Source organism: Mercenaria mercenaria, chromosome 12, assembly GCF_021730395.1.
Source record: "Mercenaria mercenaria strain notata chromosome 12, MADL_Memer_1, whole genome shotgun sequence".
Lineage (NCBI taxonomy): Eukaryota > Metazoa > Mollusca > Bivalvia > Venerida > Veneridae > Mercenaria > Mercenaria mercenaria.
This window is the reverse complement of record NC_069372.1, coordinates 60,991,547-61,052,494: the sequence shown is the minus strand read 5'-3', so window position 1 is coordinate 61,052,494 and position 60,948 is coordinate 60,991,547. Positions and strand designations below refer to the sequence as shown.

At 34.5% G+C, this 60,948-nt stretch overlaps 1 long non-coding RNA gene and 1 pseudogene across 1 annotated transcript; both read left to right on the top strand.

Moving 5' to 3' along the window:
* Positions 1 to 1,518: 1,518 nt before the first annotated feature.
* Positions 1,519 to 11,710, top strand: LOC123535225 (uncharacterized). Its single transcript, XR_006683168.2, has 4 exons — positions 1,519 to 1,732; positions 4,963 to 5,109; positions 6,966 to 11,023; positions 11,595 to 11,710. It is a non-coding gene; the product is annotated as an uncharacterized LOC123535225 (long non-coding RNA).
* Positions 11,711 to 26,559: 14,849 nt separating this feature from the next.
* LOC123548639 (uncharacterized) lies at positions 26,560 to 29,417 on the top strand (annotated as a pseudogene).
* Positions 29,418 to 60,948: the final 31,531 nt, after the last annotated feature.

The following is a 60,948-nucleotide window of genomic DNA, read 5'->3' as shown; positions in this document are numbered from 1 at the left end:
TAATTCCAAATTCCTGACAGAATTCAAACTGTAATTTCTGTGAAATCATTATCCAAAGAATATAATCCCTCTCTTTCAAAATATCGTTTTGAATCTACAATGTTAATGTTTATCCATCAAATGCGAATTGTCTAAACTGGTAATATTTTGCTATAAAAAATACAGGAAAGATTTTTTTAAAAGATCTTACTTAGAGTCTGCCCTGTCCTCAGACAGCTTCATATTTAAAACATCATGGGAGGTTCCACTTTCATTTATCACCGAGAATAAAACAAGATTCTAGAAAAAGCTAGAATAACAGACTTTGAAATAATGAAAACACCCTGTTGATCGAACCTTCTTGAAAACCATATACTACAAATAACTTATTAACATACATGTTGTCTCAAAACTAGGAAACAATTAGTCATTAATATGCAAAGATAAAAGTTAATATAATGGGGAATGATATATACATAACAATAGTTAAAAGGCGAAACATGTAATTTGATTTGAAATCACGAATACTTTCTTTCAGGACAGATTATTTGACAAGCAAAAGTATCGTGCTATTGCAATACAGACATAATGTATGTCTGTCTATTTATAATTTCTGTTAAATGTAAAGGACGCCAAAACACGTTCGTTGACCAACTAAATAATATAAGACCTTTGTTCACGTTTGATTTATTGTGAGCAACTACGGTCATTTACATGCCCATGCAACGGTAATATGTCACTTGACAAATACAGTAAAATTTGCAGTTTTCAAATATCATTTGGCCCTTAATAAGCGAAAGTAGCCTATCAAAAGTAAACGTTCCTATCATTTAAAGGCTCATAACGCCTTTGTTTATGTGGCTGCCAATTTTTTTGTTATAAACATAAAATGTATTGATTTCTTGTTAGATCCTGATTTCGATATTTGTTTTCCTTATTTTTGTTAAAAGTTTGAATATTTATTAACTCAATAGGAAGTTTTATTGAAATCATTGTTTTATTACCTCCCTTTATGGTTCTAATGGGATACGTTCATGTGCAGTTATAAAAGTAGGGTTATTCTAACCGTGTAATTATGCATAACATCTATTTGGACAGCTGTTTCATCTGATCCTAAAATAATTTAAGCATTGAGGAACTTTGAGGATCAGTTTAGAATGGTATGTAATGTATATGATCTTGTCTCATATGTAACCAGTGTTATTACACGGTTCCATATAAAAATCGCCATTTAATAGTTTGTGCTATCTATAGTTTAACACATTAGTTTAAAGTCAAAAATGAAACAAAAACATCGCCGGATGATATATTTCTAATATCATGTAATAAAACACTTATTGAAAGGCTTAACGGTCAATAAGCGTATGATATTTTAGCATGACAGAAATTCAACGGATGATACATTTCCGACTTGTGTTGATAACTCATCAATTAATTATTCTAACTTAACAATTGAATTTTAGACACGAAATCACTTGAAAAATATAATAGATGCAGACATATTGTTTCAAAGTTCAATTTAACTACAATAAAGTGACCTCTGACTTCTACATGAGAATAATTTTCAAAGTAAATATTACGTTTTGCTATATGTTTTAGGAACAAAATTAACAACATCATATTAATAATATACGTCGTTGAAAGTCGGAATATCTATAAAGAAGTTAATAAGGACTAATTATAATGTTTTTTATTGCTACGCTTCTTATATCGGACGTTTGCTTGAACAACGTTGCAGCAGACATAAAAAGATGTAAGTACCTTAAAATTAACATTTTTTAAAGTGTTTTAAATATTTTAGCTCACTTAATAGAAGGCTAAAGATGTTACTCCTTACATTATCATAAACACCGTGTCACAGTGCCATCTGTAATAGCGTCACTGTTTTTTGTCCTAATTGTATCACCGTACAAATATCATTACAGAAATAATAAAGGGTTCGTGCACAATCTTCACATTACTGTTTTGCCACTGAACGTTTCAAGTCGGTGACACATCATGTCCCGTTATCTTTTCATTTTGGTTAGCTTTGCGTATATTTTAATGTATTTATTGTTAAAGTTCACATTTGTAAATGCATTGCTAGAAAGATAGACTTCTGAAGGAAACTGAGTCTTTGAAGTTGGCTTTTCGATATTTTTCTTGATTTGTTTCCAGAAAGCTAGCATTTACATGACACACACTTAATGTTGGAATCTATATTTAATTTACTAGTATCGCTTCATTAATACACTTTATAAAAAGAATCTATGAAAGCAGCAAAAAATAGCACATTTGATTGACAGAGTCTGCTTGTAAGAGGTAATAAAATTTACAACACGCCTCTTACCTTCTAGCACCGGCCAAAGTCAAACTTTATCATACATAAACATTAAATTGACTTCATAATTTAAACTGACTAGAACATATAAAGACACTGTCAGAGTGTGGACTTCTATGTACTTAACGACTTGTTGCTGATGTGATAATACATGGTTACGAATATCCTCTTGGTTGGTTGTATACTCGGTTTGACAAAGTGTCTGTTTAACACTCTTAAGATCAAAAGTCGGAGATATCTTTATAAATAATACAAAAAAATAACCAAAACAATTTCAAATTAATGCTTTATTTCTGTCTTGAAACATACAGCGCATGGCATGAGAACACATGAGGTATGACAATATGATACTTAACAATAGAAGGGACTGAACTTAAATAACAAATATAAACTTAAGAAAACAAAAGAGAACCTGTCAACAAAGAAGGGAAACGGATGATAAATACAGTACGTAAATAAAGAAAGTAAACTGAAGTTGACAAATAAAGTTGGGTCTCCCTGGTTAAATGTCAAATCACTTGCCCAGCCCTCACCTCCTCCTCCTCCTTAATCAATGTGAATTCGAAACCTTCCTTGGGTTATAGAATTATTCATGTGAGGAAGCCATTCTGCTAGCTAAGGGAAAGTCCGTTGTCAGTGCCTGAGTTACCGCACAAAGGGGCACCTGGCGTCTTCTGTTGATGCTAAAATGTCGCCACATGACCTATATTTATTGACTTGACTCTAAACCCGACAATTTATGTCAACCATGTCATAAATCAAATATTGGCTCCATTAAATATGTGGACACAATTCAAAAGATGTATTAAGTCATAAGAAGTGCTCTCACACTGATAAATGACAAGAATGAAACGACTACATAATTAAACTTGCGGAAACTGTTATCAATAACTGTCTCTGTTCGTCTTGGAGATCTATTGCGTTCTGCTGTTGAAAGGATAGCAAGTATGGACCCAACTTGGATTAAGATTCTTTGAGAAAGTCTGACAGTTATTGGTATACTACAACTAAGACTGGTCACTTGTAACAACCATACGACAAAATTCGAGATATCAAAATGTGCATACATGAATTCAAAGAAATAGTTTGTAACGTTAAAACTGTGTGGACACCAGAAAATGCCTATATACATGTACCTGGAAATGGAAATGCAGACCATTTGGAAAAGACAGTAGCAATAAAAGCAGAGAAAATGGAAGCGAAAGCACATTTATAAGACATTAATCGAAAAGTATAAGTGATGCCATTGAAGGAGGAATATATCTGTATCAGCTAAGACGACTGGTTCATAAAATAGATGAGAATACCCAAGTCAACATACCACGGCATGTCCTTTATTCTCAAAGGTAATTCTTCACCTTTGAATGTATCATTGCATACTACAAAAATAAGGTTTTGGTTAAGTGACTCTCGACTACTGCAAGGCTTTTCACGAGCATACCTATTTCGAAGATAGAGCATACAGACGCAATCAAGGAAATCTCTTGGAATGAACAGAGAAAATATGGTTCAGATAAAAACTAATCATAGTTGATATCCTCAACACGTTTGAATTTCATCCAAGAGGTTAAAATCCCATTTTGAGCAAATTTCCTTAGTGATTCGTTAATTTTATCAGTAATCTTGAAGAACTGATAATGAATCGTTGGCAATTTGGTCTCCCAGTCTTTTTTAAAAGAAGAATGTTCAAGAACTATTATCTATCAAAAACCTACTATTCAAGTATGTAAAACTGAACGAAAGGCCTCCCAGAATGTTCGGATTTTTAACACAAGTGTCCTAGATTATAAGAGTTAGTTTGCAAATATATAATATATTACAGTACATGGTTTGCAATCGTACGTCGTATCCAGGTTGCTTTCCTTTAATTGTCTTACAGCAAGGGAGTTCTCGTTTTAATTAGGCCTACCACATTTGTATGATATGAACAAGTTCTTACTGTTTCTGTTGATTTCAAAATCTACATTGTCTTTTACAAGAAAGAAGTTATGCACTTGATACGCTATAATCGATTGCTTTCTAACACAGACAACCGTTTGATGACAAAAAATTGTATCAATGTGAAGCACACTAACAACAGGAACATATGCAACATTTAAAGACAGTTTTTCGAAGTTAATACTAGTATATGAATTTATATACTCAGTCTAGTAAAATACCAGTGAAATGATAATTAAATAATATTTAAAGGGACCTATATCTATTTATGCAATAATAAAAACATACAGAACAAACACATGTAGAAACCTTTATGAAATGTACTAATTCTGTCTTCTATCTGCTTTTGAATTAAAAGCTGAAATTTCCTAAGGAATGTTTTAATGCATTTTTATATTACTTTACTGGCAAAATGCCTCATTTCAAAGTTAGACAGTTTGTGTATTAATCCGTTATTCGACTTATAGACATATTGATGATACAGTACAAGGTAAGACTGCACAAACAGATAACAAATATTGGACAATAAATATTGTTTCTACACAAGAGAAAGTATCAAAATGATTCTACGCTTAGATACATATGATTCACATAGACTTTTGAAATTATGTTGTTTCATTTCAATTTTACAGCAAACAAGAATCTTTGATAGTAAAAGTGTTTTAAAACGAAAAAGAACGTGTTTACACTTGCAAGACTGATCTAAAATTTGTTTGCATTTACAGATTACTTGGCTTCAGCTTGTGATGATAGTATAAACCTAATAAACAATGATAGCATCCTTCTGACGTTGATTCACCCAGGTAGACATGAATTGTTGTCAGACAATTACGTCATCTAAAGCCGGAGACCAAATCATGCTTTACTTTAAGGTGATTGGTTATGTCACTTGTGTCTGGTTTGCGAAATATCTTGAAGAGGACAGAGTGCCTTACATACCACAGTCAAGTAAACAAAGCAAAGAATGATTTTGTTTAATGAGGCCCGGTCGACGGTTGAACTCACAAACTTTGGTTGTCACCTTAAAGATGACACACCTCATGTTTATACCGAACAAATTATAAAGTCACTGTAATAAATGCGTGTGTATGCAAACATTATATAATTGATGTTTTAGATAATTGGATTTCTTGTTTTCTAAATCACCATTACGTGTAGGTTAGATGGAAGGTACTATAGATTAAAGAGGTAGGTTACCTTCATATTTGTAAGTGCGCATGTCCAACCGGAAGCTAACGTGACGATTTACGACGACGTTTACGACAAACTAAATGTGTTTATATGTCCATTCTTCTGAAAACAAATCATGAACCTGTCTCCGATCTGATGCTTTATGGTTTAATAATGCAGAAATAATGAATAAATTGCCGCAGAAACGCTTCAAAACAATGTTGTATTAAAATGACGTCATTGACGTCATGACGTTACGTGTCAGTTACCGCGCAAAATTAATAGCTTTTATTTTGAAAGTACGTAATTCTGTGCATTTTCTTTATTTGAACTTTTTTCAAACAGCTATTATTTGCTGAAATATTATTTATGAGTCTTTTCCTCTGAATAACAATCAATATTTTGCTTCTTCTATGTAGTTATATTGAAATTTTATGCGGAATGTAAGAAAATGGATGATGGTAACCGATGTTATTTGGAATATAATAGGGTGAAAGTTTACTTGTTACGGCCATTTTCAAATAAAAAACTTGCAGTTTGATTTGCAATACCTATTTTTCAGTTTTCGTTGATAATTTGTTAGTTATATACTAAAACGAAGCTCTAAAATTGTTCAAATTTCAGTAGAAAATTGTGATTTCTTGAATTGAATTGATGTTACCTTGGAAACGAAGCCCGTGACCTATATATCTAAATGTAAAATTCAAAAGCGTTGACACTGGTCTATTTAAAGAACACAGCTTCGGCTTTTTATTTTCATTTCAACAACATCCATGAGAATAATAGCACATGCTGAACGATTTTTCCATGAAAAATGCAAGACGAAGGGTACTGCTGTAAGTATTTTAAGCTGTGAAATTTGTTTGAATAAATACAAATAACATGAAAATATAACTTACGTTTGAAATAATATGTTTTGAAGCTACATTAGCAAGAAAGATAATTTTATTCAATATTTTTTATAAGAAATTGCGACAAAAAGCAAGATATAAGCTATTTTAAACATCTCTGTTGCCATGGTTACTTTAAACTTTAAGTAAAATAGGGTACCATGTAAAGTGCTTGGTATTTTGCTAATAATATTACCGAAATATTCCATGTTGGTTATTAACAGAATGGCACTGAAGCCGTCGAAAACCCCGTTTTTATACATAGTTGTTTAAAAATGAGCGAAAATGCGTTACCAAGGAAACACGAGCCCCGCGACATATACTTTTTAAGCTTATATTAGAAAGCTAACGCGCATACTAGTAAAATTATCAATTATGCAGACTTCTACGGATATCAGTGAAACTAAAATACACTGAAAAGTGTTAAATATCCGTATTTTCCTTCTTCTTTCAATATAAAATACCTTTGGAGGGTCATGTTCTTTAAACCTGGATAAAAATTGAACTTGAAGGGCCAGAGAAAAACGAAATTGAGATTGTAGCTGTTAAAACATCATATTACACAAAATACAAAAAATTGCTGCGGTTCAACTAATTTGAATTTAACCTGGTAACAAGGTAACCTACCTCCTTAAGGTGCATAAATGCATTTGTATTTTTTTTTACAGTTTATCGATATTGCATGGAGCCACGAGTGTGCAAATGATTGGATAGAATTACATGACGGATTGGGTCTTAATTCACCTTATGTGTCAGGTATGAAACCGCAGTACAAGCAGAATATTATTTACTTTTGATAAGATGTCGATCGTTTGGAAATATTTAGAGGGTGCTTTATTTATAATACGCTTTCATTTTTAGTCATAAAAGCTCATTGACATCCTCAAACAGTCCGGGGAATTTTATCTATTCTATGTAAAATGTCCGTTTTTAATAAATAAGACTTTGAAGTAATTCTGTCCACTTCGAAGAAAGGGGACTATATTGGTTTTCACCTGTCGGTCGCGTAAGTCGGTATGTTGGTTGGTCTATCTGATCGTCTCTCGGTAGAGCGAACGATTTCTGGCCAATTACTTACAAACCACTCAACCCAGAATATTCAAACTTGGTATCATGGTTGGGTTTATAGAGTAACTGCTCCCTAAAATCTTTTGGGTCGGTAGGTCAAATGTCAAGGTTACAGGGACCCAATAACTTCAGAATCTTTTGACCTAGAACCTTCAAACTTAGTAGCATGATAGCGCTTATAAAGTGATGAATCCTTTTGTTTTGGGGGTCAGAAGGTCAATGGTCAAGGTCACAAGGGCCTGGAATTTTGAAACAGTTTCCGTTCTTAACAACCATTTGATTCATAACCTTAAATTTGGGTGTCAGAAGGACAATGGTCAAAGTCACATGCGCCTGAACTCCGCTCAGTAACTTGAGAACCACTCGACCCAGAACTTTCAAACTTGACAGCATTATTGGGCTTATAAGTAGATGACTCCTATAGTTTTTGGTTTCAGTAAGTGAAACATCAAGGTCACAGGAACCTGAAAACTGAAAACGATTTCCTGTCAATAACATGAGAACTACTCGACCCAGAACTATCGAACTTAATAGCATGATTGGGCTTATAAAGTTGATGACCCTGATTATGTTGGAAAGTCAAGAACGCAGAGATCAAATGTCAATGTCACAGGTGCCTGGATCTTAAAACTGAGTGAAACAGTTTCCACTCAATCACTTGGGAACCACTTGGCCCAGTATCTTCAATCTTGATTGGACTTATGCAGTTGATGATCCCTATTGTTTTGGATGTTAGTTGGTCAAAGGTCAAGGTATTAGTGATCACGGGGCTAAACAATAGGACAACTCCTCAAAGGGGGTATGCGTGTAACAAACAGCTCTTGTTCTGTATTTAAGAGACGTCTACCTTTGCGTTTCCAAAATGGCCGATCAAATCTTAAATATGTTTTGTATGCAATACAACAGTTGATGTAAGTTGTAATATTGACGTTATTATACAGTCATATATCTTCAGATATTTCGAAAAATACATTTGCAGTATCATTCATGCATACATGCTTTTTAACGATGCCACTGTAAAATATAATACAGGTTTAATGGGAAATCTCTGTGGCAACCAAACAACACCGTATATTCTACAAGTGCCAACAACCTTTTCGTTCGTTTCAAGAGTGGATGGTCAGTCGCATATCAAGGGTTTGACCTAGTACTAACACGATACCACACAGGTATATGTAATATATGATAAATGCCATGATAAACAGAGTGGCCAACCCACCTGACCTTTGGATACCGTACACACGGAGAAAACGTCCCGATGCAGATAACACTTCACCTACCTTTTCGAAGACAACAAAATGAGTGCCCTCCGCTGCACAAAGCGTCTACCATCGATTCTCATAACTTTCCAAAAATTCCGCCTGACTGCTTTTTAACATAACGTACATCCGTTTGCTGCCGGGTGAACGGTTTCAAAAATACTAAGAACTGATGGAAGACGCTGTTGTGCTGTGGAAAAGTCTCATTTTACTGTCTTCGATACACTGTATCTTATGACATCCGTCAAGTAATAAAGAAATAAGTTATACGCAAAATGTTACCTGAATCTGGCCCCCTTGAAAAAGGGGCCTCTGAGGAGACCACTAGAATTAGTATTTACAATATAACAGATACAACAGTACAACAGATATAACATTATGAGTGTTTACTATATCTCACAAATGACAGGTCTATTTCGAGATAATTTTATATAACTTGTACATTACTTAGTAAAATGGATACTTTTGTTTTCTTTTTTTAATTATCAAAATGGATATTTTTGTTTTCTTTTTTTTTAATTGTCAAAGCAGTGTAAGATAAAATAGTTCAGCGGCGTAGAATGTAGTTAATATCAGTTTAATTTTTATACTAAGTTATACTGTCAGTCACGTACGATGTGGGTTCGATTCTGCTAGTTAGCTATAGTATTCGAAAACTATGAGCAGATGTACGTACTTTTGTTATGCTATCCAAGTAGTATTGTAACAACTTTGTCTAAGTAAGATTCAAAAGCAAAATATTCTTTTACAGATTTATACAATAACAGTACAATACTTCAATCTATACTGCCGCGCAAATCTTGCATAAATTTATCAACCAGTCTTTGTTTGAACATTGACAGAAAGTTTATAATGTCTGTTAGGTATAAATTAAACAATACAATACAATCTAAAACCATATCTGGCTAAAATATTTTTATGTTGCTAAACCAATTTACTTTGTTCATTTCAACATCTGAGATAGAAGAATCGACAATACTTGTTACAATCATATCATCACTACTACATGATTTAAATCATATTTTTGTTATGCGTACGTATTTGTTTATGTAAAGAGAGTATCGACCTAACTGTCCATATACATCTACATTTGAAGTAGATTGTCTTACACCAAGAATGGTTTTACAAAACTTCAGGTGTAAATTTTCAAGCTGTTTCGATTTTGTAAAACCACACATCTCACAACCACGTGTTATGATAGATGATTCACATGCATTGAATGTTTTAATATGAAATAAGTAAATTATTGCCTTTAAGCCGTTTCCGTATAAAGTTTGTGTATTTAGGTTGAAATTTTCTGTATGATTTAATGTTACGTCCAAGTAGTTAAATCATTAACGACCTCTATATCTTCATTAACACGAACAACAACAAGTTTTGTCTTAACTACATTGACTTCTGGGCACACTTGTTACAATATTCATATAACCTGTCTAAAGACAAGTGTTCAAATTCTGGTGTAAAACCAAATGCAACCATGTCTTTAGCAAAAAGAAGAAATATTAGACAAATATCTTGGAGACTTCAACCTCAATCGTTTCCTTTTTGTAAAACCATTTCTAGATCTACAATGAAGAAAACAAACATAACTGGCGAGATTATCCCCGTCTTAATCCAATCGATATATCAAAACAATCAGAATAAGTGTCCATACAGCAAAGGATCTGTTGTAAATAATCTTACCTTTGAGTTATAATGTTAGTAAGGTAAAAATATTTGATTTTAATTACAAGTTACAAAAAATGAAGATCCTATGTCTTACTGAAGCAGATTTACAGACTTGTTTATAATATCTCGTTATTGAGGGTTACTTGGACAGAGTCGCAGTGGTCGTAAACGGACAGGCATATTTGAAAGCATAATTAACCCATTTTACCTGTTTAATTTCTAAAATGGACAGTTCCATCATTCAGTTTAGGCAGCACAACTTATTATTCAAAGAGGTGTTCACTGAAAATTTACTGACTGGATAGCGAACAGTGCAAATTGTGATCAGCCTGCATGGACCTGCAGACTGATATTAGTCTGCACTGGCCGCAACGGCAAAATCACTTGCCGCAAGCAGGCTAAAGGTTAAAATAAATTACAAGCACCATTCTTTCCTTTCGCTTAACTTTTAGCAGATTTATTCATTCATACATCCGTGCATCAAAGGTGAATATACTTGCCAAAATGGCCGCTGTATCTCAGAGAGTTTGGTCTGTAATGGATATAATCCTTGCGGGGATGTTTCCGACTGTAGACCTACAACGCCAGTTCCTGTACCTGATTACCCTGGTCATGTACATCGTGTTCGATCGACTGGAGATATTGTTGCCATCGTCTTTGGATCGTTTGCTTTCGTTTCTGTAATAGTGTGCAGTATAGTGTATTGCAGGAGTCGACGCCGACGCATGAATGTTAGTAACTTTATAATCTTCATAGTATATCATTACTTCTGTATATGGCATTTTTATAGAGCAAATACCACTCAGTAATGACATTTTACCTTCCAAGTAAAAGTCTGTTTTAGGAAATTATCCTTTTCTCGGGCACCAAACATATTTCCGTCCTTTCGGTGGTTTTGCTTCACTGAAGTTACATTTTATGTTCAAACCGTGTTTAAGGTGGAATAGCACTTTGTATTTTTTTTATAACCCGCATATGATTTTGATATCATATTAAAGTTGAAGTTATCCCCGGCATGAAAGTGTAACTATTTTCTTGGTTATTAGTGAAACTTGTTAGCTAAGACGTCGCAAACATTACCATGCACGTCTATTTTGGCGCCACGTTCAAAAACTATAAAAAAAAAATCGGTTTATTTTCTCTCATTTGTTTATTTTTCAATTTACGGCAATGAAATTTACATCTTTATGTGTGTTATACAAAGGTCTACAGCACATGGACTTGTCAGCTCTTGGTAATGACATGTTCAATTAACTTTACTTCTGTAGTAATAGTTATTACTAATTTTATTTCATATTTCAGGGAATGAATTATCAGGCGGCTGTAGGTTGAGTGATAGAGCATGTCGATATATTCGGCTACTACAGATTTGTACAGCAACAACAAACGTTTTAAGCCATTCCATAACATAATTATATGAGCCGTGCCATGAGAAAACCAACATAATGGGTTTGCGACAAGCATGGATCCAGACCAGCCTGCACATCCGCGCAGTCTGGTCAGGCTCCATGCTGTTCGCTTTTAAAGCCTATTGGAATTGGAGAAACTATTAGCGAACAGCATGGAGCCTGACCAGACTGCGCGGATGCGCAGGCTGGTCTGGATCCATGCTGGTCGCAAACCCACTATGTTGGTTTTCTCATGGCATGGCTCATATTTATATTATAGTTTGTGAATATTTACAACTAATGTTTCTTCTTTCATATTGTCATTATCTGAAAATGTTGATGAATATGCCATGATTTCCATAAACTTTGATTACATAGATTGCCGATAGCATAAATTTATGATTGATGTCAAAAATTGAGATACAGCAATTTGGAACAGTCAAACAACATGGACATAAAGTGATCGTAAATGCCATTGTAACTTAATGAATTTTATACATTATAATTTATACATTGGCAAATGACTTCCTTCGAATTAGTCATAAAATACAAAAATAAAGTTTCAGTAGAAGATCCGAATGTTAAGTCTTTTTTTTTAAATATTTGGAAAATGCACTCGTATTCCAGTATTTTTCTTCAAAATCCGATTGTATTGTTAAAAGCTGAACAAAGAAGGATCACTTCGGTTGCTTTCCTAACAGTTTACGGCAATGAAAATGCATCATAGCATTGTAAAAAATATATTGAACACATATTAAAAGGTAATTTGTTTATAATATTCTATTCTGATACATTTGAAACATTTTTTCTGGCAATTTATTATTAATCTGTTTTAGCTGAAACATGTTCCTTCTGAATGTTTATAGAAATAATTTTTGTAATTGAAAATTAGCTTGAGGTGATTTACATAAATTCCATACACGATAATAATTATCATATAATCTGTCATTGGATGTAGATGCGGATATTCCCATCTGCATCTGTAGAAGATTGTTTTTCTTGCATACCGTTTTTATAAATTATTGTATAACTGTATAAACAAATCAAAAAGAAATACTTTCTGTATAATAGCACTCTTTCCTATAGTAGTGTATTTAGATAAATTGCGAGAAATTAACGGAATATAACATTTTTAAATCAAGAAATATGCTTCAAGGAACGAAAAGTAACTATCAAGGTAATGAATTTTTATCGAATATTGTATAAACAATATATCAATACATAAATGTATAGTTAGGTGTTATTAACGGCAGCCCGCCCGCTTAGGTTGAGCGTTGGTCTACGGATCGCGGGGTCGTGAGTTCGATGCTCAGGCGGGGCGTATGTTCTCCGTGACTATTTGATAAACGACATTCTGTCTGAAATCATTAGTTCTCCACCTCTGATTCATGTAGGGAAGTTGGCAGTTACTTGCGGAGAACAGGTTTGTACTGGTATAGAATCCAGGAACACCGGTTAAGTTAACTGCCCGCCGTTACATGACTGAAATACTGTTGAAAAACGGCGTTAAACCCAAGACAAACAAACAAACAAAGTTATAAACGGCAGGAGAGTCATCTTGCACGGGGGATGGCAGTTGGGATTTGCCGGTATGGGTTAAATCACCGAAAACGCCAAGAATAATTTTACGTCCAATTTGTTTTCTTCTTGATACTTTTTTCATAAAAAACGGCGGCCTTTTCGAACATATCTTAGAACTTATTTTGCCACGGGAAATTAATTTTTGTTATGTGTTGGGTTCTGTCACACCAGCACAATGGTAGATCATATGGTGACTTTCACGCTTTTGATGGTGGAGGAAGACCTTGGGTGCCCTTCCCCGCATCATTCTATCACGAGCGGGCACTTGGATAGAATCACCGACCTTCCACAAGCCAGCTGAATGTCATTCACGGAAAAATTATGTTTAAAAATTAAAATGTGTATGATTAAATATTGAGCTAAAACGATAGCTGTCATTTGTGTTCGTATCAAAATACCAAATATATAGCCAAAACCAGGTAGAATGGCTTAACTTTGCTTTATTTAGCTGCTATTTTCTGCAAAATAAACACAACATTCATGATGGGTGACCTGTGGTTTTCTTTTATTATTTTAAATGATCTTCATTTAATTTTCGAATCCGATTTACACTATCTTCGACTTTTCCATGCACTCATAACCATCTAAATACTACCCCATATCAATAGCATTAATTCTTAATACTCAGTTTGACTAAATGTTAAATTGACGATACTAGTCAGTAAGAACATTCAAGTTTTTGTACGGAAATATGAGTTGAAAAAAAGGACACATATTCCATAATGGGTTTACAATTCACTTGATGGCGTTGTTTGTATGAAGTGCAAGGTTAATTTTGAACAGCATTATATTTTTAATGTATCGCTTTTTATTTCTAGAACCTTCCCTTAAAATGGTTGTATCCTTTAAAAATATATTGGAAAGTTCTACCCTTTTTAGATTGCAGATTCATAATGCGGTAAGTAAGATTTCTACATTGAGCACTATTTTTAATCTAAAACAAACAATACTGTGTATACACACATGTTCAGTTCAAGTTTAAATAGAAACTTTACACACGAAATTTGGACTAAATGTGTTTTAATATAAGGCACAACTTTTCAGTGCCTCGATACTGGTTATATGTGGCCGCAATACACCTGTGTTTTGGACAAGAAATTTTGTACAGTATCTTCTTTGCTTGGCACTCATTATTAAAAGCATTTTCCCATACTTTCGAGATCAAGAATGAGAAATGAGATATCGAGGTTGAATAAGTTGTATAATACTTCAAGCGACTTATAACAGATTGATATAAACTAAACCAGTGTGTCATTCAACCGAAGTTGATGTAAAGATGCACAGCTTAGGTATATACAGACGAGATAAAATTTTGAAGAAACTAATTAAAGGAAATCTTTATTTTATTTGACACCACGAAAGTGTTATTATTTGAAACAATATGAGTCAAGGACAAAGCAAATAACTATTTGAACTTGTTGTTATCTTTATTTCATTAACCGTAACTACATATTGAAATATGAACAGAACAGAACAGAACATACGTTTTATTATGACTTGTACGTAGTACATCATCATGTTCAAAATACAACTCTATATATACATAAATATTAACAAAGTCACACAGTCAGTTGAAAAGTAAATTGTGCGATATAACCTTCTCATTTCTCAATATTTTATGTTCAAAGTGAGGATGGCTAATCCACCTCGGTATGAGTAGATCAAGAAGTAATATTTATAATGTTGTTTCTAATTAACATAGCGCCTTTATAGTATAGAGCTAATTTATAAAGTACATTTCTATTTTGTGATTGTAACAGTTCTGTAAACTTCACCATACTAGGTCTAACGAAATAATATTTTTTTGATAAATCTTTTTCTTAAATCAATATAACATATTGAAATATGTATAAGTCTTGTAGACGTCGATGTAAATAAATAGATATTAAATAAATAAATAAATAAAAACAATTGAATCATACATCAAGTGAGATTCAAGTTTATCAAATTTTCCTCAGGATTTGTGATAATAGTACGGAGTAGACCACTGATTTGGCAACTACATCCTGATGGTTGTACACGGGCTTATGAGCTGCATGTCCGGCATGAACAGGGTATGATCCGAATCTGGATACTCCAACTGGCAACAGCGCTGGATACAACATTTTTGGAGCATGTAAAACATACGACGGAGCAGGTACAGGTGCGTGAAGTATTGGTTGCTGCATTGGTTTGTTAACAAAGCTAGGAACTGGAATGGTTCTCGGATATACATACGAGTTGAAAGACTGCTGTTTAGTTAGGGGCGATGACAAAAGAGTAGGAAAGAATCCAAGACCTGAAAATATCAAATATACTTGTAATACAATGCATTACAAAATGCTTACTAAGAGCTTAGACTTATCTATGTGTTAAAGAAATTTAAATCTAGATGTACATCGCAGTATCAAGTTATCATAAATACGGAAATGATACAAAGTACCGAGAATGTCCATGCATTTTACGTTATTATTGCGTGACTGAAGAAGTGGAGGGGCGACAATACTAAAAAATTTCAAAATCTCATACAATAAGAAACATCAGACTGTCTGTTGAGAAAATGTGACTGTAGCACGATAGAAAATAAATTATCAAATGTTCAATATTCAAACTTCCCTAGAGTTCAGATGAGATATGCGCGACTGAAACTGGCTAGCATATTTTTTCGTTCATGACCAGGGTTTTCATACCTAGGGATAGGATAAATTATGTACATTTTCTTCCCGGTCTGGTACCAGTGATAAAAGAATTACTTTGTGTTGAAGACGCTTGTGTCATGCTAATTGCTAAATTGAATATCAAACAGTTCATGCGAAGCACCAAAGCACGAATTAGTTAAACGCCAAGTGATGATCGTCAGTTAGTTTATGATAAATGTTAAATGCTATATTGCTAGTCATATTAGAAAGCAAATTTTCAAATGTTTTCTCTTTTTTTTTGGCTGTGCTGTTTTTAATGGTATTTCAGTTACGTTACGGGGGACAGTAAACCTGAACGGTACGTGTTCCTGGATTCTGTACCAGTACAAACCTCTTCTCGGCAAGTAACTTCCAACCTCCCCACATGAATCAGAGGTGGAGGACAAATAATTTCAGGCACAATGTCTTCTACGGGTGTGAAGTTGAGAGAAAGCTATATATAAAGTGTCAATTTCCGCAGCACTTTGATAATTTAGCTCCATTCCACCTAAATTAGCACTAGGCAATTAACATTTGACATCCATTATCAAGCATTTTGTATTTAAAAATTAGCATTTATCATTTGACAACTGGCTTTTTGGCACCGACCTGCCATAGCATTTATTTATAAATACATATGAAATTTGATTTTTAAAGCAAAATTTACTATTTATACTTAAAATACACACTGCTGTTTCAAATTCTATCCATTTGTTTTAGACATAAAAACAACTACTGGAGAAATCAGTAAACAAGATGAAAAACGGGCCGTTCTCTGTTGTAGAGATATTGGCTCAATCTCAGGCCGTTAAATGTAGTTTTATCATGTTTATAAAATACGGGAGGAGTATTTAAATTTTTTGACTATCATTTTAACTATATTTTATTCACTATTTTTAAATAATATATAAAAATCATCATACCAGCTTATAAGTTCACTTAACTGACAGTTTATCTTAAATCACTAGTAGATACATAAGAGTTCAAATTATATTGTAACACAAACAATTAAATTCTGTTATATTTGAAACCTAAATAAAACTTTACCTTTGAATATGTATGAAGCGAAAACCATAACTAAATCACATACCGTTATTTTTGCTGTTATAGCCATGTACTGTAGAAATATACACCGCCAACAAAATAGCAACGTAAGCAAATTTTGAAAAATCCATGATACGGTGATAAGCTTAGATTTTGCAATATGATACGATGAAAAACAAAAAGCTTTTGATGGTATTGCCGCCATTTTGATGGTTTTTATAGTCAAAATTTTAAGGACTGGCCATTTCAGTGACAGACTTTTCTTCCTTCCGAAAATATGAGACACTGACTCATAGTTACATTTTCCTTTACCTGGTAAGTTTCCGACCAATTAAAATTGAGCCTTGACTGGTCACAGTATAAGTTTTGAGTGGTCATACCAAAATTGAGATATCAAAATCGTTGCAATTTGACGTTTTATGACATGTGGAGGCGATTTCAATGTGATTTTACTGGTCATCATCTCAGGTCATCGGCCTCGGGGTTCGTTAGCGTTATTCACCGGAAGTGATTTTATCAGAAGTTTTATCTTCAAACATGTAATGATTGTGCAAAATGAAAATGTAACTACTATGCCCCAACGATAACTTGATATTTACAAACATGACTATAAATAGATTATAATGGAACATAGGGAATTCAACATTTTCCTAACATGTTACGATCTAAATATTTCCAGGTTTGTACCAGTTACGAATTAGCTCAGTGGTAAAGCATACAGTCCATGTTCACCAGATCTTTTGCCGTGTTGGTTCGAAACTCAGCATCGACATTTAATTTTTTTAAAAATTTTTATTTCACTTTTGCATAAAAATCAAGATTCCTTCATGAGCTCTGTGACAACACGACAGAGAGGTATCTAAAGGCGATATGGCAGATCAGAATAGTTTATTACATAACAAAGATGATATTGATTAAATGCATGCACTTAGCCATGCAAATAATGAACATATATACAAATACAAGTATGCCCACGGGCAGAATGTCGAGCCCGACAGCACCTTTGACCTCGAAGTGTGACCTTGACCTTGGACCTAGGGACCTGCTTCTTACGCATGACACTCCCTCTTATAATGGTGAACATTCATGCCAAGTTACATCAAAATCCTACCATGCATGAAGGAGAAATGCTCCGGACAAACTTCAGTTTGACCTTTGAGATAGGAACATGAGGTTTCCGCATGACACGCCTTCTCATTGAGTTAAACATTAATGCGAAATATAAACAAGATTGGTCCATGCATGTCAAAGTTATGGTCTGGATAAAATCGGACTGACGCACGCACGCACATACACCGAAAGTGGCGACTATATCGAGCTCACCGCAAGCGTTCTCGACAAGAAACCATCAAAGAAAGAAACAAAAATACGGAAGCAAAAAAACAAAAAAACTCTAAAAAAGAACAACCCTCGTGAGGATTCGAACCCACAAAACGATCTGCTTACACCCAATTATTGTCTGCATTTTACCCAACTGAGCTATGTTGCCATATACTTAGTGGATATTTGAAATGAAAGAAATACTAATATTTGCTTGTCAAGTAATGTGCAAGCATTATGAATGGTTATTTCATCAGTTATCATGAATTAGACTCGTCCTCGCGTTTCGGCGGGAATCACGTTATCATTGGGGATTAGTATTTGTCAGTTATATATTAACCAAATACAAAATTAGAACATGCACTGGAAAAAAAGTATTATCAAAACAAAGAAACGGGAACACGACTTAAAAGATCAAAAGGATATTGAACTGTTTTACCATAATAATTATTCAGGGTTGTTTTTTTTTCTATATTTTCCCTTTTTGCCGCATATTTTCTTGCCACCACCAGCCACCATATCCTTGCCGTATAACATTGTTTATTCGAATAGTACTTTCAGATTTCTGTCATTAGTTCCTTGATATAGATAGCATGTTGAAATATTTCATTATAACGCTCACTTTATTTATTTATTTATTTATTTATTTATTTATTTATCAAAAGTGAATAAATTCAAATTTGGAAATGTAAGTAATCAAGGGAAATTTTAATAGGAAAAGGCTGATATTCAACACTATTCTTTAAAACTGATATGGAATTAAGACTAAAAATTAGTATTTTATTTATATGCGAGAACAAGGCTGATTTTATACCGACTGTTAACATGACAAGCAGGCGAATTCTTAACACCGAGAATGAGGTTCTAACCATCTAATGCCGGTAACTCCTAACATACCACTCACCGTCTGTCGGTGTTAAACAAATGGCGTGGTCACTTTTCCTTATATGTATGTAGTGGAAATTTTACTAAGTCTTAAAAACTTTTATGTTCGGAATATATATGTTGTCCCGATTGCAGCTAATCTCTCGCCGTAATACGTTATAACAGCGCGTGAGCGCGAGAATCTCTCTGTTAACACACGTTTTCTCCTTTGTTAAAACACCCCCCGAAAAGTGACAAGAACAGCAGTTTTATGCTAGAACACACAACTCATGGTCCATCGTATGGCCTTCCTTTCAACGTCCGTACATCGCTTGCTGAACAACTCAGCCAATATCAACCAATTTTAAGACATCGGATGGTCCTCCATTACAGTTTTTCAAATAGTTACAATGGCCGCCAGAACTAAAAATATTTTATAGCATGAATACAAAATCCAGTAATTATGGATTGAACAGGACGCTATGTAAGGTTAAGATAGTTCTCTGGTTATTACAACAATGTGCATGCATAGTACATGTCGTAATAATACTTCTAATGAACATTGTTCCGATTTGGAAATAATTTTGCTCCATGAAATTATATTTCAGTCCGCCAAAAACAAGGCTGCCAGGCATCGTGGTCTCTTTTTCCAGCAAGTATGTATAAACCTCTGTTCGGGCAATAAGTTTTGACTGTCGTCCAGCAGGCTATTCGATACGTGTATGATTAAAAGACCGTAAAATGTGTTTAGGTATATAACATGCTGCGTGGTTAAAGAAGTTTTCAATCAAGATTATTCAAAAGTCACTTAAATCTCTGTGCATGGATTTGATACCCGCTGACTTCGAATCACTTGCCCCTCACCAATGTTGGTTCGAACCTCGCTCGTGGCTTTGAATTCTTCTTGTGAAGAAGCCATCTAGCTGGCTTACGGAAGGTCGATGGGTCTACCCAGGTTCCCGCCCGTGATGAAATAATGTATGAATGGGCACCTGAGGTCTTCTTCCTTCGTTAAAAGCTGGGAAGTCGCCATATGACCTATAATTGTGTCAGCGTGACTGTTAACCCAATAAAAACACAAAAAGATGTTGATGCCCTATTTGAAACTTCCAAATGTTGATTCGTGTGCTGCTGCAAATTTCCTCAAGTAATTACTTGATGAAAATCTAAATTTTAACATACTACTTTGCAAATTTCACAGATGTTCTGCAAAGGTTTTTGTATAAAAGTTGGTATATAAACGTATATATATGTGGCTTATCTAAATGAGAGTGTACAGAATTGAAATCATATCATGTGAAAAGTAAGGAAAACATCTAAAGCTTGGAAAATATGTTGAGAACTTTTCCGTAATTTTTCATCTTTTCTCTGCTGACAAAAATAGTAAATTGCAAAATGTAGATATTTATCATAACAATTTATGTATTTATTTATTTATTTGGGTTTTACGGCGCACCAACACAGTATAGGTTATATGGCGCCAAACAGGACTACAAAATATCATAACAATTATTCTGATACTTTTCAACATTTAATGCCATTTTATTCACGATACTTAGATTCAGAAATTGGCTGCTTCTGGTTTTATTTACCAAAATGTATATTTTTTATCAAATTTATAGGCTTTCCGGAATTCATGTTTGACTAAAATATATAGAGTTTTAACAAGTTAAATTTATATTTGCTGTATCCACACAGCATGAGATTCGCGACATCAAATATTAGGCCAGTTAAGTGACAAGTCAAATATAAAACAATGTATTTGATCTAATAGACTTTGCACAACATTATTTACTAAATGAATAAATTAATAAATAAATAAAGGGAAAAACAGATAAATATCTATGCTTTCCTTCAAAAGTTTACATAAGTCAGTAAGTCTAAGGTCACACGTACTCATTTTCGTTATTTTGTGATTGCACATAGATATTCCTACTCTTTAATGGCTTTTTTCAATCAATGTTCTGAATTTCTGCAACACTATTATCACTTACTTAGAAAGGATAAATGTTTAAAAACAATTTTGTTTTATAAGCCTATCAATATTTGAAATGTCACTGACATCTCGCACATAATGAATATTTCACGCATTACATAAACTGATTTGACAACTTGGAATAAAGTTATAAAATACAAATGTACCAGTAATTGTGATAGTTCAATGTCGACGTTATCCATTTGATAAGAATTGTTTGTCATATCTATTTTGCAAAAGCACTTTGATGATTTGAACAAGGCGTAGAATATTTGCGAAGAAAGGCTGACCAAGATGTACCAAATCAAAATTGAGGTAGTAATATTTGCATTCTTTGTTAATTTGTAAAAGTTAAAAGACAAAAGTTTAAAGGTGTTTTCTGTCAAGATACGTTACATGAAAAACTGGAAACGTAGTTTTCCGACGTGTCTGTGTAAACGTCGCGACTAAGAAGGATACCTAGGAGTATAAAATCAAGAACCATTCCTGGGCGTACATAGGTCAACGGTACATTGTGTTGTTGCAACGAAGGAAAGCTATATAATGATACCTAAATCAACTAACTGTAATTAACGAACTGTATGGGTTTGAACTGACGTATATGTCCTAATAAATGGCTTCGAATTTATTCTAGAATTTGCTATAACAGTCAAAATACGAAATTGTGTTCCCGTTTATTGCACTGTTTGTTAAAAAAATGCACCGTAGCCCAAGTGTCTAAAAATGTTATCTCATTATCAGTTAGACAAATCAAAATGTATCGAAACGCATTTATGCCATCTCTTGATATTAGAAACTTTTCACACCCAAGTTACTCGTCAATATAGTATAGATATCAAACTAAAATTTGAATGTTTACCTTATACCCTTATGAAATGTCTCTGCAAAATGTAAATGCAACAAATAATATACATGTACAGCCACAACGTTTCAACTATAGCACTATTTTCAGAGCATTTATATACAAATAAGCATCGAACGAAGACAATAATTAATAACATTTAAGTGCCACGTAATATACAGGACAAATCTAATCAAAGTACAATACTTTTTCAATCATTTTAATAGTATCATTATATTTTACCTAAAACATCAAGTAGGGGCCTCCGTGGCCGAGTGGTTAAGGTCGCTGACTTCAAATCACTTGCCCCTCATCGATGTGGGTTCGAGCCTCATTCGGGGCGTTTAATTCTTCATGTGAGGAAGCCATCCAGCTGCCTTACGGAAGGTCAGTGGTTCTACCCAGGTGCCCGCTCGTGATGAAATAATGCACGGAGGGGCACCTAGGGTCTTCCTCCACCATTAAATCTGGAAAGTCGCCATATGACCTATCATGTGTCGGTGCGACGTTAAATCCAAAAAAAAAGTAAATAAAACATCAAGAAGTGGAAAAATCCATTTTAATACGAAATGAAAGATGTATCAGAGGACGTCACTTTATAAACTAGATTTGCCATAGGCTAAGACAGCATTCAAAATGAACGAAAGTGTCCAGTCTTAATTGTTATCAGCTGGTCTAAAGTACAGTACACATCTCTTAATCTTCATATGGGAACAAATTTTATACAGTCAAACTGAACTTTTCTGCATATTGTATCGTATTTATTTAGGCATTTATAGATGTCAGTGTATAACAAACGTTTTTGTCCTCTGTTGCTCAAACTATGTTACTACGTTATAATAATAATAATAATAATGATAATAATAATAAATAGTGTTGATACGGCTTTCACGGCAGACATAAATTGCTGTTTACGATAAATGATGATATATACTGTACTCTCAGTAGGGGAAACTTCCCATTCGCAAAGTCAACCACAGGATGTTTCCAAATTCTTGAACAGGAAACTTGATATCAAATATAGTAACCTGCTTCCCTTTCCTATAGGAAACAAGTTACTATATTTAGTAACAAATTTCCTGTTCCGGAAGTAGGTAAAAACCATAAATTGACTTCCCAAATGTGAAGTTTCCCCTACTGACTATAGTACTCACAAGTCTAAAAGTATAGGATTAAGAGTGTGTCCTTCTTAATTAAAACTGAGCAGGAAATATAATTACCCTTTTCCCAACAAAGGTTTTCTATTATATGTGACCTCACGCCTCCATTCCTAATTATATTTAATAAATGACCGATATGTAACGTCAATGAATGTAAAATTACATTGATTGTACACGAGAAAGTACAAGTTACTTACCTAATGATGTATCAAAATGATTTCAGTATTTTATTTTGGTTATCACGCTTTACAGATTAGTCGTTGTTTAATGGTGTGTCAATGAGATTACTAAAATGACTTAATGGAAAAATGGTCACAATACTGGTTTAAGCGTAATAGAATATACTCATCCGTTTCTAACTAATATTATATGAAACTTATACCTTACAAGTCATCTTTTCAAAATATATGTCTTTATATTGAGGTTAAGTATGTTTATTCAAAGACGAGTAACTCTAATTAGGGACTAGGTCTGAAAACTATGTAAATACTATGAAACATGATTAATTAGTTTTTGAAATTGTTGCATATTTTATTTATTTACACGGAAAATGATTAAAATTATTATAATGTTGGTGACGGTTTTGCTTGAATGTATTTCAAAAGAAGATAATGTAGTGGTAAAGGAAACTATCGGAATCGGAAACATACATTTGGAATTATAGACATTGTAGATGTCGGAATGGTGAATAAATTCCCCTTAATGAAAAAAAAAATAAATAAAAGAACGTCTACGGAAAAAATGTTTGGCGACCATAAAGGATGTAAATAAACTTTGATTACCTTAGATAATGAAAATTATTTGATGGGTTCACAATAATGCTTTACTGACGTGTAAATAAAGGTCACTTGCGACGTAAAGAAGCAATACCAGCCAATTGTGATATATAAAAACATCATTATGGAAATCGCGATTACTGTAGTTTCATTTACAAGGCAATACCTTTGCTTACAGTCAACATTCAAACAAACGTTTCGCAATTTATTAAAAGCGTTTTTCTTTTTTGTTGAACGTAAAAAAAGTACATCAAAGCCACATCCATAGAACTTTTGCTAAACATCTGTAGAAGACATGTTAGAAAGTTAATCTGCAAATTAATATTTTATATCCGTTTCATAATTTTCGAGTACACTTGAAAAATTATTATATTCTCAGTACAGTCAGCAGTACATCTAAACAAAACATGGATGTGTAAATTATATTTAAAGCGGACCAATAATCTAAAAACATGAAAAATACAATGTTTCAGGTTGATAATATAGTTTTCAAGGTTTTACGGCTTTTCAGAAACGTATGTTAGAGCCCCAAAAAAGATGCCACAACTTTTCCTGGCCGGGGCGGAAATAACACACTTTTATTGTTAAATATACCGAGTTTCACCTCCAACAGTTTGAAAATAGCAATATTTAGGGTGTTGGATTTGAACATTCAAACAACAGGAACGTAAAGTGACCGTATAATTTTTGTAAATGCGCAGTAATCTTCTACATCATCACAATCATCTCCAAACTAGTGGTGATTGGCATATATAGTTTTGTGAAGTAAAAAGATACTTTTATTTTTTTACCTTTACTGCCAATGCAGTTTCAAAGTTGTTTATTTTATTTTTTTAATGTTTGCAAACTCTAGAAGCTTCATGAGTAAAACGCTGGTTTGTCAGAAAAGCGCTTACATTTTATATTTTCTGTGCAATGAAACTGGCGTTGAAAGCCCTACTTGAATCAACGCTTTATTAGTCAAAGATGATAATAATATAAACTATCAGTTGAGTTGAATAGAGTTGACATGGTCCCGTCCCAGAAAAAACTAACAGTTTGAACAAATATTTAACAAGTTGAATGTTTTAAACCGAATTTACTTCTTTTACTATTAAATTTTCTTTGCTATTTATATGCGAGACATTAGTCTTATATAAAACTTCCTAGAAATTAAGATACTATTCCGAGGTAGCTTTCAAAATGTGTAAAAACCTACCGGGGGTTAGTTTCACTTAAAACTGTATAAATGCAATCAATATTGAGGTTTCAATAAACAAGATAAATGTATAATATATGAAAATGAATTTATTAAAGACGACAGTATTAACATCATCTTTCTTAAAAAAAGCAAAGAAGAGACATTGACAAAGAAATACGTTTCAATACTGTTGCTCATATTTATTTTACAAATTATGGCTCTGATATATAGATTTTTATAAATAAATAAATAAATCAATCAATCAATAAATCAATCAATCAATAAATAAAACAATCAATAAATAATAAATCAATCAATGAATAAATCAATATATAAGGCAATAAATCATTCATTCAATCAATCAATCAGTCAATCAATTAGACGATACACATACAAACATAACAAAAATCGGCCTGACTTCGGACTTGATTAACATTCAATTATTTCCTTGTTATAAATTAGTTAAATTCTTCGTAAGATTTCCGACAACAGAACAGAATAGATGACTGATTTGGTCACTACATCTTGGTGGTTGTAGAATGGCTTATAAGCTGCATGTCCGGCAGGAACAAATCTAGAAACTCCAGCTGGCAACATGGCTGGATACAACATTTTCGGAGTAGGTACAACGTACGACGGAGCAGGCATAGCTGCGTGAATCATTGGTTGTTGCACTGACTTGATGTAGCTAGGTACTGGAACTTGATTCGGATATACATACGACTTAAACGTTTGCTGTTTAGTTAGGTGGGAAGACAACAAATTAGGAAAATATCCAAGACCTGAAAATATCAAAATGATGTATAAACACATGATGTGCCAAATGTCAATGAAGCATTTAATCTTGAAGTTTAAATATATGAACCGTTTCATGACAAAACCTGCAATAGTGACACAATATGAAGTTCCGTATTCATGAACATTCTGAATCTTATAGTTCTAGACAAAATAGTATTCTTACAGTGATTCTGCACGTCTGATTAACCGGAAGTGACGACAAACGTCGTTTAATATCAAGAACAACTGGAATAATGTCTGAAAGCCGTTACAAGGGTACGTTGCTGGGAATCTTTTACAATCAGCGCTACTTATTTCTTAAGGTTCTTTTAGAAAAAAATGGGTGATGTAAAATAAATAAAATATGCAGCAATGTACGGACATATTTGATATTTTGTAAACTGTGAAAAATTAAGCAAACAAACCTATACAGTTTTTAGCCTATAACTGAAAATAGATCAATGTTGAATTGTAAAAAGTTTCATTAAAATCTACATTGTGAATTTTTTTCTATACTCGAAAACGTAATCAAAAGTGCGAAAAAATATTAGAAAAAAAAGCGGCGCACTGGAAAAGAAACCAACAAAACAGTCAAATATTTGATGAAACGTATTCGAATAAAAAATATCTCATTTAGTGATTTGCTCTTGAATAAAATCATTGTTTGCCGTTCAGACGCATATCATATTATTATACCTCACTTTTGTATACAATGGTAAAATCCCATTACCCGAAAAAGAGATATTTTGACTATCAGAAACATTTTCAACCTTTTGACACGTGACCAAGCGAAAATTGACTGTCAGGTCATGTGACCGCAGTGATATTTTGAATGTCATATAAGGGCAAATAACTGCTTCAATATTTAAGCTAAATCATGACGTGATTGCCTCCCTTATACACATACAGCAGTGACGTCACTATTCAATGTGTACACAAAAAACATCAGACGACAGGAACTGTCAGCATGTAAACATGTCTCGATTTGCTAGTATTTCTGAAGATGATTTAGACACTCTTGATGGACAGAAAGACTCAAAAAACACAAAACGTGTAATAAAAAGAAGTGTGTCTCTGTTTCGTGAATTTCTCGGCGAAAACTGTGAATTTGAAGGATTTTCAAGCGAGGAATTAAACAAATCTCTTCGAGCATTCTTTGCAAGCATAAGAAAGACAGATGGGTCGGAACTAAAGAAATCATCACTGACATCAATTAAGTACGGAATTTGTAAATATCTGAAAGATGAGTGTAAAATTGATGTGTGCAATGATAATTCATTTTCGTCATGTCTTACCACATTTAAGAGCAAAGTGACAGATCTGAAAAAAAGGGTAAAGGATCTATTGAACACAAAGATGAAATTTCCTCTGAGGATCTTCAAAAACTTTTCAGTAGTGAAAATATAGCATTTGACATTGACACACCATGTGGGTTACAGAAAAAGGTCTGGTTTGAAATTATGTACTTTCTTTGCCGGAGAGGGCAGGAAAATCTGAGAGGAATGAAAAAAGACACCTTTGCCGTCGCTGTCAATGCTGCCGGTAGGAGATATGTCTATCAGATGGTGGATGAAGCTGATAAAAATCATGGGTAAGAAACAAATTTACAGAAATTTGCTAGATCTAAATCTATTTAATCACACTGCAGTAATCTTTAAAATTCAGTTGACACATGCTGATGAAAAGCTAGTCCAGCTAATCTGACGCGCTCCTAGGAAATATTGAGATATTTTTTGCAAATGGCCAATATCCCCACTCAAAGACCAAGATAGTTTACTACAGTAGGGTGTAACGATATATTGCAATTCTCTGTATCCCGATACCTTAGTCTGCCGATACACATATTGTTGCATCTGTATCACGATATGTATTGTATCGTGAGACTAGCGTATCGTTACACCCCTTAAAATAGTTGAAGCAATTTCCAATGAAATTTTTATCGCTATTTGTATGCTATAGGTTAAAATGTTGATAATTTCACAAATTGGCCATGAATTCAAATAAATCTTACATGTATAGAAAGGTCGGATTCAATTTCCTCATTAATCTATGTAAAAATTATCAAATCTCCAAAATTACAAATTTTCTAGTGATTTAAACCTTTGTGTATGTTTACACGCCATATAAAACCAATAACTTTACATGACTGTGTACTGTGATTTATCTTCCATTATTTTGGTCCTTCAAAGTTTGACGTTAAGATTGCCAGTCACAAATATGAAACAATCTGAACGTCGAATTATTTTGACTAGTCAAAACCTACAGATATATCAACATTGCTTATGTTCATAATATTATACTATCTACCGACAATAAATGAATATTGACTTGACTTTATGCAAATTTTCAGGTAATTTAAAAATTAACTATTTCTCAAAACATTTCACTTTTTTTTCAGTGCCGAGTCGAGCTGTGATGAAACCATTGGCGAAGGGAAAATGTACGAGCTTCCTGGTGATGTCAATTGTCCGGTGGCTTCGTTTAAAAAGTATCTCAGCAAACTGAATCCAGGAATTGACTGCCTATGGCAGCGACCGCTTGATAGCTTCGAACTTGATGGACCAATTTGGTACTGTATGGCTCCCTTAGGAAAGGGAAAACTAGCTGGAATGATGGGCGATATTTCGAACTTGGCACATTTGTCTAAACGGTACACAAACCATTGTATTCGAGCCACATCAATATCCGAACTTGATAGAAATGGAATCGAGGCTCGACACCTGGTACGAGTGTCTGGACACAAATCTGAAATGTCTATTCGTAGCTACTCGAGACGTTTGTGTGACGAAAAACAGCAGCAAATTTCTGATACACTGGCTAAAGCCCTGCAGAAAAAGCCAAATGTGACAAATATAAATCAACAGGCTCCAATAAATCAACATGCCCCAAATGAAACAGCTACTTCTGGGGTTGACATTAGCGATCTTGACTTTCTTGAGGAGATTTTTCGTGATGATAATGTATTCATTGAATTAGATACCACTGGGAAGGAGAATAATCCCCCAAATATGCAGCCACATGTTAGTGACAAACCCGTTGTCACACAGGCGAGTACAAACATTGCATTGCAACCAGTGATAACTACTCAGGCATCATCAGTCGCTAATAGTGTATTTCAGCAAGTCCATGATAATGTAGGAACTATGAACAATCACATGCCTGCCCCCCAAATTATAAACACCCAATTTGAACAAGCAAGGCCACCTTTCATGTACAACATCAATCCAAATATAAGTAACTGTGGTCAAGTACATTTCCATTTTCATGGAAAATGAACAGTCAAGTACAGTAAAAAAACAGTTTTTGAAGGAATTTTAGCATAGTTAACAGTGGAATTTTGTTCTAGATATATGTGATATTTTGTTTACCTTGTTAAAATTTGTGGTTAAGTACATTTCCATTTTCATGGAAAATGAACAGTCAAGTACAATAAAAAACAGTTTTCCAAGGAATTTAATTAGCATTGTTAACAGTGGAATTTTGTTCTTCCTGATATATGTGATATTTTGTTTACCTTGTTAAACTTATTGAATTAAATGAATTAAAAACATTTTAAAACTTTTTTATGTACTTAATTTTGTTCGGTATAATAAAATAAATATCATATGGCAGCATGTGTGACATTGATATTGTCAACCCTCGAAACAGAATGTCACCCTCGGCTTACGCCTCGGGTGACATTCTGCTCTCGGGTTGACAATATCAATGTCACACATGCTGCCATATGATATTTATATAATATCACTGAGCTTCGCCTTCTTGATATAATTCTTTCGCATCTGAACTCCAAACAATGATTTTATACAACGACAAATCACAAAATGAGATAATTATTTCTTAAATAAAAAATCTTTACATTTGAATGTCCACAAGATAGAAATAATATCTTAAAACACATACCATTATTTTTGCTGTTGTAGCCATTCACTGTGCAAATATATAGCGTGAACAAGATTGCAACGTAAGCACCTTTTGAAGAATCCATGATACCGTAAGTGGGTAGGTACACTAACAACGTTTTTTAACGGTTTGATGATAATGCTAAGATGATGATGACTTTTATAGATTCAACATTTTAAGGGATGGCCATAAGATAAAAGACAGTTTTCCTCCCCCTTCCCTAAATATTGGACACTGAATCATCTTTACATTTTTCTTCCTTGACCTGACGTGTGTCCAACCAATCAAAATTGTGTGAACACTGGTCGTAGTAAAAGTTTGCTGGCCATACAAAAATTAAGCCATCAAAAACTTGATAATGTATAAGTTTGGACAACTTGTTGCAAACTATTATATCCATCTGACGTTTTATGACACAACGAGGTGATTTAAAAGCAAAATTAAAGGTCATTTACCTAAGGCTATCTCGTTGACGATGTTCATTAGACTAGGTGTTATTCACCGGAAATGTAATTTAACGGATTTTATCGGTAATTGTAATTAATTCATTCGGTTGGAGCCTTATTTAAAAATCAATGGTCTTAGATAACTGCCCGTCCTAGCATAAAATCAGCAGTTAAAACAAAGATTTTTTCCAAGAGTTCAGTTATACAAAATACTCTTGGAATCTGGAAAAACAGTTTTACGGAACAGTCACTAAGAAGCAGTTTTTGCTATGTTTTAGACTAAGTAATATATTATTACAAAAAATAAATGTTTTGTTGATGAATATGTCGTGCACGGATCTAGCATAATATAATGTCATAAATGATAAATGTTTTGTTGTATGTCGTGCACGGATCCAGCACAACATAATGTCATAAATGATAAATGTTTCTGTTGTTTTGTTGATGAAATATATGTCGTGCGCGGATCCAGCATAAGGGTGTTCAGTGAGGTGGAGGAAGGTTTGTCCGCCTGACCCCATTCTCGCATACCAGAGGTCTACCGTGGTTCCCCGGATGAACGTTTGTCTCGGGATTTTGACGAACCTCTGATGGATGAGAATGGCCTGACCCTACCTTCGCAGGTGGCTTTGTTAAAGTACAGGATAAAGCATTGGATCCCCGCCTTCGCAGTTTTCAAGGACCTTCCTGGAAAACAAAATGGAAAAAAATTGTAAAACTTTTCTTTTATATACTTGGCTCGTAATCCTCTCCTGTAAAGGAAAACCCCTCTTTAACCGCCCGTAACTGTAAGTCCTTTTACTGAGATTTGCAAAACTTTTCTACGAAAACCGGGTCTCAGTGTTCAGCAAAGAAAACAAGGTCATCAAAATTTCATGAATCTTTAAGCTGCTATGAATGCCCCTATTTACCTGTATATCGTTAGAAATGCAATTCTCCTTTCGTTATAAAGTAATGTTTTATTCAGTAAAAAATGTTTAATTTTGAGTGATAAACCGGTTGATATATCAAAATTTGGAATTCAGATGTATAGTAATCCAATCAGAGGGGCTTGAAAGAAAATGTGTTACTACTATGCTGAAATGTTGTGTTTTTTTGTTGTTTGTTTTTTTTTTTGGACAAATGTTGGTTATCACAACACGGTTGCTAGACAACTCTCGAAGGCTGTTCCCCAATATGTTTTATTCCTTTATCTTATTTTCACAGGTCTTCAATGTGCAATGACGGTGCCGTGTTTAAAGCCTTCGTAACATCATACATGCATTTACAAGTGTGACGTAATGTCCCGAATTATTTTTAAAACAGTGTTCAGAAATGCAGTTATCAAAATTGTTCCTCGATTATGATACACACGAAAAAACACATACTTGAAATAATGTTAACGTATTTGAACACAGAATTCGAAATTACAAAAGTGTGTACAACTGCTTATCAACTAAAACAACGCGGGGTACATTTTTTAACCGTTCATCTACTTCATTTTTAATGTCAAAATGGTAGAAATCGTATGCTATATGCCATATAAATCCACCTAATGCTAAATACCAAAGGTGAAGCAGTTATAAACTATTTACTCTATAATTGTTCTTTAGAAAAACTTTTTAACAGAGACAAAGTTACATAATGCAGGCTAATAATTATATAAAGATTGCATTCATTCAATTCAATGATGTATTCAGATCATTGTTGGAATAAGCAGTCAGTAATAAGCATTTGGTTTATATTGTTCCGCATTGCGTAATTAACTACTCGCACTTATCATTTGATAGTCAACATTTTCACATAAAGCATTTGGCAGCTATCATTCTAAATTTGCTATGTAGTAATTAGAATGGCGAACCGGCCTTCCATAGATATGTCTCATTAAAATCCTTCAATGCGTATATAGAAGAAATGCACATATTGTTAGACTTTTAAATTCGTTCATTTGGTCCAAATAAGTTTTGTTGTAGGCACGTGCAGGTTCGTTATTTCCAGACTGTTATACATGTATACGATAGGAAGGCTTTGACTAGGGAACATTGGACATTTTGGCTAGGGAAAAGCGATACATGTATTCGAGAGTAGGCCTACGCCATACCAGAGTAAGTTATAAGGGCGTTTAACTGTATACCCATTTAACATTCGTGACATTATCTGCATGGTTCCAAAGCACTTTTTTCACGTGTTTCACGTGTTAACATATGTACATTACCAATTCGAAGATTTTCTTAAAGAGATTAAAAGTATTAATCTCACCGATAATTAAACACGAAATTGTCTGATTACAAGAGGCAAATTTGTCGTTAATGTCAAAGATCTCTGCTAATGTCTCAAACCTATAACGCCCTTCTTAAGTTCCACACCACATGTGCAGTCCATTTGTAAACTGGTCATCCTTGTTGTTGCAGTGATGTCTATATCTTTGCTCGCTGAAAAGCGTTTAATTATTTTTCTGAAATGAAACAAAAATCTATAAGAATGTCTAAACGTATTTAGCAAGCTCTACGGTATCTGGTCATATTCAGCCTATTTTTTCTTTTCACTAAAGCCTTGGTGTAGAGAGCAAGTGGTCTATTACCGGCGTAGATGAACTTTATTACAGCTTCAGAACCTCATATCTGCACCCACAACAGATGTTATTGATCAAGTTGTAAATCTTCTTTGAAGCACACCACACGATGTTTTATCGGAATGGGAAACGGATTATCGCATACAAAACATCAGAATTAGAGGTGAATATCAAGAAAAACAAATACCTCTACTTAGCTACTGTAGATCAGTAATAAAACAGTTTTCGGTGTTTGAATCTGAATGTCCTACCGCCACGTTTGCCAATGGGAAACTGTTGAAATGCACTGTAACTTTAAGCGAATCGGACATCGTATCCGTTGGACGACAAGATATCAAATGTAACTGTTGTTTGACTACCGAGTAAAGGAGTATCAGTGTCATATCACAGGCTTGCATTCTCGTAGAATTCGCAATGGTGTACCATTTGATGAAAAATTACAAAAAGAAAAATCAACGAAAGAAACCTTTTCATTTCTACAGGATGCAAATTCATCCCGTGTAATAGGTCGGTCTAAATGATGCAAAAACTTCTACCGTTGTTAGGTTAAGTAGAGACAAATAAAACTTGCAATGATTCTAACAATCAGTTTAGGAAACGTGTAGAAATAATAAACCAACTGAAGAAACGCCTTCCCAAATAGCAAAACAACCCCGACAATAATTGTCCGACGTTAATGCCTGTAAAGAAACAAATAACCCAGAAGCTGCAAACAGTTCCGACAAATATTATCTAAAATTAACCGTAAGTCGGGATCCAATTATCCAAAACTATACCATGTTTTTTAAAAAAAAAAACGCAACCGTGGATCTAAGCCACGAGTCACATGCAGACATGGAGTACATTCTATTTAAAAAAAACGATGGACGGTAACGCGTCTGATTTTGCTAGTCACATCTTCGGAACTGCAAGAAAGACCTTGATGCCTGTCAAAGGAGATGGGATGCAAAAATTATTAGTAACTGCCTAAGGACTCTACTTAAGTCGCCACAGGTGGATGAAAATGTAAGAAAACCCGGAATGGTTGTTTTACCGTCTGGGAGAATGCTCCAATACTACAAGAATATTGTAAAACAACAACCTGGCTTTAACGACCATAATTTAGAATGGATAAAAATGAGTGTAGCATACATAATGTGTCCATGGGGGCATTCTAATCGTTTAAATAACTATTCAGGATGACTTTAAGGAGGTAGGTTACCTTAATATTTGAATGTGCGTATACCTCCTTAACATTGTAAGAGACCAATATTGCCATATTAACTTCTTACACCGTTCAAAATAGAACAGAAGTTTATTTCATTTCTTAAGGAAATCTTGCACCTCAAATAACCGTTAAACATAAGACTAGACTGAATTAAAGGATATATTTTGCGATACAATGGTAATACAATAACTTACGCGGTTCATGAAAAATGAATGAATCAGATCACTATAAAGTTTTCAATAAATCGCTTTGTCTTTAGATTAAAATTGTATTATCAGTTATTGCAATTTCGGTCATTTTTTTCTGTAAATTCACTCACAAAGAAAATATATTGTATAGAAACGGCAATATTTGCGCTTAGCACACTTATTCTTCTAAATCGATTGAGCTGTACAGAGTATTTTAGAGTACTGATTATATTACGTGGCGTTTTCAGATACGATGATATATCCGCATCATTATATAAAAATTATTCCTTGAAAATATTAAACATTATTAAGCGCATTTAGTAATTTTGTTCTGTTTCACGTCACGAAGCAGTCCAGATTTATGTTTCAGCAGCCATTACCTTTGATCTGGATTTATTCGAATCTAAGGCTAGCACATGCTCGGACACGTTTTTCATTATGCTGTTCAAAAGAGATCGCACTTAATCCTCAAGAAGTGATATTCGCCATTCCGACAACTTAAGTACGTTTGTACTTACGTTTTCTAGAACATTAAATGACACATATTACTAAGAATCTCTAAAAGGTGTGATAATCTATCTCATTAGTACTCTCATAGGGTGATATATTATAGACTTAACGAAGTTGACTTCGAATAAGCAATTTATGATTACAATAATCGTACAATTGCTGTAATTTTTAGTACAAAGATATCGTGGTACTGGGTCATATTGTGGTGGTGAATTGTGCGTATAAATTTTCTCTATCTGTAATTAGGATTGATTTGTTCATTATACGTTATTTCAATGCACTGTCTATGTTACATACTTACATTGTTATGTTACAGGACCATATGTTAGACTGGCTATAGCCAAATATGTTATCTTCTTCAATGTATGGGAAATTTAAATAGTTCCCTTAATTCTCAATATCTCTATACATTCAGTGTATCGTAATGGCCAATTTAACTTTCAGAAACAGAATGATACAAAGCTTCTGATGTCACAGAAACAATATAACAGAACTTCAGAAAATATGCAGATGTTTAACAAGTTCTAGTGTGTAATGTAAAATTTTTATATGGTGGTTTGCAGAAAGAAGCACCTTTAAAGACACTGACCTCCAGATTTTGGCTAAAAATGATCTTTCCTTAAAATTGATGTTTGTTCACATTATTAACATAAGAATATGAATTTTTGTTTCTAAATCATCTTTAAAATGCCAAATCAAGAAAGAAAAAAAAAAGATGCCCGCGTCGGGAATCGAACCCTAGCCGCCGAGACAATAAAATGTTTTTCACTGTCTCTACCAATACAACTACGGATAAATATGTGTATGTCGCTTTAAATATAGATATTTATAAATAAGGCAGTTTACCTTGAGTAAAGCTTGACAAATTCTTTTCGATTTTCAGTGTAAAATTTAGTAAAAACAACTAATTCTCATGTGTTTCCATAACATATAGTCTGTCAGTAATTAAGTTTCAAAGATTTCTTAAGGAATAGTATTAATTTCCTGGTACATGTAGCTTAAACCAGTTTGCCCCTATAGGGGTTGGGATGTTATAGAGTCACCAGTCTGTCGCACAGTCAAGTCAAGTCAAGTCAAGTCAAGTCTTAGGAATAAATGTATCCCTCGTCGATTTTCACATAGACCAAATATCCTGAAATACAAAGAATTGATGACGTGCAAACATGAAAACAATTATTCATAATTTATGCTTATTTGTTAAAAATGTAATGCGAGAATTTAAGTAATTTCCTATTTCTATACATACCTTTCTTAAACTGTGTCCATTAAGTACCAAATGAATTTAATAAGATTTAACTAACCGGTGTTTACTTAGTACATGCATTCCGGATTCTTGTTCATTTTATATCAGTTAAGGAACATGAGGAAAGAGAATAAAGTACCTTCGTGTAAGTGTACGCATTCCGAAATTTTAATCCATTTTTAAATCAGCATAAGGAAAATGTACTTTCGGACTTATTTTGTTAATATTACAATGTACGATAAACACATTCTATTTTTGTTTTTGCTTTTTATTCCTTTTCGCTATTAAAATCTGACATTATGTTATTGAAATTCTTCATCGTTTAATATCATTTTCTCTATTTAAAATGTGTTCTTGTTTTGATCACAGTAAACATGAATATTATCATTCCCGTAGGAACTTTATCATTTATGTGTATGTTTTTGTTCACATGTATTTACACTATGTAAACTATGACTCTGAAAGTATTGACTTGACTTGATTTGATAATTGTGAAAAAGATTTTTCGCTAGCTTTAAGTATTAGACTTAAGCTAGTAACTGTATGTGTTCAGGCTCAGCACCTCAGGCTACACAAATAAACCTCTTCAGCAAGGCTACCTTTATTTACAAATTGCGTACTGTAAACAGTTTGCTAAATTTTACTATCGTAATTCTGATTTGGTTTTAAAATTCAGCAGTAATTTAAAGACACTTCTGCGAGAAGGTATTTCAAAACCCAATTTTTATTGAGATGTGGTTTACAAACTTCGTAGATTTTGAGTGATGGTCATTTTCAAACTATATTTGGTAAAATTATAAAAAGTTTTATTAAAAGAGGTTACGACCTAACTGTTTTGAGACACACCGCATTTTCAGATTCAACAGTTGGACGTTACGCTTCCCTCTTTGATTGTGTCTGACGGAAGAGGGAGGAGGGGGACTCTGTGATAAGCAGGTTTTAAATCCTTCCAGGACTGAACTGTTTTCATATCTGTCTTCTAGTCTGTTTCGTCGGGCCCTTAAGGGTATTTCTCTTCATGCTCTGGCTTCTGCAAAGGCATTGAGTACATGCGTTTTTGGTTCTTAAGGTTTGCTTTTTATATAATTATACAGTAGATTTTTTTGTGTTTTACATGCCATGCCTTCCTATTGCGTGTGTTAGAGATTCACCTGGAGGGGATTGATTTTATTTACACTGTCTAGTGACTTTGTAACATAGTGGGGGTAAGAATGAGGTTAGGTGCACCATAAACCGTTTTAAGCTCTCCAGTGGTGTTTTTGTCACTGGCCGTTCCAAGGCGGTGCCCCACTGTGTTCCTTTATTTGTTCGTTTTGTGTCCTCCTGTGATTGTTTTGTATGCGAGTGTGTGTGTGTGTGTGTGTGTGTGTGTGTGTGTGTGTTAGTAGTGTGCAGATGTAGTAGAGTGTCGCCTAAAACATTTCTGTAGAATTATTTGAAAATTGGACCAGCTATTTGGGATATTTCGTTTGAAGATTTTTGTATTTTACCTCTGGTTTTTCCTTAGTGTAACCGAGCGAAACCTACGAAACACGTTTACAGGAGGGCCTTCTAAGAAACACCCATGCCACGTTTCATTAACTTGCAGCAAAGAGTTTTAGAGGAGATATCGTTTGGACGGACGGACGCGTGCACGCATGGTAAACGGTGAGTAATCATAATAGCTCAACCGGACACATATATAATTTTGTGTATTTTGCTTAAATGCACTAGTGCAGATATAGAACTCTATCAATACGCCAACACAATTAATAAGAAGGGGGAATCTGAATTATAATAATTGGATATATACTTCTCAGAAACGTTTAGCATACACGTTATTTCCTTATTCTCCATTCTGCTGTTCAAAGGCTTTTGTTGAGATTGGCATTAGCTACATTAACCCTTACCCTGCTAAATATCTAAAATGGACCGGTCCATCATTCAATTTGGGCCATACCACTTATTATCCAAAGGGGTGTTCACTGAAAAATTACTGACTAAATAGCGAACAGTGCAGACCATGATCAGACTGCACGGATGTGCAGGCTGATCTTGGTCTGCACTGGTCGCAAAGGCAAAATCAGGCTAAGGGTTAAACATGATGTACATGACATATTATTTACAACTTAAATCAGTCCAAAAATGTTTCACGAGATATTTATTCTTCGTATAAACGTGATCCGGTATTAGTTAAGATGTATAAGGACCTTGAACATTGGTAGCTTATATATCAATTTGATATACATGTACATTTACTAGATTGCGTGTTTGCAGTTCAAATATGTGATCCAGTATAACATAAACGTGACCAGCCACCACTATATTGAGTTATTAACTCGTTCCTTTTGGGGTAATAATCACAACTTTGTCAAAGTATGCACGTTATTCGTTGACGACCATATTTATTATATTTGAATTATTATAGTGAACTAGACTGTCAACATTGGTGTCAATATTTAAAAAGAATGGGGATTTTATTTACTGTTGGAAACGTTCCGGTCGCTCAATTTGAGGATAACTGGAGAAAAAGTAGTACCTTCTTATGATTTCGGCCGCTCAATCCAAGAATCATCCTAATAGACAGTCTTGTGCCTACTCATGATCATTTTTATATTACCTGGTTAATGTAAAATGGCGGTTAACAAATTATCTATCGCCCAGTCCAAGGATTTTAAAAAACGAGGCCATTGCTTACTCATGATTACAATATTAAAATGATGGCCAATGGAAAATTGCAAGAGGTCGTTCAGCATACGACCGGTCCTGCAAAATCCACCGTTACATGTATGCCCAATTAATAATTTAATCTGAAACCTTCAGACAATTTAATGATTTTTATTAATCATCGAATGACTCTCATATTTACTCAGCCTGAGTATGATTTATAAGCTCATTGCCTTCATCACCCTCTCCGGAGTTTGTGATTTAATAATAGTTTTCCATCAAATTCAGAGAAATTTAAAATCGAGGAACTTTGTTTTGTAAGGCTTAATGAATTCTCTCTTAATACAAATGTCCTCTGAAGTGAACTTTGAAAGCGGTCAATAAATGAAGGATAACAGTGAAATTATGAGATTTGGTTATTTCTTAAGCTTATGATTTTCTGTTCATTATTTTGTTCTAAGCTTCGATTTAAGCCAGAGTAATAAAGTGTTAATGAAAATGTTTCAGGATTTGTTTCTGTGCCAAGCATAACTTTAAATTAGGCAAATCACTGAGATTGAGCAGTCGTTGTTGTCTTCCTCTTACACAAGAAGGAGCTGACATTCTAACATTTTCGGCCTAATGTTCGTCATGAAATATTTTTTCTCTCTTACTACGCTGATAATTTTTGTGACGTCACATTCAGCAAAAATTGGGATAATTGTTGATATAAGGCCAAAAAGTTGGCAATATTTATTCAAAGTTGGCAGTGCTATGAATATAGCAAGAGATCAATTAAGTATCGATGGAGTTCTTACAAATGACTACAAAATAAGGTAATTTTAATCATATTTTCATGTTTTGTCTTACATTGTATTTTCAGTTAGCTTAGCCGACCTCCGTAGGTCATTCGAGGTTATTAAATAAAATTTTACTTAAAAATTCACAAACATTTTTCTTGTATTCTCTGCATTATAACAACATATAAACTAATATTCCTAACATTCTGGAGTATTAAATGACACGTTTTTGTGACATTTCTGATAAAATCAGACGTGTATAAAATCATATGTATTAGAGGATTAAAATTACAAATAATCTGGACATTAAGTTGGTTGCAGGAGAACTATCAGTAGTATGAATATAAGAATTTGTAGCGTAATACAAACTATATTTAGATAGCTGTGAAAAATACATAACACATCATAATCATCTAATGTTAGAGATGAAAGGAAAAGGAAACACCAATGAAGTATTGCCGTGCAAAACAATGTCCCACTACTGGTAGGTGACTTCTCAGCAATATAGCATTATCGCGTGTATCGGTGCTTTACACCGGGCACGTTAAAGAACCAGACTGTCTATTCGCAAAGAGCTAGACTAAGTTAGCCGGACACGTCTGTATCTTAAAAAGTTCTCTCTGTCTGTTCTGGGGGCTTTGAGGTACTAGTAGAGGATGAATTTCGCGCTCTGTATGACTGCGTTTGCTATATGTAAAGCGCCTTTGAACGTGTTTATCATGAAAAGAGCGCTATATAAATCTGGTATAATAATAATAATAATAATAATAATAATAATAATCTGATATCTACATGTACTAATAATGTATATATAAAAATATTGTACTACTTATATACAAGATCTGCCATGCAAACAAAGCCTCCTAGTTGTAGCTGACTTCTCTACTGCAATATAACAAAATGATCGAATATCTGCATGTACTTATGATGTATATATATATAAAATATTGTACTATAATATATAAAAGTATTACCATGCAAATGAATGCAAAGCCCCCTACTAGAAGGTGACTTTTCTACTGCAATAAAACATGTACTAATGATGTTATCTACATGTACTAATGATGTATATATTCAATAATATTATTGTACTATATATACAATATGTTATAATACTACGTTCGGATTAAAGTTTGCAAATTAAAAAAAATACAGATGTTAATTGGTTATAGCATCTGTAAATATAAGAAAGTATTTAATTCCAATTTTGATAACATTTCATTTGAAATTGGTGGGAAAATATGAAAAAAATGTAAGAAATCATATGAGCCGTGCCATGAGAAAATCAACATAGTGGGTTTGCGATCAGCATGGATCCAGACCAGCCTGCGCATCCGCGCAGTCTGGTCAGGCTCCATGCTGTTCGCTTTTAAAGCCTATTGGAATTGGAGAAACTGTTAGCGAACAGCATGGATCCTGACCAGACTGCGCGGATGCGCAGGCTGGTCTGGATCCATGCTGGTCGCAAAGCCACTATGTTGGTTTTCTCATGGCACGGCTCATATAGTTCGGAAGAAAATACACCGTCAATTTTTCAATGACACGTGACCTTATATTAAAATTTTTCACAGACTGGACAGGAAGGATCATTGCTGACTTTTGACCTTTAAGTGTGATATTGACCTGTGAGTTAGGGGTCTTGGTATTACGCATGACACTTTGTCTCATTATGGGGAACATTTGCGTCAAGTTATCCCTTAATGGATGACAAAGTTATGGACCGAACAGGGAAAAAAATCTTATTGACCTTCTACCTCCAACTGTGACCTTGACCTCTGAGTTAATGGTATGGGTTTGCGCAAGACATGTTGTCTAATCATGGGAACATTTGTGCCAAGTAATATCAAAATTCCTTTAATATGGCAGTGCTATGGACCGGACAGGAAAAATCGCTATTTACATTTGCTCTCAAAGTATAACCTTGACATCTGAGATAAGGGTCTGGGTGCATGACACGTTTGCTTATTCTTGGGAACATTATTGCCAAGTTATATTAAAATCCTTTTATGGATTGGTGAATTATTGAACTTTGACCTCCAAGTGTGACCTTGACCTTTGAGCTTGGTGTCCAGGTTTTGCGCATGACACGTCGTTTTATCATGAGAACATTCGTGCCTTGATATGTTAAACTATCTTAAGGGAAGACAGAGGTATGAACCGGACAATAAAAAGATCCTATTGACCTATGATCTCCAAGTGTGACCTTGACCTTTGAGCTAGGGATATATGCGTTACGCATGACATGTCGTCTTATCAATGGGGAACATCTGACCCAAGTAAAACTTAAATCCCCTCATGGATTGTTTGTTCACAGACAAAACAGAAAAAAAGACGCTGTTGACCTTTGACCTCTAAATTAAGGGTCAGGGTTTTGCGCAAAACAAGTCGTCTCATTCAGGTGTATGCTTATGCCAACTTATATTTAAATCCTCTTTTGGATGACAAAGCCTAGTAATATTGTCATCCCTTCATGAATGCCAGAGTTCTGGACCGGACACGAAACAGATCCTGTTCATGCCATTTTAACCCTTGATCGCAAAGTGTGACTTGACCTTTGAGCTAGGGGACTGAAAGTAGTGTTTGACACATCGTCTTATTATGGGGAACATTTTTGCCTAGTAGTATTAAAATCCCTTCATAGATTGTTGATTTTGACCTCAAAGTGTGACCTTGGCCTTTGAGCGCAGGATCCCGGTTTTGCGCACGACACATTGTCTTATCATGGGAAACATTTATGGTAAGTAATATTAAACTCCCTTGATGAATGGCAGAGTTATGGACCGGACACGAAATAACCGACTGACGGATGAACGGAATGACAGAATGACGGACAGCAATCCTATAGTCACCGAAACTAGTTTTCTACCAGTAAGGAACTAATAAACTGAAATGATAAATAAATTCTTTATAAAATTACTAAGACAACTTGCATGTTTCATCCAGCTGCAGAGAAAGGATCCGGATGACCACGCTACAAAATGGAGATTGATGATTGGTTAATCAGGATTAATCCGGATTGATGCACAAACCGAAAACATATAATCATATATAAGCTATACTTATAATGTATTAACAGTAGCTATATAACATCTTGTTAAATATAACGTCTACCATTATATCATACTTCGGGTCACTTAAGAGTCTCTTAATATAAAGCACAAGTAATTTGAATCCTGATATTAGTAAAGTTTTGCTAATCTGAAGACAGACACGAATATATATATCGTGTATATTAATATTACATACATTCACTGTAAATGTGTTAGAATAATTATTAATGTATTCTGTTGAAATATTATATTCTAATTTCTAATGCTAAAAATTTCTAAAATATTTAGAAGAAACTGAACGCAAGGTTTTAACATGCACAGACAGCAAGGCCTCATATTTTCTTACAATTTACTGAATAGCCAGTAGTTTTGTATTAGGAGTTTTTACTTGCAACCATAGTTGTATTGTAGCATTGTTTTTTATTTGTTGATGTTGTTGTTTTTTGTTTGTTTTTCCTAAATGAAAAAGATATATGTATCGAAGTTACTGCTACTATATTTTGTGTAGAAAACTCATTTTAAGAAAAAGTTTTATTCAGGAACAGAACCTGCCTTGGATTATTTGTGCAAAAAAAACGTGATTGATTAAAATTGTGCACCATAATGATATAAAATGTAGCCTATTCGCAATTCGCAATATTTGTTTATTCTTTTATCAATTTGAGGGAATCCACTGTAATACGATTATAAATTTTACATTGCCTGGGAACGATGAAGGATATTTGCAAACTGCATCATCAATCGTCATAGTATTGTATCGTTAACGGCCTATATCTACACCATAGATAATTGTAAAATCCAGGAAAATATCAGTACTTTTATTTCAAATTGCATTTTCCTTATTTGTATCATTGAAAGAAAACACTTCGATTCAATTTTCATGATTAAATAAATTCTTGGACCATCTTTCCTTGTTTCGTTTTCTCACATACATGAAACAGGAAAGGTAAAAGTTGGACAGAACGAATCTGGCTCACTAGCGGCTTCTTTTCTTTGTATAGAAACGTTATTTACAGCTCAAAATGACCTGATAAAATCCCAGTTATTCCCACTTGTTGTTTGGTAGCTAAAACCAAATTCTTGCAGTATATTAGACAGTTAAGTCAGTAATTCTTCCTAAAATGTTCTGAAAACTACTCTAGAAATAAAATTGATCAGTGAAAAACACTTACAAAAGATTTTAGTTTGGTCCTTAAGATAGCAGATTTTCGCAAGATTCAGTAGAAATCAACTAAAATGGAGATTTGAAAGAGATCAAGCATGTAGTAATTTCATGTTTGTACTTTTTCGTAAGATACGTCAACATTGTCTGCCATTTATGACTCTGTAGTCTGTATATAGCTAACAGTGAAACCTAGGTCCGCGAAAATATGGACCACTTTTCTAAAACATTACCATATTTGGCTTGGTGGCAAAAAGTTAGGGCAAAAGCAGATAGTGCCTTGCATACAAATCTCTCCCTCACCTATTCTGCATAACCGAAGTACCTTTTAACTGATTACATTTTTCAGTACTCCTTGCTGAATTAGGCCTCTTGCACATAAATGTAGAGCTAATAATCTACATTTATTTGCAGTTTCGTATCTGACCGACTTCGGGACACTAATTCAATTAAGGTAAGCTGAATGCTTGTCAGAAGTTTTAAAAATTCCATTCTAGAGCTCCAAATCACGAAATCCGCATTGAATATAATTCGAAGGAAAACGGGGCGCAGACTCGAATTCACGTTGTGAGAAGAGATTACGCCGTGTCGGAAAGCGCTAAAATGACTTTACACACCATTTGACCAAGAACTTTGCTTTCATTACACTCTACTGATAAACAAGCTCAGCACACGGGGTACTCAAAATATCCTCAAAGTATTTTGGTGAACAATACTGCAGGAAATGCTATTTTATTAACTATAGTCTGTCCCACCTAATTTTGGACCTCCGATAATTCATTTATACTGTATATAAAACTGTCAAAAATGACATCGTTAATACCAGATGGTTAATATCTCTAGACACCTTTTTCATTTTTTTCAAAAAATGTAAAATGAAGTTAAAATTCAAGATTTTATGTTTTCCCTATAGACTTGCATTGTAAAATGACGCGACGTTCATTTCAAGATGGCGGCGTCCATACAAACGTCATTTGTTGGGTTTGCTCACAGTTAGCGACGTCAGATATATTTATTGTTGAATAACAGACATGGAAAAATTAAAACAAACTTTGTCCAAAACTTGTAGTATTTTCTTGTACGGAAGACCCTGAATTAACATTTTACTTCAAATTAAAGTTATTTCCGTTTCAGGTTTTCAGCTTTTTTTCTGAAAATGTGTTTGTACTTACTCGTTAGTATTGACGTAAAATAAATACAAGTCTCAAGTCAAGTGCGTATCATTGTTTCAGCCGTAGATATCATAATAGAGTTGGGGACAGCGGAGATGCACGCAACCCATTTAACTCATTCTTACTATTGGTTTCTTTTGTTTATAATCGTATCAAAGGTTCGGATGATAACAGTCTGTTAAAAGGTTGTTTTTAAATAGCATGAATACATGTTTGTGTACTGACTGGTGCTCACTATTTTTAGTGACCGTTCGATCAAGGTAAAACATTATTCCTCAATGCAATTAATGATTTAAAATATACATATTTCAATTTGAGACAACCGCCTATATATGGGACTACGTTAAACAAATTAATAATTGCCTTTTTTCTTTATAATAACATAATTCTACCAGTTTTTCAATTCCATCCTCGCGTCTTTATTTCTCATGCTCGGCCGTTCAGTGAAATCTAAAGTGGCATGTTAAAACATTTTTGTGCTATTGATAGGCATGCATGGTAGACCTATAGACAAACAATAATATATATGAGCCGCGCCATGAGAAATCCAACATAGTGCATTTGCGACCAGCATCCACGCAATCTGGTCAACTGCCTACTGCAATTAGAGAAACCGTAAGACGTTGCGTACGTTGTTGGCGAACATCGGAAATTTTTCAGTTTTGTTCACTTCAATGTTTCATGAAATTCGTTTTAGAAATACGGTTGTTTATCTTCTTATATTACAAGAAAGGCAAAACAATCTCCCTCTTAGTAAATATGATCGCATTTACGTTTAACAATTAGTAAAAATTTAATTCGACATAGAATCATAGAAAACAACACTAAAACGTCATGTAAGATGTAACAGAATTCACCAATGCGCATTATTTAACGGCTTGGTAAATTCATAAAATTATTTTTTTCCGTCAAATAAGAAGACTCGGTGACGTGACGTTAACTATATTTGACGTCATTGCAGTCATTTGCTGTTCAATACTTCCTGTAACAAACAGGAAGCAAAAGACAGTTCCAACTGAAAACGTAAGATTTTATGTCTTTCCTCGACCGGATTTGTTAAAACTTCTGTAGTTTCTTTAACTATCGTATGTTTTCTATAATATTTATTTTGACAAAAAGTACATAAATTCTACTTTTGAATTAGTAAGTTGTTGTCCTGTTTTAACTTGGATAATGGCGCTTAATATATGTATATTTTAATCTAGCCGCGATGTCACACGTGTCAAAAAATGCACAAAATAAAATTACGAAGTTGTTACGTGCCGAAATATGTACAGAAATATGTATTTGTTTACAAATCTGCGACTACAGTCTGAAAGTACATACAATTGTCTGCAAATTGATATGCATAAGTCTAACATTGAATATAAATTAAATTTATCACACGAAAATTCCAAAATCTAGCCGAAATGTCACAACCGTGAAATTAGTGTAACGTCGACGTTATGTTTGAAAACTAAATAACGTATACGCATTAAAATTGTATCCGAACATTGCAATATAATTCACTGTCTGATAAATAATTTGATCGAATAAGCATCATTCGACATCTATATCAAAATATTTCTTTTAAAACGATATGATTAATGAAAACTGTAGCCCAAACACCCCAAGTAATCCCTGTAACGTCAAAGCGGTTTAAAACGACAATAGCGTCAGTTACGCTAATGTACGCCAACAATGAGCGTAACGTCTTAGCGGACAGCATGGATCGTGACCAGATTGCGTGGATGCTGGTCGCAAATGCACCATGTTGGTTTTCTCATGGCGCGGCTCATATGACCTTTTGAAGGGGTATTTTGTTCTTCAGCTAGATAAAAGAAGCATGTTCAAACGCGTCAGTTACTTTCATTTTCGATGTTATAAAACACGTGTGTGTGTGGGTTTTTTTTTTTCACCAAGAAGTACGTATACGAAACAACGGGACAGAACATAGCTATATCGAAAATTCAACTAAAACACGTTGAACGCAAAACAACAACAACAACAAAAACACCCCCCCCCCCCCCCCACAAAAAAAACAGTTATTCCTTAAAAAATGATTTGTAGCAATTCAAACTTTATATAGATATTCAGTCGAAAAATTCGTACTTGCAGGAACTTTACCGTACTGTGTATAACTAGCTTATTAAACACATCTACTCATCAAGTTTATTACAAAAATATACTCAGGCAAAAATGACGGTATCAATTGCAACAACTTGTAACTAATGCAACTATAGTCTACACAGAATATCACTGCGGTCATGTACATAAGCCGTGATATAGTCACATGTCAAATGAATTAGAGATAGTACCTAAGTTTTTCAAATCATAGGTTTGAAGTTAAAAAGCTTTGAAATGAAGAAAAATGTCCATATATTTCTCAAAAACAGAAATATAGACAATATTTTAACCAGAATTGCGGAGTTATGAGCATTTAATATTTTCATGTTAACGAAAATTTTGTGATCAAGGAAATGTAACTCTTCTTGAACATGGAGAGCATAAACATCAAAGGGACATAATATAGTCAATATTTTCTAATTGGGTGCATTTGATTTAACATTCAACTTTGATCTGGATTGCTAAATACTGATCCATGATACTGTGTGCTAAAAAATTAGAACATCTGGAACAGTCTATTAACAGCAAAGCTATGCTTTAGCAGAATCTAAATTAAGTAGCTCTAACTGGGACTCGAACCCAGGACCTCTCACACCTAAGGCAGACACTCTACCACTTCCCTATAACAGCAGTAGCTAATAGCTAGGCAGTTTAATTGCTGGATTACATTGCGTGAACTGGAACAATAATCGGTGAACTCCGGATTATCGGCGTATTCGCTTTGTTACCTGACGGCAGTTTTTGTGTAAAGAAAAAATATAATCTAATGCTGCCAACGTCATAATCGGTCAAATCTGCCCAAATTTCTCTGACGTGTTGTTCAGAGTATGAACTTACTAACTGGTAGTACCAGTGAAATATTACTTACACTGAATCTTTTATATTTGCCCTTTTTGCAGCTGTCGAACGGCAAAGACGGTGAGTTTTGTCCAAATATAAGTAATTATTTTACCAGTTTTGAGAGGATTTCAATTGATGGGAAATTACAGTTACAAACTAAATACCTTTCTGCAACAAATGGAGTCATTAGCATTCACTGTCAATCAGTATTATGACTAAGATCGACTGTCATTCATTCATTTCAAAGTTTCATAGACAGAGTCCGTTGTTTACATTTTTATCGTAACCGGTGCACTTGTAAAAATCACTTTAGTTTGAAAAATCAAAGTATGCGAAGAGCTATGGTACGGTCTCTAAATGAATGTATATTGTAGGCCTATCATACGGAACAGGCCCGGATAAAGAAACTTTTGACGTGGGGGTGGGGGTGGAGGGGGTGGGGGCACCAGTCTAGAACGAAGATGTCACCGCCAAGGTGCATAGCGAGGTATTAGAGGGGATGCCCTTGCCCATGTTAGGGGTTTGGGTGGTATGAAATGGTGTCCTCTGGTGCATTTATTAGTGGATGTACTCCCCTCATTTTAGTGGAGTCAGGGGGCTCTCCCCTGGAAATCTTTGAAATACAGGCATAAAAAGGTTGCTTCCGGTGCAGTTTTTTGTCTAATATAGATAGATCTAATAATGGAGGGGTTACTCCTTACTCCTCTCTTGATGTGTGTGTGTGGGTGTGGGGGTGGGGTCAGGGGCACTCCCCCTTGAAAATTTTGAAATACCTCCGGTGCGTTTCTGGGTACAAATTTTGAGAAAAATTATTCCTTTACCAAAATAGATTTAGTAGGGTGAATCTTTGATGAGTAATATGAGTAGGCCTATAGGTCACTTCTCAGCTTACTGGAGGGAGGGGGGACACGGCCTGCGGAATCTCATGAAACTTCAGAACTTATGTTGACAGCGAAACATTTGTTGGTTTTCGTGTTGTTGTTTTTACGCTTGGTTTTCCGTCACACTGACACAATTTACAGGGGCGTACCTGGGGCATACGCCGATACGCCTGTACGTACAATTAACTTCAACACCGGAAAAATGAAAAAACTTAAAGTGTGAAAAAATGCAATAAAATGTAAAGCCTAAAGGGAGTTAGGCGGCTATTTCAAGTTCTTCGTTTAACAATATCATCTGCATGAGATTTAACAAATTCGTTTTTGAAATAGATTTATTTGTTCCTGCAGTTATCTTGTAAATGGTAAGGGTAGATTCCTTGCAAGCATAAGGCACGGCAAATACTGCCAGAGCCGCATTACGCCAAATAGGCCCGCCTTAAATAGAAAGACAGACGCACACATGCATGCACGCACACAAACATACTGCGATGACTGAAGGAACACTGTTGGCACTGCCCAGGAACGGGCAATGGTAACACCTTCAATATTTTACTTCAATCGAAATCATATATTGTTTACAAAAAAAAAAAAAAAAAAAAAAAAAAAAATATTTTCTTGATAAAAGCTGGCCCTATTGGCAACATTTCATTGAGTTTTTCCCCGGGTGCTCCTCCTTGCATTATTTTATCACCCGGGTAGAACCAACGACATTCCGTAAGCCAGCTGAATGGTTTCTTCATATGAAGAATTCAACGCCCCGAGTGAGGCCGAGTGAGGCTCGAACCCACATCGTTGAGGTGCAACTGATTCAAAGTTAGCGACCTTAACCACTCGGCCATAGAGGTCCCAGCTAAAACATTTGTATTCAAGCATGCAAATGGAAAACAAAAACTCTTGAGTCATCCGTGGTTGCAAGTAAAAAATGCTTGCGCTTAATATAACATTTAACGTCAATATCGATGTGCAATTCAATATATGAATCTACATTCAGATCACGATACCGAAATACCAATGTTTACTTTCATGTGAGAAAGATATATCAATGATTATTTGATAAAACCTGACACATTCACAATGTATGGGTAGACGCATTAAATTTTATCAAAAACCTGTCAAAATTGGATGTAGAAGTCATGCATGAAACTAAAGTTTAAACATTACGATGATTTCAACGATAACAACAAACATAGAATATCCTTACACAATCCAATCGAGACTCACTCTCTCTCTCTCTCTCTCTCTCTCTCTCTCTCTCTCTCACCTACCCCATACTCGCAGCTTCGCTGTTGGCTCATTGTTATGCTGGTCGTCTATCTGACGTACAATTAATCAAAGCATTGAGAGTACTGATGGGGCGGTGCATTTCAGCCGTTTTTTGTAACATTCTTAGATGAAAGTCAAATATTGAGATAGGAACCTGTGGTTTGCGCAAGAGACTTCGTCTGACCGAGGATGACATTCATGCCAAATATAAGATAGATTGCATGATAAAATGTGAAACACCACATTTTATCAATTATATTCAACGAGTTTAATAAATTCAATGTGGATAGTCACAAATGTAAGATGAATTCTTTTTATCACATGTTAGCCTTTCTTGTCGAAACACCAAATATTCGACTTTCTTCTGCTATATAAACAAGTCAATTTGACGGACGTCGCCTATACTATAAATGACGTCAATGTCAAATTTTTATTACGATAGTGTAGTATCGTTTTTGGGGCGGTGCGTAAGCTCCGCCTCCAATGGAATTAAGACGGGAAAATGAAAGCCCGTCACTTCTTAGTGCAAAACGGCAAAGCGCATCCACTTTCTACATCCTCTCATAAAGAAGAGCACCGAAAACAAAGCGGATGAATATGACCTATATTGCGGCTATTTTAGACTTGTCTGGTTCCCGTCGTACTATGTATTTTAGTACGACAGTGAATGAGGGGCAGGTAAACCAGACTATTTCTACACTCTGACGTCATGAGGGAAAACCCCACTTGGTTTTAATCTGAATTGTCTAAAAATATATACAAGTCAGTGACTTGTAGCCTGGCGGACTACTTTTTAAATTTTTTTCTTAAAACGACGCCATCTTGTTCTTTCCAATAACTGCCAAAAAACATATCTATGCGATTATTATTATAAACTGGACTTTTATTAGGTTCGTGAGACCATGGTACAAATGTATAGTGTATGCATACCATATTTGCAATTACTACATAAAAGTTTTTATAACGGAAACGCTTGAGGAAACGGAAAGTGACTCATGTTAGCATTTGTTCAGGATTTTAGCTTTCTGCAATTCAAATTAGGAAGATATTGCATCTGGAATGGAGTGTTATTGAATAAAATCATCGAGGATACGGGTTGCCTATTTGTTCTGTCAAGCGGCGTGATGGCGTGTGTATAAGTCACGTCATTTGTTTGCTTGGTGAAGATGGGTAATTCGATAAACAACTGAACTTCGGACAAAATTTTGCAAGGCAGCAAATCAAAATTATTCAAGAATGTTAAGCAGAACAGAGAGGTCGGGCAAAAAGTTAAACAAGGTTAGCGTTTGTTTATCAGCTCATATTTTTAGTCCTATCAATAAGACCTGACATAACATATTTTAACATTTTGACGTCTATCTGTTATGTCCGGTCTTATCGGATCGGCATTTATAACATGTAGCCAGAAGTGAACACACATCATGTCACCTTTATTCTTCAAATTACGAACAACATAACCCAGTCCGAAGTGAAAGAACACTACTTACACCGAAAATAATCCTTTTTTCAACTGCATATGTGAATAATTACAAAATAAAAGTTACTTTTCATGTTAAATAAAAATATAGAGTTGTTTCTTTCAACTGTATGTATCGCTGTGTATCTGTGTTATGGTGTGCAACATTGCCGGTATATTCCGAATGTTGTGTAAATACAATTTATTTTGAGAATCAATTTTAGACGAAATATTTTCGCTCTAAATCAGTTGGCAAATAGTTCACGTTGTTTTTCGTCTAAGTCGCATCTAAATATATTATTATCATAACCTGCTGCATATGCTTGAAAAATGGTGGAATGTGTATTGAAAACTCTACACAATTGGCATACATTGAATATAAGGGTTTGTAAAGGTAAATTTAAACGATATATTACTAGAATATGATAAATAACGGTAGGCTAAACTGTTTAAATCTGCGTACATCGTATATTTTACGTTTGAGAAAATGCTACATTCTACGTATTAGGGCCCTTTTAGACGTTACAATGCAGATTAAAAATGAAATATAAATTAATGAATGTTGAAGGTAAAATGAGCATGTACATTGGACTACTCTTATTTTATAATATTTTTGATTTATTTCAACTTTTAGGCTCTATTCAATAATTTAGCTGTTTGTGTATTCTAGTATTCTACTGTCAATTCTACTTTTAAATTTCTTGTACAGGCGCGCAGCTGCACATAATACTCGTAAAGAGGGGTAATGCAGTATAAATAGATAGATAATGGCAGTGTTCGAAATTCGCGGTAGTCTGACAGCCAGTGGCTACCAAATTTCAGCTCGGGCTACCGATTTGCCGCAGGTACAAACCCGACCAGGCTACCGAATTTTCCTAATTTGTTTAGAAAATCATGCTAATTAAACGAGTACTGCATCCAGACTGAGAAACGCTTATGGAATTATTGTTGGTTTTGCACTCTCACGTGTTGACAATCAAACACATTGTCAAAGACGTAACCGCAGCGCTAATTGGCTGAATACAATCATCTCTAGCGTAACAGATAATTTGATTAGCTTTCATACTTCTCGCGAAAATCTCACAAGTACCTGCAGTAGGCGGAGCTTAAATTATGCTATCAGCGTGTGTGTAAATGTATATTCAGCACTCGTTATTACATCTTGCAAATTGTCAACAGTCCGAGTTGCAGTAATTGGCGAGTGCGGATCCTAAAAAATTGGGCGTAACAGTTTAGATTTTGTTTTGGCAAGGAGTGTCATGTCCGATGCTTTTGGACTCTGACGATGCTGATCTGGACTGGAGTATTTAGAGTTAAAATTTTTCAAAAACATGGCAGACATGTACTGTATGTCTTTTTTATTACTTCAAACATGCATAGAGATGTCTGTAAAACAGAATGTTATATGGTGCAAACATTATGACATTTTAAGGTATTAAAGTTCGGGCTAGTGAAATTGGTGTCGGGCTTGGAAAATTTCCAATCTGATAGCTCGAACAGGCTAGTGGATTCAAATCTGAATTTCGTACACTGTAACGGTTTGACGTATTAATCTTCAGATTTTTATGCAAGGTAGCAGGGGTGGCAAAATCTGATTTTGACTTGTTTGTCCTTTTTGTCAGTTGCTATTTAAATTTGTACTTGTCCGTATAGTAGTTACATGTATATAGTAAATTCTAGTCAAATTAGACTCGTCCGTACAAGCTTTGGGACAACCTGGGCAATACGGACAATTGAATTTGCCACCCCTGGGTAGTCGAATGTATTTGATGATGATCATGAACGAGCATTAAATTACATCGTCAAAGGTAGTTGTTCTTTGAAAGTCAACAGGTGTACGGCTCCAGTCGCATTCGGTTTAATAATATTACAAAACGCACATTTTTACAAATTGGTATCCAATCAATTGGACCTCATTCTATTAGTGTACAATGAAAAACGATATTCTTGTTTCGTTATTCAAATATCTTTTGAAACTGAATAACCATTTTAAATGTCGTATGATTTAAATAGCGCTGTAGATGCCCTCAACTTTTAGGACACCATAAGTTATTTTACACTAACAACTTCTTTCCATAAACAGGGTTCGAATTTAAGCTCCCATACTCGCGAAATGCGAGTACACATTTCAAACTGCAAGGTGAGATTTCAGACACCAGCATTTTTTTGCGAGTGAAAATTTTTGGCAGAATAATGTGCATTTCTAACGGTCGTCTCGATCTTACACTGTTCTTTCTTTCGGAGCACTCTTTCATCTTTCGTCGTAAAAGGACATTTACACTCGATACATGTCCCGTGCGCATGTCTTTTCAACTGCTGACAAGTACCTGCGCCAATTTTGATGACGTTTACCGCATCCGGTGGGTTTTTTGGTAATCTATTAATAAGTTACTATTTATATAGCGCAAATACGATTGGCTGGACTTGTCACGTGGATGTTTGTGTTAATGTTCTAATAAAGTAACATGTCGCGGAAAATGCAAGTTGTTTTTCATTTAGCAAGTTAAAACAATACCACTTGCGAAAAAATGCAAGTAGAAAATCAGGCTAAATTCGAACCCTGATAGATGGCATTTTTTCCCAATCTGAACAGTTATCACGCAGAAATTTTCACACTTTTGAGCAAGTCTCAATGAAACTTAGTCAGAATGTTACCCTTAATAAAACTTTTGATGAGTTCTCGATTGGGTCATCTTAGCTCTAAAACTAGGTCACCAGGTCAAATCAAAGGGAAAGCTTGTAAACACTCTAGAGGTCAAATGTTTGGCCCAGTCTTAATGAAACTTGGTCAGAATGGAACCCTCAATAAAATCTTAGAAAAGTTTGACATTGGGTCATTTGGGGTCAAAATCTAGGTCACCAGTTCAAATTAAAGGAAAAGCTTGTTTACACTCCATAGGACACAATTTGGGCCCAATCTTAATGAAACTTGGCCAGTATGTTACCCTCAATAAAGTCTTTGACGAGTTTGATATCAGGTTATCTTGGGTCAAAACTAGGTCACCAGTTCAAATTAAAGGAAAAGCTTGTTAACACTGTAGAGGCCACATCTATGACTATATCTTCATGAAACTTGGTCAGAATGTTGATCTTAAAGATCGTAAGGTCCAATTTGTATCTAGGTCATCTAGAATAAAAAAACTAGATCACCAGGTCATATCAAAGGAAAAGCTAATTTACACTAAAGAGGCCACATTTATGAAGATATCTTAATGAAACTTAGTCAGAATATTAATTTTAATATTCTTTATGTCAAGTGCAAATTTGGGTGAGGTGGGGTAAAAAACTCGGTCACTAGGTCAAATCAAAGGAAAAGCTTATTGAGGCCACATTTATGACTGTATCTTCAGGAAACTTGGTCGGAATGTTAATCTTGGTGATATTTAGGTCAAGCTCGAACTTGGGTCATGTCGGGTCAGAAACTGGGTCACCGGGTCAAATCAAAGAATAGCTAGTTTACACTTTAGAGACCACATTTATGTCCATATCTTAGTGAAACTTGGTCAGAATGTTAATTTTGATAATCTTTAGGTCAGTAGCTCAGGGGAGCGATACATGGCCTTCATGGCCCTCTTGTTTATATTTTCTCTGACTCGCTTAATAAATTTAAATTTATATGACAGTACCCTAATATTCTCTATTTATTACATAAATGGCGTTGCAGGAGTGTAATACAGCCATTAAATAAAAACGATTCTACACTGTTGTAATAAAGCTTTGACATTGACGTGATTTATAGTATAGGCGACGTCGGTCAAATTGACTTGTTTATATAGCAGAAGAAAGTCGAATATTTGGTGTTTCGACAAGAAAGGTTAACATGTGATAAAAAGAATTCATCTTACATTTGTGACTATTTTACGTTGAATTTATTAAACTCTTTGAATATAATTGATAAAATGTGGTGTTTCACATTTTATCATGCAATCTATCTTATATTTGGCATGAGTGTCATTGTCGGTCAGATGAAGTCTCTTGCGCAAACCACAGGTTCCTATCTCAATATTTGACTTTCATCTAAGAATGTTACAAAAACAGCTGAAATGCACCGCCCCATCAGTACTCTCAGTGCTTTGATTATTTAATGGCTGTATTACACTCCTGCAACGTCAAACGTGTAATAAATAGAGAATATTAGGTTACTGTCATATAAATTTAAATTTATTAAGTGAGTCAGAGAAAATATAAACAAGAGGGCCATGAAGTCCCTGTATCGCTCACCTGACCTATTGACCTAACGATCATCAAGAATAACATTCTGACCAAGTTTCATTAAGATATGGTCATAAATGTGGTCTCTAAAGTGTAAACTAGCTTTTCCTTTGATTTGACCCGGTGACCCAGTTTTTGACCCAAGTTTGAACTTGACCTAAAAATCATCAAGATTAACATTCTGGCCAAGTTTCATGAAGATACAGACATAAATGTGGCCTCAACAAGCTTTTCCTTTTATTTGACCTAGTGACCTAGTTCTTTAACCCCACCTGACCCAAATTTGCACTTGACATAAAGATCATCAAAATCAATATTCTGACCGAGTTTCATTAAGATATCGTCATAAATGTGGCCTCTACAATATAAATTAACTGTTCCTTTGATTTGACCTGGTGACCTAGTTTTTTATTCTAGATGACCTAGATTCAAACTGGACCTTACGATCATTAAGATCAACATTCTGACCAAGTTTCATGAAGATATAGTCACAGTTGTGGCCTCTACAGTGTTAACAAGCTTTTCCTTTAATTTGAACTGGTGACCTAGTTTTTGACCAAAGATAGCCCAATATCAACCTCGTCAAAGACTTTATTGAGGGTAACATACTGGCCAAGTTTCATTAAGATAGGGCCCAAATTGTGACCTCTGGAGTGTAAACAAGCTTTTCCTTTAATTTAAACTGGTGACCAAGAATTTTGACACCAGATGACCCAATGTCAAACTCTTCCAAGATTTTATTGAGGGTTCCATTCTGACCAAGTGTCATTAAGATTGGGCCAAAAATTTGACCTCTAGAGTGTTTACAAGTTTTTCCTTTGATTTGACCTGGTGCCCTAGTTTTAGAGCTAAGATGACCCAATCTAGAACTCATCAAAAATTTTATTAAGGGTAACATTCTGACTAAGTTCCATTGAGATTGGCTCAGAATTGTGACCTCTAGAGTGCTAACAGTCAAATGGTTGACAACGACGACCAATGACCGACACAGGGAGATCACAAAAGCTCACCTTTGAGCACTTTGTGCTCAGATTAGCTAAAAATGAGGCTCAAAAATCATTTTTACTACATTCAATTTGATCCGAGTCTGCCTTGCATATAATTCTGGATATCATAACTAAATAAGGACTTTTATATACTGACAGCGATCATTTAGTTATGGAATTGTCCTCTTAATTTCAACTGTTTAAGATCAGCACATAAAATGCGAGTTCACTGTTAGAATATTGCAAAAAAGTAATGTCTACATATAATTGTAATATTATTCAAATGTTTTGTCAAAAGAATTTTGATACTAAACCTACAATTATAACGATTTTATGCTGAAAATTGCATTATTTCCCAGGGTTTTTCACCAGCAAATTGGAAAGAGGCCTAGGCCTTTAAAATTGGAAAATTTCTGCGCGATATCTGTCCAGATTGAGAAAAAATGCCATTTATGGAAAGATGTTGTTAGTGTAAAAAAGTTAAACAGTAATAAATATTTTAGACTCAAATTTAATTTTAACTGTTATAGATTAGACTTTACAGCACTTTATTTTTCAGACTTCCAAGTTTCACAAATTTAATCACAGGCCGTGTTTTTGGTGTTATTATTACCGCGCGGTACCCTCGAATTTACACAGAACATAACGGATTAGACTGGTAATGCGCAACACGCAGTACTTTGCGATATAGTAAGAACAAAAACTCGATACCTGACAACCGCTTCCCCGATAAAAATAGAATGTAAACAAAATTAAACCATTGGTTGGTTTAATTTTGGGAAATGTTATCTTGCATTTTGAGACGTTTCTCTCTTTTTTTTTTTTTTGAAAATCCTTGATTTAAATAGAATAGGCTTAGTTTATAAATAGACACCAACAACACCAAATACACAATTTTAAATGTATTCAAAATGTGTTCATGGAAAATATTGATTTATTTATTAATTGCCTAAGATTTAATAGGCGAGATCGTGTTTGTATACAAATCCGTTGTATATTCTATTTATAGAACTGATAAGAAAGGATCGGATGGACAGACGCCGAGCGTCCATGTTTTTTGGTTAACAGTGATGTTTTTCTAAAGGCTTATAATTTCTAAAATCACAAATGATATCAATAATTTTTTGATCAATGGAAAGGATATGAACTAAGCATGTATTGATCACTGTTAATTATTATTTTGAAATAAAACGGATTAATTATGAACGCTTAATAGCTTACCGTGTTTTCCTAAAAGTTGAGGGCATCTACGGCCCTATTTAAATCATATGTCAGTTAAAACGGTTATTCATTTTCAAAAGATATTTGAATAACGAAACATGAATACCGTAAGCATTTCGAAACTTTTTGATTTTTTCATATCCATAAATGAACGAAATAATTAAGAATTAAAAATTCTAATCCCATACACAAACAATGTAAAATTATTTTTTGCCCACCATCTTCCAGAACCAGAACCACTCATTCCCAGGCATTCGTTCAATTTTCACCCTCATCCAACTATCATAAATTTTAATTCTTCCCTAGAACAGTATATCATTGGAATGCCTTGCCCCCAGATGTTGTCAACTCGTCTGGGCCAGTGTTCAGTCAGGCTGTAAGCCAGATTGAGCACATCTCACCTTAAACACGCCTGCCCTATTTTTAACCTGTTTTTAACCATTCTCCTTCTTTCTTTTTACTACTACTTTTTTACTCATTTTAACATTCTTGTTAGTTGACGCGCAAAGTCTAGGTCCCCAGCAGGGGTTTGACCATATGGAAGATAGATAGATAGATCAGATAAACAGGTGTTGATGCGTGACGTCAGGGTGGTCTATCCTATTTGATAAGGAAAAACTTTGGCTACAAACAACAGTTGATTTCTTTCTTAATTAAGATTTAATTCGACATGGAAAAGGTTGGGAAACCAAAAATCGGTCATGTGGTTTACGGAATACCTAAGTTATTATCGATTCCGAAAATGGCAAATCGACGGGAAAACAGTTAATTGGAGTGGTATTTGTTGCACAAACATTTTGTTTTTAAGTGTACACTAATAGAATGTGGTCCAATTGATGGGATACCAATTTGTAAAAATGTGCGTTTTGTAATATTATTTAACCGAATGCGACTGGAGTCGTACACATGTTGAATTTCAAAGAACAACTGACTTTGATGATGGAATTTTATGCTCGTTCATGATCATCATCAAAAACATTCGACTACCTTGCATAGAAATCTGAAGATTAATACGTCAAACCGTTATCTATCTATTTATACTTCATTACCCCTCTTTACGAGTATTATGTGCCTATATAAGAAATTTAAAAGTAGAATGGACAGTAGAATACACAAATAGCTGAACAGCTGAAATATTGAATAGAGCCTTTGAAATAAATCAAAAATATTATAAAATAAGAGCTGAAAAACAAACTCTAACCTTGTTTAGCTTTGTGCCCGACCTCTGTTCTGCTTAACATTTTTGAATAACTTTGATTTGCTGTCATGCAAAATTTTGTCCGAAGTTCATGTTGTATACCGAATTACCCATCTTCACCAAGCAAACGAATGACGTGACTTATACACACGCCATAACGCCGCTTGACAGAACAAATAGGCAACCCGTATCCTCGATGATTTTGTTCAATAACACTCCATTCCAGATGCAATATCTACCTAGATTGAATTGCAGAAAGCTAAAATCCTGAACAAATACTAAGGGAAACACTACTTTCTATAGTTTTGTCGGCCATAGTCCAGGCTTTGCACCACTAAAATTATGACTCTAATATTCTGACTAAAGGTTAGGGTTAGGTCGACTATGGCCACAGTGGTTCGTTTGCCCTATGGAAAATAGCCTTACCCAAATACTAACATGAGTCACTTTTCGTTTCCTCAAGCGTTTCCGTTATAAAAACTTTTATGTAGTAATTGCAAACACGGTATGCATACACTATACATTTGTACCATGGTCTCATGAACCTAATAAAAGTCCAGTTTATAATGATAATCGCATAGATATGTCTTTTTGCAGTTATTCTAAAGAACAAGATGGCGTCGTTTTAAGAAAAAATTTAAAAAAGTAGTCCGCAAAGCTTACAAGTCACTGATCTGTATATATTTTTAGATAATTCAGATAAAAACCAAGTGGGGTTTTCCCTCATGACGTCAGAGTGTAAAATAGTCTGGCTTACCTGCCCCTTCACTGTCGTACTAAAATACATAGTACGACGTGAACCAGACTAGTTTAAAATAGCCGTAATATAGGTCATATTCATGCGCTTTGTTGTAGGTGCTCTTATTTATGAGAGGATGTAGAAAGTGGATGCGCTTTGCCGTTTTGCACTAAGAAGTGACGGGCTTTCATTTTCCCGTCTTAATTCCATTGGAGGCGGAGCTTACGCACCGCCCCAAAAATCATCCAGGTACGCCCCTGATTTAATTACAAAACTGTTCCCAAAATACATTACAAACATTTAAACATTTAAACAAACTGGGGGACAACAGGCGGATACAAGAAAATCTGGCAATTTGACCCTATTTCTAGTGTATAGAACTAATGTGTTTGCTAGTTTTATCCTAGGCAAGCCAGTACCCTGGCCACATAAAGGGTTTTGCCTTAGATTCTATGCCACTACATAAGAATTACAAAGCTGTTGCTCTCATGTAGTGTATAACAGAAATCATTATATATATGGAAAATTCTGCAATCACCTCACCAGTACATTAGGTATACTCATGACCTATATATCATAGTGTCTGTCAACTTTCAATGCAATTTCACAAGATACCAGGAAATCCATCATCCACTGATGGCCAAATTCACTTGTAAATTCAATGACAAATTTTGCACTTTCTGTTGTTCTTTGATTTCACATTTAACTTTGACAGATAAGGAAAGACTTACTTTTGATGATGCAAGTCTTAATAATAAATGCATTATCATCTTCAGTTCCTTTTTGATAAATAGATCTGATGGTACCCATTAAACAAATCTGAAAAAGGATCTATAAACAGTTATATAATATTCTTGTTTTTCAACTCTACTTGAAAAATAAAAAAGTAAGCCTTTAATGCATGTTTTCTTGGATTGTGAGTTTGTAAGCTCTTTAGGATTCCTTTGCCGTAATAAAGTTCCATGTGCGTGCCCCTTCTCCGCAAGAAAATTGTTTTCATTTTACATAGCTGATAGAAACAATGTGCCAGTCCTTAAAAACAAAGTTATTTCAACAATACATTATTTATGATTTTACACTGTATGTGAAGTCCAAACTGAATTATACCGCCTGTTCATCATTTAAGGTATTAGGCCCATAATGGAGTACCTTCTTTTTGAACCTACCTTGCCTGCAATTTTCAGGGGGGCGTAGGTTCAAACCCCATTGGGACCAAAATTTTATTTGCTTATTTTCCTTTTTCTAGTAAGTTTTTTGCATAAAAATGGGAAAAAATGGGGAAAAAATCATTTGATAAGCGATTTCTTGCTGTTCAAAGTGAATTTACCTCTGAAACA